We start from the raw sequence: 60948 nt of genomic DNA, 5'->3' as shown, positions 1-60948 counted from the left end.
AGCTCTTAAATATTGGCACTTTAAAGGTAAATCCCCAGGCTTCTGCAGGTTAAAAATTGTGCATTTTGAAGCCATCAATTATGAAGAGGCAAATCTCCTGTTTCTCTAGGCAATGGATTTTAACCAGGTGTAAATCAATGTGGCAGCTGCTTGGGAGAACGTGTGACCAAAAACGAACCTGAGCTAAGTGACTCATTATATGTACAGCATGAGAGCTGGAGGGGAGGGGAACGTCAAACAGATCTGCACAGGGGAACATGTGTGAATCATGCATTGCTCAGGAAGAATAGCAATACTCCATCCATCTTCAAAAGTGGAGGTGCAAGTTGAAAGTTGGAGATGCTGTCAGCCAGCCAAGGAACTGAATGCGTGAACCTTTTGTGGACCTTGAACCAATAAAGAGCAACACTCTATTTATTATTTCCATCCCCATTAATGTAACAGTCCCTTTTACTACAAATCACAAACTTGTAGATACAAAAATCACAGGCTTGGCTGGAACGCAAATACATCACCCAAATCAACCTACCAGCCCTATAACAATACCAAACTGAGGGTTCTTCCAGGTGACCTGATTGTGGAACATTCATTCCGATTTGTTTCCCCGGAGATTGGATGACATTGCCTATTTACTGAGCATTCATCTTCAATCAGTTTGCAGAGAGGTCTGATGACATCGCGTTAAAGCAAGTATTATCCTGCATTTCCAGCACATTTTCTCAGAAAATCAGATCTTTGGGGGAAGTAGGTTTGTTGTGCAAGATTCCCAATCAACTATAATCACCAGCCTGAATTTGCCAATATGTGATTGAATCACACCCCAATATAGTGACAGTCTGGAAGTGTCCTAACTCCATGCAGTTTGGGGAAATAACCAAACACCTAATTATGGTGTCCCACTTGTGCAACCTTTGTCTGCTTGTGCAAACCTGCATGTCCAAAAATCTGCTCTGGAAGGTCAGGGGGCTATCTGAAGTGGATTTGGGCAAAATCTGCAGATGGAAGTTGAAGAAGGGGAAATCCCATCATGTCCAGTGTTCTGATGTTCGAATCTCTGGCCATAAATCTTAACTCTTCTTGATTAATTTTAAAGCATTAAAGGTAAGTGTGAATAATTAAATATTATGAACAATGAACTATGAGTTATCAGTTAAATTAAACTGAAGTGGCAAAGCATATCTTTGCAGTTCATATATTGGCAATTGATAGACTGTGTATGTACTTAAATATGGCTTTAGCTAACCATATAATTCTCAATTTCAGTTTCCAGTTCCAAGTACTGTAGTCAGTCATCTTTCAGATAGCAGCTGGCTTTCTTCCAAACACTGGATCAGCAATACATTAACATTTTTACCCTAGATAATACAAAAGATATACTGGTATATCCCTTCCCCCAGCAAACTGGGATGTCAGGAATAAGAGTTCTGCTTTGCCATCAACCTATATTGTATTTTGTATACAGTGGTACCTCGGGTTAAGTACTTAATTCGTTCCGGAGGTCCGTTCTTAACCTGAAACTGTTCTTAACCTGAAGCACCACTTTACATAATGGGGCCTCCTCCTGCTGCTGCGCCGCCGGAGCACGATTTCTGTTCTCATCCTGAAGCAAAGTTCTTAACCCGAGGTACTATTTCTGGGTTAGCGGAGTCTGTAACCTGAAGCGTATGTAACCCGAGGTACCACTGTATATTTCAACACCACCCATTGATAAATATGATATGCACCCCTATACGCAGCCAGAAATAGGGGTGTTCAGAAAAAGCTTTACCACTCGATTCTGCTGGCTGTATAAACTGGCCCTTAATTGTACAGAGTGAAACTCTCATTTGCATACATTCATGTTAGACCATGGAGAATCCATTCAGCTTGTAAGAAAAACAAAATAAAGGCCTATTGATGTGAGCCATATAAAGTCTTGAACTGGAGAACCTACTAAATTAGTGGTGATTGATAGATGCTTTTGTATGTCTAAAACTGAGGTGAGCCCCTGTGCTAGTTGGCTTTCTCCCAGGGAATTCAAATTTCCGCCTGCAAACAGTGACACAATGCTTTATTGAATTATTGGATTTACAGTCAGTCACACTTCTAAGTAGACATGCATATGATTGCACTGTTAATAACTTTAAAAATCAGTGATATAGGCTGGACTCTATCTCATTTGCATGAGTCCTCCAAACACTTCTGTACACGCATCATAACTTCAGTAATTTTCTCTTTTTATTGCATTATTTATTGCTATTTTTGATGCCCTGTTTTTTAGGGTGATACAGGAGGGTGTTATAAGAAAGAAGGTTTTAGGGTGCTCTTGGTTCATTATCATGCTCAGGCATCTTATAGACCACATGAAAAGGGGGGAAATTGAAATATAGTTATGTATTATGCCTAGTTTCTTTTGGGTTTCTTGTCTACGAACCTCTTTTTAAAAATTCCAACAACAGAGGAGAGTGTTATAAAAAAGAAAACTTTGGAAGCTTTGGGACTTATACAAATCTCTCATATGGCTTTTGGAGTTTGGCCACACATGTAATTGCTTGCAGGAACAAAATATTACATGCCTTTGGGATCCATGGGATGAATGCTAAGTTGTGATCCATGATTATAAAAATGACTGGAAGAGCCACAACCTCATCCATGCTTTTGATTTCATTTGGCATGACTGAATGGGCCATATTTGGCCACATCTTGACTCATACTATTGACATGCTGCTTTCCTAGCTGACAAGAATGTTGTTGACTTTATAGTATTTGACAGTGATTGAGTTCTTCTGAGACAGGTCTGTTGGTTCTGTTTTTAGGAAACCGGGTGGAAAATAAGATGTCAAGAACGCATTTGTGTTGTTTGCACAGTGCTCATGATGAAGGAATTCTTGTTTGCCAAGAATGCAGAGAGTGATAGAAAGGTCACACATCCCTTGACAAAGCCAATGGAAACTGGAAATAAAGAAAAAAAGAGCAATTATTCTACCTGTGTGTAGTGCTTTTTGTGATGGTATTCATTGGTATGGAGTACTTTGACCTCCTTTTTTTGCTGCCCAGGCTAATCACTTTGTGCTGGCACCCACAATACTGGGCACCTTTTTTAAAAACAAAAAGAAAGTGTTCTTTCTCTCTCTCTCTCTCTTTTTGTGTGTGTGTATCCACTACCTTGTCGAATTAAAGACTAATTCTGAATGAAATCTGACTGATGTCCTAGGACTTTCACCCCACTATTGCACATATAATTAACCTGGATAGTACACTGAGTGTTGTGCACCACTGTTGCTATAGTGACATTCCGTGCAAGGCGGTCTTTCTGCTTCAAACGGCTTACTCCGTGCTTTGTAGGAAAACAAGATAATGGGACTTCAACAACAACAACAACAACATTGTAGATAGACAATTTTAGATTCGGGATAGAACTGTTTTATGGAGGGGCCCCTGTGTTACTGTGATAAACCAGCCATGTTGCATTTGAGCTCCTACTGTTCATGATGCTAAGTGGGGAGCTGGACTTTTGCCTCCAGAGGTCCTGCCTGGGTCCTTTCCCCTAATGCTGTGGTTCCCAATTGGTGGTCTGTGGACCCAAAGGGATCCGCATTAAAGCAAGAGGAGGAGGTTTGCCCTTATGTTATTCATATAATCAGTTATCAGTTATCAATATATTCACATATGCTCACATATAACCAGAGTTTTACAGTGATTTTTATAATCCATTTGAATCATAAAAGCTTTTGCCTAGTCTAACAGCAAAACTGCTTGAAACCACAAGTCTTCTTACACCCTAGAGAAAGGGGAAGTTATAAATCAGAAGACACCTAGGGTGTCCATGGCATTCACATAACCACAACTACCATGGAGGTATTACAATGTTCAAAAGTATAGGGGTCCATTGCTTGGCTTTTGAAAAACAGGGAGTCTGCAGTGCTTAGCTAATTGGGAACCACTGCCCTAATGTCTTGAGGTAAAGGGAAACTCAGTGAAGCAAACCAATAGTGAAGCAAATGTACTCTTCACCTGCTCAACAGTACCTACATCTTTCTTTTTGCAAAAAAAAATAAAAATGAGATTTTTCCCTAGTGTGCATGGGAAACACTGAGATTGAATTGAAAGTGCTCATGCATGGATAAATGTGCACAAAAGCACATATGAAAAAAGTGAATCCGTGTGACCCATGTGTGCTTTGGTGCTCCTATGGGTGGGTAACCCTGACTTGCTGCCTTTGTAGAATTGGATTTGCTGTTCTGCGGTTTGTTTTTGTTTTTAAAACGATGGCCAATCTGTTTCAGTGTTCTGTAATAAAGCTGCCTTATTACTATTTAATCAATGGCAGGGTATGGTGTTTTAAAAACAAACAAATGTTTTCAGCATAGCATGACGCAGAATAATGAGTCACTGCGCTCCTTCTGTCAGAGCCAGACATTGAACGCTGTGGGAAGGGACGCTGGCGAAGCACGCCATCAGTCTATTTTTTTTTTAATCAAATAATATTTCAAGGCGGCTTACAAAAACAAATCCACCGAAATGCAAAGTGCAGTATAATAAACTAGGAGCCAGCAGATTAAACAGATTAAAAAAAAAAAAACCGAAACCAAAACACGTTATGGCAATAAATAAATAAATCCCCAAATAAAACGACGGGGGGCGGGGACGGGCGCGTTTTGTCTCCTGCAATATACAGCTGCTGTCGCGGAGGGTGGGAAACGACATCCACTTTAGCCGCCGCTGGCTTCCTCTCGCTCGCCGCGCTGCAGAAGCCGGCAGCCGGGGATTCCCTCCTCCCTCCAACTTGAAAAAGCAGCGCGCTCGCTGAGGGGATTCCCCCTTTCGCCGCTCTCCGAACGTTCGGGATTGTTCCGAGTGACGTCACGCGAGGGGGGCGCTGCTCGCGGGCTGGTGCGCCTTCAGCCGAAGCAGCACCGCGCAAGCGAAGGTGTTGGGAGGAGGAGAAAGGAGGCGTGGAGCGGGGGTTCCACGAAACCTCTCCTTTCGGGGGGCCCTTAAAACCTCCGCGCGCATTCTGTCGTATGTGTCTTGTCGTTGGAGTTCTCCGCTTCGCACAAGCCAGAATCTTCTCCCTCTCCCTCCCTCCCTCGCACTAGTACACAGTGTCGTAGAACGTCGGGCGCTCGCGCTCTCCCTCCCGCCCCCAACACAAGCCCAGCCTCGTTTAGCTGCTCGTGGCGGCTGTTGGCGGCGAACTCTCGCGAGGCTTGGGCGCAGGGCATCGCTGCTGCGGCTCGGAGCGGCGCCATTTTGGGGCTGACTGACTGACTGGAGCGAGGAGTTGTGCGCGCGGCGGGGGAGAAGCGGCGGCAAAAAGGAGCTTTCAAATCCGGGACCCCGCAGGAGCTGCTGTGCTTGGCCGGGACTTGGCTGGCAGGTTAGAGCCGCGTTACGCCGGCGCCGCCTCCTCCTTCCTCCATGCCACCCCCTCGCCGGTCGGTCGGTCGGTCTGAGGGAAGAGGTGGCGGAGGAAACAATGTTTGCGTGTGCGGAGCGCGGGGTTCCGGAGCCAGGCAGGCGAGCGGGCCCGTCCCTGGGGCAGGAGAGGCAGGAGAAGCGGGGCTCTGAGGCTCCGCGGCTGCGAAGGATCCTCGGCCGGAGCGCGGCTCCCGTAGTTCGGTCTCTTCCCCCCGCCCCCCGGCCTGCATCGAGCCCTGGGCATGTGGCCTCTCCGTCCTTTCTCCGTCTCCCTTCCTCTTCCAAGCGGGGCGGGGGGAATAAACGGGACACCAGCTCTGTTGGGCCCCGGCTTGGTCGAGGGGCGGCAGTTGGAGGCAGCAGCTTCGAACCCCCTGCGGGCGGATTGCGAGCGAGCGAGGGTGTAAATATGACAACCTCCAGCGGGAGGACTCGTCCCCGACTTTACCTGGCCATGAAATGGGACGGGAGGAGGCGGAGGGAGAGCGAAACCTGGGCAGGAAACGCGTGCGCACTCCCGTAGGTTAGACGCTTGGAGAGCCGCGGACGCCTTTCGTCCTCGCGCCCCTCCTACTTTCCTCGGGTCCCGGATCCGAGATTGCCACCTCGGGGGGGGGGGGTGTCCTATCGTGTGTTTACTCGGAAGTAAGCCCAGCGGCGCGGAGTGGGGACTTCTCCCGACTAACTGCCTAGGGGTTGCAGCTGCAAGTCCTCCCGTTTCGCCGATCTTCCTTTTGTTCGGTTGGTTCGTTGTAGCTTTTATCTTTATTCTTAATCTTTTTTTTTTTTTTTGGTACGAAATTGGGCCAAGGAACGTGCTTGGTGGGAGTTTTTAATTCTTCCGGTTTTCTTCGCGCCTGCCTCCCATGATAGTACTCTTACGCCAACCGCCGTTTCACCCTGGAGTAGGACCTCCTCCCCTCCCCTTTTCGCTGCTGACTCCAGCATATGCTTCCAGCGCAATCCGCGTGGATTTCGTTGCATGTCCTTATTTTAAGGCTTCCTTGTTCACAAGTACATGGTGTTCATTATTCTCAAGAGAGCAGATTCATAATGTTGCAGATTTCCGAGATGTCTCGAGAAAGGAACATTAATTGCAGTATGTCTTGTCTTTCTTTTCCAGCCTCCTACCCCACTTCTAGGTGATCTGGATTCTGAACATGAGCTTGGATATTTTGCAACCTGTTGCCTCAGCTTGTGAAAAAAAGGTAGCTGGATGCTGACCATGCAGAGTTGCTTCGATTGAAAGGGAAAACGTTGACTAAAAAGGGAATTGGGATTATAACCTGTTCAGTTGCTTTTCCACTTCAAACACTTCTGAAGCCTGCAGAACCCAGTTTATGAACTTTTGAGATTCTTCTTCTGCTTCCCCTTAAATTCAGGATATCATCTTGGACTAATTTTTCCCCATATGGAATGGATAATTGTATAAACTTCTTAAGTTCTGCATGCTACTTTCAAGAACTGTTTTTGCTTTCTAGCTCAAACATTTCAGTCAAAACAGAGATTGACTTGATTTGTCAACTAAGTCTAGAAGATTATATTAAATGTAGCTCCCAGTTTTTCTAATATTGATGTAGAATTTATGGCAAATATCGTTTTCATTTTTTAGGCAATTTGGAATTACTTTTTACAATGAAGTCTGTTTCCTAAATGAAGAGACAAAGAGCTTTATTTTTCATTTTTTAGTGGTTTTTTTTTTGTAGTGTTCTGAAGAAGCAATATGGGAATATCCAGATAGCTGCTGTGTGTGGATGTCTGAATCGACTCTTAGAAATGAACTTCATTTTGAATGCAGACTTTGACTTCTCAGTTCTATTCTTTATGTCATAAAAGGTGTATTTATTTCTTTTGGAACTGATGTTTATGATAGTAAGATATACGCGGAATAGGAAAGTGAAGAAGTGTCAGAAGATAAGACAGGCTTTTAAAACCAGACTTGTCTGACTTTTTTGAAAATAACTTTTTGGAGTCCTTAAATGTGAAGAATGGGTAGCTGATTTCCAATAATCAGCCCTTGTATTGCATAGCTACGGATGTAGTATCTTTAAGGAACTCGGATCATTACTGCAAGGGAAGCAAACTGGAAAACGCAAATCACAGAGAGTTGATGCCAATCTGTGCAGTTCTCTTGGATTTTGTAAGTATTGCCTGAAACTACAATTGTTACAAATATTAATTATAAGTGAGGTAAACCGTTGAAGATGTCCCTTTTTTGTTTTGCTTGTGTTAATATTTTTCTTTTATCAAAAGTATGAGAGGCATTTTAACACATGAAAATCTATTTTAACTATATCGGAACTTACTTGAATTCTAAGGAAGTTTATACTTATTACTTAAATTTGCAGTTTCAGCTGATTCATGACTACTTGAAAATGAATCTGATTGAACTTAAATGGACTTGCATCCTATTTAGGATTTGAACCATGTGCAGAAGTGATCATTAGGTCAGTGCCAGGCCTCTTGATGATAGTTTATTGGACCAGGATTAAGCCTTATTTGTCTTTCTCCTCTACACCCCCACCTGATTTTAGTACTAATATCTTAGTTTCATGTAAGGTCTGAACCAGAAAACTGGTTAGCTTAATCAGAGATAGCTTAATCTGATGCATTAAAGCTGTACAATAGAGGATTGCAACTGGCCACTAAATATAAAATTGATTGTGAGCTATCTAGATAAAATTCTCATTCTGTTTAGTCTCTTATGTGTATGTAGTGGAAACACTTCTGTGAATGTGGAATGCTCTTCCCAGGGAGACTCGCCTGGTGCCCTCATCTTAAGGCACCAGGCAAAAGCATTCCCTTTCTCCCAGGCGTTTGTTTAATTAGACAGGGCTTTATTTAACTACCTATCTATGGCCTTTTAAACTGTGTGTTCAAGTGGGGCTATTGTTTTTATTAGTTACTATGGTATGTATGTACATACTATGGTATGTATGTTATTATGGTATACATTTATATACATTTATGTGTTGTAAACTGCCCTGTGATCTTTGGATGAAGGGCGGTATAGAAATTAAATAAATAATAATAATATGATAGTCCATAGCCACTTGGAACAATTTTAGATTATTAAAATGGAACCCTGATCCTACTCAGATCTTTACCTGATATCAATAATTTATTTTACAAGAGGATACTGTCATATGCTGTCCCCCAGTGCAGATGTGCGATGCTTTGCTCCTTTTGCCTCTAAATGCCCATTAACCTTGTACACAATTTGTTTTGATATTTTACAGAAAGCATTTTTAAAGCCCTAGCTGCCAATATATACAGTGGAACCTTGGTTGTCGAATGCTTCGGAAGTGATACAATTCGGAATGCTTCCATTTTTGAACACGCCTTGGAAGTCGAATGGCTTCTGAGGCGCGTTTCCCCACTTTTTCAATGGATTTTGCCAACTGGCAGTTGTGCCTCGGTTGTCGAACGTTTTGGAAATCGGAACGGTCTTCCGGAACGGATTACGTTAGACAACCAAGGTTCCACTGTATATGATTCTGAAATGATTTTGGTGCCACTTTCCAAAGATGAGGTGCATTGGCCCCCATGTTGGCCTGGTTAATAGTAAGCCATAAACTACAGCACTTGTGGTTCATTTAACTCAAGAAGCCAAGGTTTGTTCTTTGCTTCTAGCTTCTAGTTTGTTTTGGAAATGCTAAGCTTGGTTTGCTTCCTTATGATACGCACAAGAAGAGAGGGGCAGGCACACTTGATCCATGTGTGCTAGCACGCTACTTGTATGTGGTGAGATGTGGTTTGTTTTAGACCATGATTTACTGCTAACATTCAAACTGGGCCGACATCAACTTAATATTTTTGATTATTCATTGTTATATTTCATCTCCAGAAAAAGCACATACAGAGAGTTGTTTATGCCAAGCAACTGCTGGTGTCTGGTGATGTATAGCTGAGCATTTGTTAATTTTGTTGACAAGCCAGTGACAAGTGACAATGGAAAGGATGCAACTCATGATTTAGAAGCAATCCTCTTTGGAAGTTAGAGTGGAGAAAACAGAAGAGAAAGTAAAACAGAAACTTAATGTGCTCAGGAGAAATACTTGACTCAGAAGAGAAAATAAAATAGAAACAAAAAAATACCTAGCTGAAATACTGGGCTTATAGTAAAGTTGCATAGTTCTTTATCTAGTTGTATAGTTAAATAGTTCTTTATACTAAGATAAAGCCCAGCTTGAAGAAGAATTCACCCCCTTAGGGTTAGCCTAAATAGTGCCCTCCTATTATTCCAGATAATTAGCCATGTGGTCTTAGACTGGTAGCAGTTATACTCCAGTGTCTGAGAGCCACCATGCTGAAGAATATTTACCCCAGGGTCAAATGAGCCTTTGCAGTACAGTAGGGTTGCATCTTATGAGAGATTTGGTTCCAGTGGTTCCACGTATACCCAAACCCAAATGGATAGCAGATGGGGAGGATGGAGGAGAGAGAGAAAGAATTCCTAGTACTCCTGGAGCTGGCACACTCAGCAGGCCTTGCTTAGCAAGCAAGGTGGAGTGCTTGAAAACTCTTTTTGCTGGGTAACCCAAGTGGACCCTGTGTGAAAATAACTTTTAATCTCTTTTCCTTGCTTGGATTTCACTTGCACTTAGATGGTGTATGGTTGAAATCAACACAAGTTAAATGTGCTTGAGGTGTGACTGTACTGTACTTTGCAGTGGCTTGTTACTAAACACACATTTGATAGTTTCATTTTCCTGCTCATTTCAATTGGGATAAATTGGACCCCTGCTATGTTAGGCTGTAATCCTAGCCCCTCTTATTGGAACTAAGTACCATGGAATTCAGTAGAATTTGCTTCCGAGTAGACACAGGCTTGCACTGTTAGGTTTTTCTTTTTTAATGAAGATGCTGGAATACTGAAATGGTATAAGACAACTTCCCCAATAATTGTTGAGGGGTGCAGAAAGCAAAGGCATTCAAGAACATACTGCAAATTATGAAATTGTTCAGGTATGCTAAAATATATATTTCAAAATACTTGAAACACCTGCTAGGGTCCACAGCAATCCCACTGGCAATCCCGTTTTTGCTAGTGCATTTATGCTAGTGCATTTATGCAGTATGTCTGTGCTAAAGATGTGAAACCCCTTTTGATGATGTTCGGTGCCTTAGTGCTTATGTAGTGGTGGTGGCTGGTCTGCACTGGATCAAGGGCTTGGTGTCACTCTATACATGATAGGATGGGCATAAAGTTTCTCTATACCAAATAGGATTGGTCTCTTAAGCTTTAACTTGGCTACAGAATGTTCTGTTTTAGTTGGCTGTTTAGATCCTCCGTTTTAATTTCTTCTCCAGCAGAATACTTGAGTCAACAGAGTAGATTAACTACTTCTAAATTTATCTTGCTCTGTATTTTATCAGAAGTAAAACTTGGATAGCTTCATTAGGGAAATGAGAATACAGTTGTGTTTAATTATAACATTTTAAATTTCCTGCAGGTTTATTTTCAACAGAATCCAGTGCTGCGTCAAAAAATATATAAGATGGACAAAACAACCTAGTTACAAAGTAAGTGACTGATGTTTGGCACTATTCAAATCACCTTAAACTCCAGCATATTTACATATGTTAACCTCCCCCCCCCCCCAATTTTGACAATTTAAAACCTTAAATCAGAGATTGAAGTGAAGCCTGGGAGTGAAGATTCTTCAGTGAATAAACAATTCTTTTGATCTCTGTTGGTATTTTGATTTGAACTACTTGTCTTTGAAAATTCTATTTAGTTGGCTTTTTCTTTGTGTCTGCCAATATGACAGTGAATCTCCCCTTGTACAGCATGCTCGGTTGAGAGCTCAGTGCAGACATTTCCCATCTTTCCTAAAAGTGCTTGCAGAAATCCCCTGACGATTCTGTGGATCTTTGGCTAGAGGTCTAAAATGTTGACATCAATAGAGTTTTTGTACAATATCTGTACAGAAATGAAGGAAATCTTCATATCTGTGCATGCTAAAATGATTAGCAAGAATTTCAGACTTAATTCAGGCATCAAAAGTAAGAATTTGAATTATATAGTACAGTATGTATATAATGTATGCAGTTTCTTACTATGTAGGTCTTTAATTTTAATTGCAGCTTGAAGTAGAACCAGCTACATAGATTGTATCTTGGTCCTGAACAGGATATTCTGTAATTTTCCTTCCACAGAAGCATTAAAAAGTGTGCCTCAGAATGTGTGCCGCATCTTACAATGATGACAAATCCTGATAGAAGTCATAGAATGATAGTTTCTGATTATGCAACTGAAACTTTTGTATTGTGTAGAAACAATTCCATGCAAGTTATCTGTCTTAGCCCACTTCCCTGGAAGTAAGCCCCATTGCACTCAGTGAGTTCATGTGGTTGCTTTTACAGTATTAGAATCCCAATGTATGTAAAAACAATTGTTTTCTGGTGTGTATTTTGTAGGCCGTGTTGCTTTAGTTATATAGTTTCCAATTTGTTTCTGAGCCCAATTCAATGAGCTAATGTTGACCTATAAAACAGTAAATGACTTGAGGCCAGGGTTTGAAAGGCCACCTCCTCCTTTGTGAACCCACTTGTAGAATATAGTCTTCTGAGACTTTGTTTTATGTACCACCACCTAAAGAATAAAAGTTGGTGGAAGCATGGCACAAAGCATTCCAGTTGTGGAATTTCCACTTAAGAAAGGTGAGATTGGCCCTATACAGTGGTACCTCGGTTTTCAAATGTAATCAGTTCTGGAAGTCTGTTCAAGTTCCGAAATGTTCAAAAAACAAAAACTGAAAGCAGAAGCCTCAAAATGGAAAACTCAAAAGGGAAGCTGCATTTCCTGTTCGAATTCTGAGGCGCGTTCGAAAACCGAGGCATTTACTTTCGGGTTTTCAGTGTTCCAAAATTATAGCATGATCTCCCTTGGGGTTTGTAGTTAGTTCCTGCAGGTTCTCTCTTTGGCCCGAATTGAGTGCATACATGATAAATTGGTCATCCAGCACTTCACAGTATATGCGGCTCCTAACATTGCAAATGGTATTTTAGAAATGTTAGGCATTGTAAGGATCTTTGTATGCAGTACAGTGATGAGGTGACTGTTGTTCATTCTAGGATGGTGTAGTTGTGGATCGATAATTAAAAATGTTATGATTAATTGCTTTATACTTGGGAAATGTGAAACTCCTACTATAACTAAATTTAGCACATCCAAGGAGCTATGATATTTATTATAAGTGCATTCTTGTTTCTTACGGACAAAAAACAAAACAAAAAAGCAGTTTTGAAACTACACAATTTGGCCAGTCTTGTATATATGCATGGTATGCTTATAAGTGAGCCCTGCTGCTAATCATGATGAAGACACTGCAAATGAGAACTGCTGCACGGCAAGTGCTAGAGAGTGCAAGTCTGTAGCCTGTGAGGTGCCCACAAACAAAATACTGGTGCCAACCTTGGCTTAGCTCCATGGTCCTGCACATTTGCACAATCCTATCACGCCATGGTGCGGCTTACTGTGTGGTGCAAATGAGGCGCACAAGTCTGAAGAGTGGAATAATCATGATTCTTTTTCTACTTTGGATATCTTTTCAGGGCTGTTTCACCTTGTTCTAGCCTTGGAGCAAATTAAGTGTACATGGTATGGTCATAAGCCAGGGTCTCTCCATTGCTCTAGTGTTCTCTGCTATTTCTTTGAACTGCATTTCCTTTCTTATGCAACCCCTAAGACTTGATGGCGATGCATTTCTTCTTAATTCTTAGTAACATAATTGTTGAAAGTAGTCAATTCAGGGTGATAAGTACCTGGGTACTCTATACCCTGAAATCAATCAATCTCTCTCTCTCTCTCTCTCTCTCTCTCTCTCTCTCTCTCACACACACACACACACACACACACACACGTGTAATATGGGCTCACCCTATTCTTCTGATTAGAAATAGTTTTTTATATTTTTGTAAACTGCCCTGAAATCTGAAGGGCATAAAAATTCAGTAAATAGTTATAGAAATTAACTCATTCAGTCATTAACAGCTTTTAAGTGCTTTTCAACATAGACTTGGAAACACATCAAATACAGCTTGATGCTTACAAGATGTTAGGGCCCCTGTGCTCCACTAACAACATCTCCATGCCATTAGATAGATACTTAATAGAAAACCCCATCCACTCTTGCTTTTGAATTGTGTAGTGTAGCTGGTATGATGACATGACTGAGCTGTAGCATTTTCCAGAAGTGCTGACCTTCAACTCTAGAGCTGTGAGATGCAGTTTAAATGACTGCACCCATGATTGTATGGATTGATGTGGAATAAAATTAAACTTAGGCGACATTTTATTGGGTTGTCAACTTTGATTGTAACCTGATATGCTCTCCCTAGAGTTTACAGTTTCTAATGATGAGGACTGTTTTATTTCAAACTAGAAATAAAAGCAACAAAAAAAATATTTAAAACTGTTTTTGTTTATACTAGGTTAGACCCAGACTTGATTTTCTGTAAATGGAAAGCTTGCAGAAGAGACTGGATGCAGTGACTGCCCTTAAGAATAAGAAGGGTGGGAAGCAACCTGGTTGTCAAATGACTGTATGCTGGGGTGCATTTTAGCCTATGCTTGTATTAAAACTACTACATGAGCTTGGCCTTGGCAGAGCGAGATGTGAGATAGTGGCATAGTGAAAATGAGTGCAGATTTTACTTTTTGTCAGTTGGCCAGAGAAACTCCTTGTAAAACTTCCATATTATACATGAAATCCATAATTAATGCTGAAGATGAAGATGGCTATGAGATATTCAGCCACTGGATATGAACTGAACTGAAAAGGAACTGTCACATACTGTTGCTCAGCAGTTAAGATCATTGCAGCCTGTAAAAGGGCTGAGCAACTTTGTTCAGTATTGAGGGTCACATAAAAATGGAAGTCAGAATACATACAGTATCTGAAGATTCAGAAAACTGTTAAATGCTAGATATGATGTGTATATTGATTAGGGTAATACCTAACACTTATTCTGTGGTAGTCAGGAATTGGTACTGTCATTTGAAAATCCTCATTTTCCTATGATAGAAGGAAATATCCTTCCCTGAGTTGCTGCAAAACTGACTTGTGACATGCCTTTTGTGGTAGAGAGCATGCCTCTCTTCAGTCTTTCTGCCTTTAACCTAGCAGACAGGCTAAGCTCAAAATATATCTGCCCATATAATGAAAAAGTAATAATCTCACCCTGCAGTTTGCTTGATTATAGATAAGTGGCAATCCAAAATACAGTGTATTGGGAGGTGATCAATAGGTAGCTCATAGAGGGATTCCCAGAAGAGGCTGCAGTGGTCTTCCAGCTCCGCTAGCTCCTTCACCTGTTAGTCTCAGGGCCCAGGATCCAGATCCACAGGCCAGCTGGTGCTGCTACTGGCCACTTTCCTTGTCTGTGGCTGACGTTGAAATCTGGTGCTTCTGCCATGGATTGCTATAAAGAGTGGTAGGAGGAACTGTTTCCGCCTGCTTCTGAATTGGTGGTAGGAACAACAGCACCAGGAGGTGAAAAGCAAGGAGGAAGGCACACAGAAGCAGTGGCTTCTTACGGAACTTACAGGGCAATCCTTGTCTTCTTACAGGCAAGTCCTGCTGAATTCAGTGGGACTTTCCCAGGTAAGTGTGGTTAGAATTGCAGTCTAAGACATTAACATTGCTAGTGTTAAAATCTTCACTGACTCCCAGTTTATTTCAGTGCTTTTCCAAGTACACTTGGTGAATAGCTTTTTAAATTTGTGTTTGTGTTAGCTGTGATTTTTGAATGTTATTGTGGTTCTTTTCACCTGTTAAGTTTCTTTAGGGATATTAAAGTCTTACTGCAAGATGCGTGATTAAAAATATAAATCCTACATTTCCCTTCTCTGATAGGTATTTGCCATGAGGTGTTGAAGCCTTGTTTTCACTGATTTGGAGAGACTGGACCTAAATGGCGCAGCATGACTTTGCTCCAGCCTGGCTTAATTTTCCTACTCCACCATCATCATCAAAGGTCTGTTCTTACAGTTCATTATGAGTATCAGCACCAACTTACCTTTCACCTTTGAAATCAGCAGAGGTTGTGTAAACCATTCATTAGTATACTAGACTCAGTAGTGCAGCTACTGTTAGATCCTGGACTTAATGATGTAATGACTCCAACCCTTCTCTCATCTCCCCCCGGCCAACCCCATGCTTTTCAATGGTTTTTATATTCAAGAGATATTAGAACAAAAATCTCAAAGAAAAACTGTTTTCCAAAAGGGAGACTAAATTTTGCAATTTAAACAGATCATGCCACCATGATAGTTATTAGGTAAAGGTAAAGGTACCCCTGCCCGTACGGGCCAGTCTTTCCAGACTCTGGGGTTGGTGCGCCCATCTCACTCAAGAGGCCGGGGGCCAGCGCTGTCCGGAGACACTTCTGCCAGAGCCAGAGCCGCACACGGAAACGCCGTTTACCTTCCCGCTAGTAAGCGGTCCCTATTTATCTACTTGCACCCGGAGGTGCTTTCGAACTGCTAGGTTGGCAGGCGCTGGGACCGAACAACGGGAGCACACCCCGCCGCAGGGATTCGAACCGCCGACCTTTCGATCGGCAAGCCCTAGGCGTTGAGGCTTTTACCCACAGCGCCACCTGCGTCCCCAATGATAGTTATTACTATTTATTAAATTTGTATACTGCCCTCTGCCCGTAGGTCTCAGGGCGGTTGGCTGCAGCAATCAAAAGTAATTTGCCTCTGCTGCCCTAATAGTAAACACCACAATTAACTTGGGAATAATCACCAAAAGTGCATGTCTGGCTCACCTCCTTTTGACTGTAAAATTCATTTAAAATAAGCAAGCAAACAGGCAAGAAAAGTGGTCAGTTGGTCTGGCCGTATGTTCCAGATTTTTCTGGGGTTTTTTGTTTAAAATCTTATTGGTGTATGCCTCTCTTTGTAAAAATAGCCTAGTTTAAATGAAACATTATTATGATACAAGCATGTTAATAGAATTATATTTTAAACAGGTAAAACATTGTAAATTGGCCATTATTTTACAGCAGTAGGAATACCACTCTGTAGAGCTTACCTTCTTGCCTCCCCAAATTGCATTGTGGTGCTTATTGTTTTGAATAGTTTTCAGCTTATGTATGTTTGCCACTGTAAGTTCTCTGGAGGAAGGACTGGTTTAAAAAGTTTTTTAAAGGGTCATATCCAACCATGTCCATGTGCACGTTCAATGAACTTTACCTTCCTCGCTTTCACCCCTGCAGCTCTCCACACATCCTCAAAACCTGCTCTAGAGGGTTGGGCAACTCTGGAGCAGATTTTGGGAAGGCAAAGCCCCATTCTGTTAGCAGAAGTCCATTCATGTAATGCTCAGATCAGCCCAATAATGTATTGCTCTTTCTTATATCATTGTTTCACAGTAACAGCTATGTAATTTGGGGTTTTGTGGTGTGTGTGTGTGTGTGTGTGTGTGTGTGTGTAGTTGGCATAAGTGTCAACCCTGTTTATCTCATTGGCTTGGATCCATATATATATATATATATATATATATATATATATATATATATTTGCTTTCGTAGATTTTCACGGGTACAGGAATGCAGGTTTTGGTGTCCTCGGGTGTCTTCCCGTGTAAAAGTTGGGGTGTCTAGGCGACGTTTCGACGAGGTCTCACTCGTCATCTTCAGGCTGGTGCTTTCGGCTTCTTGTTACTGGAACAGAGCGGGATCTCAATGTTTGAGTTCCTATAAATACTGTAGAGGGGGTGTGGTGTCTAGCCTCCAATGTTCTGGGCAGAGAGGAAGTTCCCAGGCTAGTGTGCCTTTTCTTCTTTTGTTCCTTAATTACTTGAGAGATATCAGTATTTATAGGAACTCAAACATTGAGATCCCGCTCTGTTCCAGTAACAAGAAGCCGAAAGCACCAGCCTGAAGATGACGAGTGAGACCTCGTCGAAACGTCGCCTAGACACCCCAACTTTTACACGGGAAGACACCCGAGGACACCAAAACCTGCATATATATATCTGGAAAAAACCACCAAATCCAAAATAAAAGCCTCTCCTATCAGTGAAGAAATCCAGCTAAGAATCATCCCCAGAGAAAAATCATCCAGATGCCCCAAACTCTACGGCCTCCCCAAGATACACAAAGAAGGAACACCACTCAGACCAATAGTCAGCTCCATAGGCTCACCTCTACAAAATCTCGCTAAATTTCTCGCCAAGCAACTTCAGCCCTATGCAGAATCCATCTCTTCACACGTACCAAACTCCTTCCAGTTCATAGAAACAATAAAGAAGCAAAACCTACATCCTAATGACCTACTTGTGAGCTTCGATGTTGTATCTCTCTTCACACAAGTGCCCATTAATGAAGCCTTGACAGCTATTCAAAACAAATACAATCCCCCCGAATACATCTTGGACCTGACCAACCACTGCCTAACCAACACGTACTTCATCCACAATGGACAAAGATACAAACAGATAGAAGGAGCACCTATGGGATCACCCCTCTCACCGGTCATCGCAAACCTGTACATGGAACACTTTGAAACCAATGCTTTAGACAAGTCAGAACACAAACCCAAACTTTGGCTCAGATATGTTGACGACACCTTTGTAATTTGGCCACACGGGAAGGAAAAACTGGATAGCTTCCTCACACATCTCAACAACTTACACCCCAAAATACAATTCACTATGGAAATAGAAGCCAACAACCAACTTCCCTTCCTTGACGTCCTAATCTACAAAAAACCTGATGGCTCCCTAGGACACACTATCTACCAGAAAAAAACACACACCAACCGCTACTTACATGCACAATCACACCACCACCCTGCACAAATAAACTCCGTAGCCAAGACTCTCATCTCCAGAACCAAACGCCTGGCTGACAAAGACCACTTGACAACTGAGTTACAGAATCTCTCAAATGTGTTAATTGCCAATGGATACCAGCAAAACAGGATTACGAAGCTAATCCAAAAGGAAACACCCCCCAAAAACCAAGACACAGAAGAAAACAATGGCATGGCCCTCCTTCCTTATATCAAGGGCACTACAGATAAAATTAGCAAAATCCTCCATAAACACAATATCAAAACAGCCTTTTGCACCAACCAAAAAATAGCCAATATCCTCAGAAACCCCAAGGATAAAATCCAGTTGGAAAACCAAGGGATCTATGAAATACCCTGCAAAGTCTGCCCAGCCACGTACATTGGACAAACAAACAGACGAATAAATGCACGTATCGCAGAACACAAGAATGCCGTCAAAAAAGAAGAAAAAACTTCCTCTCTTTTCCAACACATGAAAGAAACAGGACACGAAATTAATTTTGCAGATTCCAAATTGCTCTTTAACACGGAACATCACCACAAGAGAATAATCATGGAAGCCATCGAGATAGAGAAACACCCTCACAACATGAACAAGCGTGACGACACATCCCGCTTGCCAGACATCTGGAAATTAGCCCTCCCCACAAAAACTGACACCAGATCCAGAGGCACACAGAACGCCAACACCAATCAACCACACCAGACCCAAACCCAGACCCTCTCCACAGATGAATTACTGACACCATCCAGTAGCCAATCCATGGTGGCACCTCCGGATGCTGCACCCCCCTGCAATCCCTACACAGATCTGGCTGACACAAGCCACAAAACCACAGCTCGCCCCTATACACGAAGCCAAGCCAAAGCACAACTAAGTGCAATACAGCCATCTTCTCAGGAAAACTCTTCACAAAGTTCAAGAGGTCAAGACACAAAGACTTTAGCAACTAATCCACACCTAATGACCCACCTAAGTGGTACTCAGGATATCACTCAAGAAATCACTCAAGGTATCTCTCAAGTAATTAAGGAACAAAAGAAGAAAAGGCACACTAGCCTGGGAACTTCCTCTCTGCCCAGAACATTGGAGGCTAGACACCACACCCCCTCTACAGTATTTATAGGAACTCAAACATTGAGATCCCGCTCTGTTCCAGTAACAAGAAGCCGAAAGCACCAGCCTGAAGATGACGAGTGAGACCTCGTCGAAACGTCGCCTAGACACCCCAACTTTTACACGGGAAGACACCCGAGGACACCAAAACCTGCATTCCTGTACCCGTGAAAATCTACGAAAGCATATATATATATATATATATATTTGCACAAGTGGAAAAGTGCTTCCCCTTGAACAAAGTAGATCTGCCTGATTTGTCCAGTTTCCCTTTCCTGACTCCTTTGTCCCACTCCACTCTGTTCCAGGGGGTCTATCAATCTTTAGTCACAGCATTTGGGTCTAGGGAGGAGCCAGAAAAACTGATGTGTGAGCAGAGTTCCACTCAATTGTCTCTGGATCTTACCCATAGTGTTTTGCTGGAAAAATACTTGATAATTACCGTATTTTTCCATGTATAAGACTATATTTCCCCCCTATTTTTTCAAGTTTAAAATGGGGGGGGTCATCTTATACACAGACAGTGCATATGGGAGATTTCTTTATTTGAAGTCCCCAAAAATAGGACTCGTGTTATACACGGGGACGTGTTATACATGGAAAAATATGGTATTTGACTGGTCAAATGCCCCCAAAAGATCACCATGGTTTAAAAGAACAAGTCATATGTTTTGTTAATGTGGACTTTGCAGTGGACCTGACATCCATTTAGAGGCAAAGCTCACTAAGTTCTTGTCCTGCTTTATGCTTGCCATTTACATGCGATTGAAAATGATTAAATTCTCTAACTATGAATAATCAAACTCTACAAATCAAGCAGCATGGATGACTTGTAGAGAAATAATTTTGCCTAGCTTTCATTTCTTGACATTTTTTGGAGCCTGAACCTATTCACATTTACTGAAATGTGGGACTTATTTGAAAAGTAAATGTACATTTTAAATCTGGTGTTCATCACATTGGGCAGAATCCAACTTTGTACAAGTGGAGCTCCACTCATGCAGTGGGATTTCTACCGTACTCTCCTCTATCTGCACCCTCAAGTTGGCTTAAGGGCTCAGGACCCTCTGGAGCAAATTTGAGGGGCCTGTAAGAGGAAGGAGAGGAAGTGAAGTCTGATGTGTGAGTGACTTTGAATGTAATGTATTGTTTTTAATCACTCTGACTTGTTCTGGACATGAGTTCTTGGTATTTGGTCTGACTGCAAAACAACATCAACTGCATTATTATAGTACAGGCAACGGATGATTTTTGTGTGTCCAATTGATGCACAACCATACACACACACATTGTGGCAACCTGGAAGTGGCCATTGCACCGAATGACCTGGAATGCAACCGCCACGCAAATTGCGGGTGGGGGCTGTGTCACTAAAGTGACCGGTCAATGTAAATATATGTTTTGTAGCGCTCGTTTGTTTCTCATTGACCTTATCTTAACATTCATTTAAAACCTCATGAGGGAATGGGAGAAGCAAACTGGAAATACATTGTGATGCCAATAATGTGTAGAGTAGTTAAAGCTAAAAATGACTTTCTGATGGCAACTTACCACTTTGAAATACGTGTGGTGTGTAAAGAAACAACCCCCCAACAAACCCCAGAAAAGATCTTGCTTTGTAAACCTTTAAGTGAAAATGCCAGCAGATTCTGTTTGCAAGATGTAATACTTTTCTTCCCCTGTTCTTTGGTATCAACTTGTTTTCTACCTTGCAATAGGGTAAAGATCAATAATAGCTTGAAAGGTCATAAATCAACCAAACTTTTCACAACTCACTTTGCAATATCAGCATGCTTGATGGAACACTAGCTCCACCATGTGCTGAAATTGCAGACTGCATGTTTGCACTTAGGTGCAAGATTTCTTGAAACTTGTATTGAAATAGTAACACAAGGTAGCAGATCTTTGACTTGAACAGTTGTACCTTGGTTGACCAACGCCTTAGCAGTTGAACATTTTGGGTCCTGAACGCCACAAACCCGGAAGTGGGTGTTCTGGTTTGCCAACATTCTTTTGGAAGCTGAATGTCCGACGGGGCTTCCGCAGCTTCTGATTGGCTGCAGGAAGCTCCTGCAGCCAATTGGAAGCCGTGCCTTGGAAGTCAAACATTTTGGAAGTTTAACGGACTTCTGGAACGGCTTCCATTCAGCTTCCAAGGTACGCCTGTATAGGACATACTTTAAAGAATAGGTGGTCATGAGGAGGAAAATGCAGGAGGTTACAAATAGTTGGCAGTGTTAGCTGGCCAGTACAGTGGTACCTTGGGACGCGAGTGGCGCTGTGGGTAAAACCTCAGCGCCTAGGACTTGCTGATTGCATGGTCGGCGGTTCGAATCCTCGCGGCGGGGTGCGCTCCCGTTGCTCGGTCCCAGCGCCTGCCAACCTAGCAGTTCAAAAGCACCCCCGGGTGCAAGTAGATATATAGGGACCTCTTAGTAGCGGGAAGGTAAACAGCGTTCCGTGTGCTGCTCTTGTGCTGGTTCACCGGAGCAGCTTCGTCATGCTGGCCACGTGACCCGGAAGTGTCTGCGGACAGCGCTGGCTCCCGGCCTCTAGAGTGAGATGAGCGCACAACCCTAGAGTCTGTCAAGACTGGCCCGTACGGGCAGGGGTACCTTTACCTTTACCTTACAGTGGTACCTTGGTTTAAGAACAGCTTAGTTTATGAACAATTTGAATTAAGAATGCTGCAAACCTGGAAGTAGGTGTTTTGGTTTGTGAACTTTGCCTTGGAATAAGAACATGTTTCGCTTCCTGTTGAGTGTGTTCCATTTGTAAATTGAGTCCCCCACTGCTATGGGAAAGCACGTCATGGTTTAAGAACGCTTTGGTTTAAGAATGGACTTCTGGAACGGATTAATTCGTAAACCAAGGTACTACTGTATAGCTTTGTACAGTGATAGCAAAGAATGGTGCTATAGCAGTATGACTCTGCTACTGTTTAATTTGCCCTGGCTCAGTTTCTTTTAGAGGTAAGTTAAAGTTTGTCATTACAGTGGTGCCCCGCAAGACGAACGCCTCGCAAGACGAAAAACCCGCTAGACGAAAGGGTTTTCCGTTTTTGGAGGCGCTTCGCTAAACGAATTTCTCTATGGGGTTGCTTCGCAAGATGAAAAAATCTTGCGAGTTCCCACTTTCCCCCCCGCTTTTTTCCGCCCTTTCCCTAAGCGCTAAGCCGCTTATCAGCTGTTTCGCTGATAAGCCGCTTCTCAGCTGACCGCTAAAAGCCGCTAGACCGCTAATAATGCTAATCCGCTAAGCTGTCAATGGGCTTGCTTCGCAAGACGAAAAAACCGCTAGACGAAGAAAATCACGGAACGGATTAATTTCGTCTTGCGAGGCACCACTGTATCTTTAAAAGCCTTTACAGTTTCAGACCCAGTTGTTTCAAAAGATTCTCTAGCTTGCCAGGTGAGGTAATAAGTTAGTGACCCTGTACTATGTCTTATCACCATTGTGTAGGTGAGGCTATATGGTAGAACCTTTTTGATAGTGGAGCCTAGGCTTTCAAACTTGCTCACCTAGGAAACCAGTCTGCTGCTCATCTTACAGATACTGTATTCTAATAGTTGGTTTAAAATTTGTGCTTTGTGAGGTGTTTTTACTGTAGAGCAGTTTCATTCTTCTGGTTTGTTGTTGTGCTTAATAGGTTATTTTGCTGCTTATTTTTATTTAAATACATGTATATACTTACAATGCATTTTAATGAAGTTTCTTTATCTGTATACTGCCTTAGAGGCTTTTTGAAGAAATGCACTGATAAATAAATATATGTAAACACAGACGTGCAAGTACAGACAAATATATTTCATGACAGTTATACCTGGCAGCTACAGAACGCAGGTAAAATGGCAGTGTGCTGCTTGTCAGTTGCTCTGGAAGTTTATAATGACTTTATCCCCCATTTACTCTTGCCCTTTTAAAATGTGTTTTTTTTGGGGGGGTTATTGGGTTGTTGTTTTTATTTTGATTATGTATTTTGTGGTTTTATATTTTGATTTTATTCTTAAAACCGCCCTGAGACCCCCGGGTATAGGGTGGTATATAAATTCAATAAATAATAATAATATTCTTGGGGATGGTTTTAGTGGCTTCAGATTTAGAAAAACTGAAAAGTGTTTAAACACCAAACCTTTGCACTCTTGCATGCCAACACAGTAGCTGAAGATGATTTATTTAGTATTGCTGTTGTAGACCTCACTTAATATTTGTGTTTACTTTTAGTCATCACTAAATTTTGAGAAGCATTCCGACACCTTTTCATGGACAGAGAATCGTTATGAAGTTAACCGTAGGCGACACAATTCTTCTGATGGATTTGATCCTAGTAGTGGTCGCTCAAATGGAGGTTTGTATGTGTTTAACCCTCCAGATACGGTGTAAGCCTATTTTATTTTTACTGTTTTTTTAAGTGTTGAGCCGCTCATAAACCTTTTAAACAGTTCACTGTGTAAGCTGAAATTGATATCGGTGACTGTATTGGCTAAACTGAAAACTCCATGCAGCACAACTACAGAACTGCTCTTTGGATGAAGAGCCATAGATTGTGCTTTATCCTCGGTAGTATAGCTATAGGAGGGTGAGCGACACTTGGATGTGTTTTATAAAATTACCACCCCAAATTTACTTTCCAGTATTTGTATATTTCATTTACAAATACTGGAAAGTAAATTTGGGGTGGTAATTTTATAAAACACATCCAAGTGTCGCTCACCCTCCTATAGCTATATTTCATATTACTACATATTACTATATTACTATGTATATTTCATATTACTACACCAAGAAAAAACAAACTTTTTCAAAGTTTCGATGAGTTTTTTTGCATGTTAACTGTCCCTTCTCTAAAAGTTTAAAGAAAATTTATACATTAAAATCCTATGCTGGATTTCTTATTTCTTTTCTTTTATGGATGATAGCTTCTGTTTATTCTTTTGAAATTAATACTTCTGCTGCAGCTCACTTATTACACAACATACTTTTGTCTTTTTTCGACACTACTCTTAGATTTTCTGAGTGACTAACCATGGGATCTTATTCTAATTTTTAATATCATCAATCATTTCAATTATTTCAGTTCTTAATTTACAATTCCACCAAACTTCAGTTATTTTTAGCACACTACATTTTAATTTTTTCCTGCAAAGTAAAGTTTTTGGAAACTGCTTGTAACTTTGCCATTTTAAAATCCAAGGGCATTTGGGAAGAAAGGAGAGAAATGGCTGGCGTTCACAAGGTAGAAATGGCACTGAAAACACACACCACAGAGTGGGATATCATAGCGGAGGTTCACGTGCTCGCGCCAGTAGCTTTCAGTCTGGAAAAAGCCAAGGGTTGCATGAAAAAAATGCTCCGGAAAGTGAGACTCTGAAAAAGGAAGACAAGGAAGAACCCAAACAATTTGAAGCTGAAGATTTTGTAAGTTAATCATAATGAATTCATTCACTCGCAGAAGTGAATCATTTATGTACTTTCATTGAGCTTTAATCAAGACCTCCATTGGTAGAAGTGCACTCCTGACCTTTACTTGACAATGGGAATTTGGTGTCAATGCTGATAGGTGCTGAGAGCAAGTCCTCACTGGGATCAGCTACAGTACGGAGTTCCTATTTGGGAACTTCTTAGTACAGCCAATCTGATGAAAGCAGGGGCTTGCAGTCAGTGCTGACCCCTACTTTCAGCAGGGATCTTAATTTTCAGCCTGGCTTGAGTTATGATTTCAGGGTGGTTCCAGATGATTAACAGGTGAGTGGCCTTGCCAGCCTGTGAAAGTGGCCTGTGTGGTGTAGGTGACATCAAGATCTGGTCTGCCAGTGGGATTCTGTTACCAAACCCTGCTTTACAGCCTCCCTGGAGTGAGATGGAAAGTAAAGATAGCATTGGATATTGAATAGTGATGACTTTGAACCCCAAATTCTTGGGTGACCTCTATTGGTGGTTTTATGTAGATATCATTTTGTTAGATGTAGGTTTCATTGAGTGATGCTGAAATAAGATTCAGCACCCTCATTGGTAAACATCATTTGCCAGAACTGAATCATCTCTCTAAATTGTAATATTTATGATCTGGCACGTTAAATTTTAAATATTGGATATTTTCCAGCAGATCTTAAATCAAACTGTATTTTGTTTTCCCCCTTCTTTTCAGCCATCCCTGAATCCTGAATATGAGAGAGAACCAAACCAGAATAAATCATTAGCTGCTGGTGTTTGGGGTAAGAGCATTGGGCTTTAAATTACAGTAAAGCTTTTTGAGTCATTTTGTTAGAAAGTGCCTTTGAAGTGATATTTATTGTTGTACTTTAATTCAGCTATACTTTGTGATGCTGTTTGATTTTTGTGATGCATTTATTGAGCATTGAAAACTATCAAAATAATGTGGCTGTGCTTATCATAAGGAGTTATAATGTGTACATATTCACATTCTTGCACTAAAGATAGCCACCACGTGTTAGTGTTCCTGAAACCATGATGGCTGTGCATTGATAGAGAAAACTTCTGATGTAAGTGGGGCCTGGAGCAGGATGTTACAGTATATGCATGCTACCTAACAAGAATTAGGTGTCAGCCAGCTGTGCCCTCCCAGGATAGTCCATTCCTTGCTCCATTCTGTTTTTATTTTCTAAGTATCATGCAGCATCACATGGCTACTAAGCATGCTTGGTTATTCTTGGGCCATGTTTTGGGTTTTTTTTCTCACCTTAGGTTTTGTATTTAATTTTTTTTGTACTTCACAAAGACTTTGGGGTTCCTTCAAGTATGCTGATGCCTCCCTCTTTTTAAAGTCATTTTGTTTTGTTTCATGTTCTGCTGGCAGTCTTTTATGGTGGGGTCAAGATGATGTTCTGTGCCTAAAGCTGTTGGACTGTTTTAAATACTGTCTCTTCTTAGGTCAGACGGTTTCTTTCAGTTCCATGGTACCTGGTTATAAACATGAACACTTATTTTGCTATGGTGATCTATAGAGTATAAGGAGAACTGTATCAACTGAGCCTCTTCAGTGTTTTCCTGCTGAATTAAAAAATATCAAAGCAATATATAAGATGAAACATTTGTTTCTTTGCAGAATATCCTCTAAACCCAAAATCTAGATCTCCACGAATGCTGGTTATAAAAAAAGGCAGTACGAAAGATTTACAGATATCTGGATTCCCTGTAGCAGGAAATATTCATTCACAGTCAGTCAAGAATGGAACTGGTACAAGTGTCTATAAAGGTTTAGTTCCTAAACCTGTCATTCCACCTGCAAAGGTAAGATGCGTATAAGTAATGTGTCTTGGAGGAGGGGATTGCAGATTCTTTTCTTGTTTTGTAATGTATCTCTTGTTACCTCTCTCTCTTTCTCATTGCTTTCTCTTTGTCAAAATTTAGATTCTAAGCTTCTCAAGGAAGGGGCCAACCCCTCTCTTCAATTATTTATTTATTTATTTTGCATATATTGTCTGGTGCTATATAAACCGATGGTGCTATATAAACATGTTTAGGTTCTTGTCATAAACATTAAATAATGTAAAGAATTTAGTTTATTAACCTGGTCAAAAATTATTCATCATTTTGATTTATTTAGACAACACAGTGGAAAAGCCAAACAAAAGACAACAAACTTGGCCCTCCATTTCCTCATGATTCTCCATATGGTATTGGAAACTTTAGTGCTTTCAAATCTACTGCTAAGGCTGTTGGATCACAGAATTCAGTGAAAGAGGTACAGAAAAATTGGTTACTTTTTTATTTGGGGTATTTCTAGTTTTGAGAAGCTATGTTTCATGAACTTGTGATTTTTGAGAATTAAATGGAAACTTGAAACTATATATAAATAAAACAGAAATACTGGCAGCTGAACAAAATGAAGCATTGCCATGAAGTTTTTCTTCATCTCAGTATTGTGTGTTTCTCCACCATAGTGTAATCGATCAAATTCCTCATCTCCAGTTGATAAACTTGGCCAGCCTCGCTTAACCAAATTGACTCGAATGCGCACTGATAAGAAGAGTGAATTCTTGAAGGCACTGAAACGTGATCGAGTGGAAGAGGAGCATGATGGGCAAGAGAAGGTACTACAAATTTTGTACAGAGGGTCATGTATGTTTCATTTTTTACTACAGATTACTTTCAGCCTACATGGGGGCTGCGTTCTGAGGATAGTGCATAAAGCCAAAATTGTGTATAGTCAATGGGTTCAGTGACGGGTCTTCTTTAAGATTTGTGATGCCATGTTGATCATAAAGAGTGACGTAAAATGTAGATAAGGATTGTCTTCTATTGGGAATCTACTTAACGGAATATCTTCCATAGTGAGCTTAGCATATGTTGGTCATCAGAACTTACTGGCTCTATCCTAAGTAGCTTAAAATTCAGCTGTTTTAGTCAGTCCTGTACCACACACCAAAAGAAAACAGAGGTACTTTGTGCTTCACAATTCAGAGATAACAGTCTCATTAGTCACGATGTCTATATGCTCTCCCCAGAATTGGAGGCAGTGTGCCCCTGAAAATCACTTGATTGGGTGGGAGCAACAGCAGCAGAGTTCCATTGCACTCATGTCTTGCTTGTGGTTTCTCAGAGACATCTATTGGCTTCTGTGGAAAATGGAATGCTGGACAAGCTCTAGCAGTGCTCTTCTATGGGCTTAACTTCCAGTGGGATGCAATATGTCGGCTTGTTGCATCTTTTTATATTCATGCAAATCGTGGAGAAATCTTTTTACTCAAATATGTGACTTCTTTAACAGGATGATGATGATGAATTTAATTTACATAACAGCAACAATGGTCATGAAGAGAGGGACATAAACCGAAACTTTGAAAATGAAATTCCTCAAGAAAATAGAAATGCTATAGTGATGTCTCAGCAGATCATTCGGTCTTCAACATTTCCGCAGACCGATGTCCTTTCAAGCTCACTTGAAGCAGAGCATCGGTATGTATTTTTCCAATTACTGACATGGTTTTAACCTGTTGAAAAATACTGCTTGCTGGAAGGATAGGTATACAGCAGCGGCAGGGAAACGTTTTGACCTGGTGGAGCAGAACCTTGTCTGTCCATGGGCCAACTTTTGACAGGTAGGCGGGACAACCTGTCAGTCGACTGCCATCAATTCCCAGTGGAACTCAGTCATGCAGTTGATCCAGTAGGCTTGAACTCAGCGCACATCAGCTGATGGGCAGTGACTTCATCTTGGTTTTCTGCAAGGATCAGCTGTGCTATCAAGTTTCTCAGGGGAACAACAGCACAGCTGATTAAGTCATACTTCCACCTGCCCCACACCTGATGTCACATAATGACAGGTGTAGGGCAGGTGTCTCTGGTTTGGGGAAGATAGTATCATGGGCAAAATTTAGCCCCTTGCCTGGCCAAATTTGACTTGAGGACTGAAAGTTCCCCACCCCTTGTATACAAGGTTAAGCTGGCTAACAATAGGAATTAACTTGATAGTTTTGATTCAGTATTTCACATACTGCACATAAATAGTTATTGTCATTCAGCTGTATGGTCCTTGGAAGTGTTGTTTTATTTATATTGTTTTAAGTTGAACATTTGCCTCTGTTGTATCCTAAAGAATGGGTTAGAAATACATTAGATAAGCATCCATGTATAGACCCCCTGTCGTGCACTGGGTTTTCTGATATATTGATGTTCTTTCTGTACTGTTCTTTCTTGAATGGGAAGAAGAGAGGCATGAAGAAAAAATGGGCAGGGAAGTGAAGCAAACCTTTTGCTTTTTCTACCACTTTCTCCAAAAAGTCTTAAGAATGCAAGGTTGTGAGAGCTGGCCAGAAGATGAATTAAATTGCACCCTTCAGAGCAATTAGATTGGGTCTGGAGAATGAAAGTTGCTGATCTTTTTATAAATGTCCACATTTTTATTTCTTTTGTAAAGATTGTTAAAGGAGATGGGTTGGCAGGAAGACAGTGAAAACGATGAGACCTGTGCTCCGCTAACTGAGGATGAAATGAGGGAATTTCAGGTCATTAGTGAACAGGTGAGAGCGAAAGCTAGCCCTACATAACTTGAGTTTGTTATGTTTCAAGTGAAATATTCTATTGAGTGGGATAGAAGATGGACATCTTTCTTACGTTCCATATTGAAGCATTTCAGTGTTAAAATGATCAACTCTAGTACCTTCTTAATGCCTGAGAGAACCGATAGCTCATATAAGCCTCCATATTTTTGTGCTGCCCGCACAACTATTTATGGTGGCAATGGGAATCTTGTTTTCCTATAAGAGCCTGTTTGTTAGATACACATTGGTGAGTGTTTTAAATTACAAGGGCAAGAAGTTTCATACTGTTGGTTGACCTCTTTAAACTTTTCTCATCCTGTTCCATCCCTTAGATTTGAGCCTTGAATATTGCAGGGGGAATTTCCAATATTTAGTCTCAGGAAATATTTTGTAAATCTACTGGTTCAGAGATACAGGAGGGGAAGATGGGTATCTAGAAACTAGGTAATTCCTATAAGACCATAGACCCCTATTTGAAGGGATGTTCGAACTATTTGAATTGGGTTTGAAATGGGGGTCAGCTTACTAATGGTTGCAGAAAGTTTTGTGTCTTCATATTAAAGTAGCCTCCCCCCTTTATCCAATTCACCTTTATAGAATCAGGGATGTGGCAGTAGAGACAACTTACTGTATATATGCAAACAATATGTAAATCATACTCAGTTTATGGGAAATGGAATCGTAACTAGGGAATTACATCTATGTTCATGGCTCTCTTTAAGTTCATACTTTGACTTGAGATCTAATGACAGGAATCTAATTACATGCTTATTTTCATGTTTGTTACTAAAAGAAACCTGGAAATGCAAGTGTCAGAGCCACCCGAGGTCCCAGCTCACAAGAGACCAAAATCCAGTCCAAGTTATATACAAAAGGTTTTATTGAAGAACATTGTTGTCGTTACATCCAAGCTCCGTGGCTCAGCATCTGTTACCCTTAGATGTTTGAAGTCCCCTCTGAGTCAGTCCCGCCCCTGCACCAGCTTAAGAGGCTTGTACTGCTCCACCTTTTCCTCTCCTTCCTTTTCCGCAGGGTCTTCCTGCCCCCCTGTGCTCCCTCCCTTCGGGACTCCCCCGAGGCTGAGTCTTCTGACGCCTGCTCCCCCCTCCTTCGTGCTTTGGGACCAGGCTCCTCCTCAGGGCTCTCCTCATTTCCGCGCGCCTCCACATTTGAACTTGGCGCGCGTACGTTGCCTCTGACCTTCCTTTCGACCGTTACGCTACTCTCGGTACTACACTCCTCCCCTTCCGGCAGGACGTTCTGCTCCGAACTCCTTCCCCTCTCTGCTCCCTGTTCTGCTCCTTCTGACACACTGGTAACTCCACCCCCTTCACTCCGTTCCGACGGAGAGGCCGGTCCCGATCTCCAACCCCCACTGGGGATTCCCTCTTCGTTCCCCTGCTTCTGACTGCTTCCCTCTCTACTGCCCCTTGGCCTGACCAGGGGGGCTCCCTTTTGGGAATCCTCGGATTCACTTGACGGACTCACTGACAACCTCGGGTCATCGTCGTCCTCTTCCTCGTCACCCTGGGACCCCTCCCCCTCGCTCTCTGTCCCTGAAACCCTGACAGCAAGCATCTACAAAACATAGTACTAGTACATAGTTGAATCTTGAGAAGTTAATTTTTGTTGCCAAATGTGTAATACACATGCTTAACGCCTTGTACAAAAATAAATGCTTTTCAATCTGTCATTTTCAGATAGCTAAATTGATTTGTGCTTTAAATTTCAGTTACAAAAAAATGGCCTTAGGAAAAATGGTATTCTAAAAAACGGCCTCATCTGTGACTTCAAATTCAGTCCCTGGAAAAACAGCACTTTCAAAGCAACAATTGAGAATGAAGACACGGAGACAAGCAGCAGTGACACATCAGATGATGATGATGTGTGAAGATTGCCAGAGGATGTCTGCCTTGCATCTTGCGCAGTTTGAGAATGCATCGTTCAAAAGAGGGGAGAACTATAATTTTACATAGTGACATGCCCCCTTAGAGGAAGGATCTTTTGGACTCCTCGTGAAGGAACCTAAGAATGTTGTGTTGATGAGCTGTGTTGAACATGACTATAATTTCTGTAAATGAATGTTGTAGAAATGAGGACTTTGCCCCAACATTGACTTTCTTCATCACTGCAGCATTTCTCTGACGAGCAATGTGACAATGTAAGAGAATGAGATTTTCTCATTTAATAATAATAAAAAGATTATGTAATGTTTGGCAAAGTTTTTGTCTTAAAACTGCAGGTCTAAGGGAGAAAAGGGCAGCTTGACACAGTGTGTTGCTTACTGAGACGGATTTCTTCTACAGTGGGAATCTACAGTTTTCACTTTGTGCACAGACAATAGACAATATAGCATGTTTGCTAAACAAACAAAATATGACATAAGTGCACTAAGACATCCATTTCCTGAACTGTTGTAATTGTTCCACATACCAGTAATTCTCTAGCAGTTTGTACTACAGTAATTATGAAAAGACTTGCTTCAATTCTAAACTTCACAGAACTGGTGTAAATCAAAAGCTTTATTTGGATGCTGCAAGACCCAGGAATCTGGATCCTCCACAATGAGTGCTGATTCTTTGTGGGGAAAATAAACATTATTTTGATAAATTATTCAGATGCAGAAAGCTTATTTCTCTCACTGGATCCATCTTAACACATGCAAAAATAAAATGTCTTCACTTAATATATTGGAAGATACCATTGAAGATACTTGTGTATACCTTGTGGTTCTTTTAATTATCCAGGGTTGCTGCCTCCACACTTCTGAGAATTAATTCTAACTTCTGGTTTGTGTTTCTGCACTACAAGAAGGGTTTTTTTTCCTTAAGGTTTTGCATATGAAATCTTATTTAATGTACACATGGTTAAATAATTGTATGGAATTTGGCTGTGGCCATATTCACATTAATCGTATCCTATGCAGATGATGGATGATGATGATAATAATAATTAATAATTCTTTATTATTTATACCCCACCCATCTGACTGGCTTTCCCCAGCCACTCTGGGTGGCTTCCAACAAAGATAGGTGCATAGTCCCCTACAGCCTTACTATGATAGAATATCTAGTTATTTTTTCCTTCCCAATTTCAGATTTTAACTTGAAACAGGATTAGTCTGGCACCTTATAGCTGACTTATAAATACTTGGAGATACAAGCATTGCAAAAGAAAATGATGTGATTATGCTATGGATGGTACCTGGGCAAATACAAGAATTGCTTTTAGAATGACCAGAAAGAGTTACTGGAATATTAAAAGACACTTCTAAATATGGCAGTTATCCTCAAAAGTAGTATCATAAAGAAAATGGACAATATCCAGAGTTTTAGTTAACTATTAAAACAGACATGGCTTGGTGGTAGTTTACAAAATCAAGGGCTGTTTGGACCTGAACACCTTTATTGAAGCCTCATGGCAGGAAATGAACATTTTCACAAAAATGAAGACAAGCATTTCATTGAAAGTTAGCTTTTAACTATGTAGGTTTTCAAGTTCAGTGTTGACTAACTAGTTTTAAAGCAGGATTGGTGACAAAACACCTAGACCTGATGCTTCTTAAAGTGTTCCTTTGGACTTCTCAGATGGATATGCTTACACCCTATGCTATCTTACCAATTGTGCTTTAAAGGTGTTGCTCTGGATAATCTTTGGAAAATGATTTGGTTTGTATTCACTTTGGAAGAGCCAGGCTGCAAATATTGTAAATATTACAAGTGAACGTCACCATGTGCCTCTAATTCAGTATGACGCACTTACCACTACATTTGTTTTGATAGGATTTTATCTTGAACTAGAGATGATGCTTACCTGGTGTAAGTAATCATTGGTAGTACTCAGCTAAAGCATAGCTAGCCCATGGGTGTCCCCAACCCTCTGGAGCAGACTATGACTCAGTGGGGAGAGGTAAAGGTAAAGGGACCCCTGACCATTAGGTCCAACCCCACTCTGGGGTTGCGACGCTCATCTCGCTTTATTGGCCGAGGGAGCCGGCGTACAGCTTCTGGGTCATGTGGCCAGCATGACTAAGCTGCTTCTGGCAAACCAGAGCAGCGCATGGAAATGCCGTTTACCTTCCCACTGGAGCAGTACCTATTTATCTACTTGCACTTTGACGTGCTTTCGAACTGCTAGGTTGGCAGGAGCAGGGACCGTGCAGCGGGAGCTCACTCTCTTGCAGGGATTCGAACTGCCGACCTTCTGATCGGCAAGCCCTAGGCTCTGTTGTTTAACCTGCAGCAGCACCCGCGTCTCCAGTGGGGAGAGGAGAGGGTGGCAAAGTTACCTTGTGCAGCCAAGAGTTATTGCACTAGTCTAAGTTGAATGCTGCCTAATATTATAGTCTCTCCTAATGGAGAGTTTCCAGAAGGGGAAGGAGCAAAGTGAAACTTACGGAGAACACACTGAACACCTTTACCCTTAGTGTGGATGCTGTGAAGTGTATTACTTCATTGTGCTAAACTAAAAACTGGTTATGTTTCAGATCAAGACATGGGTTATCTCCACCCACTGCACAGGACAGACAGGTTCATGTAATGCAGCCTTATAGGTGTAGGCAGGCAGAGGAAGAATTGTGTGGTGAGGGGCATAGTGAGATGTACCAGTAGGCTCTATGCACTAAGCATGGGTGGCTACATTTTCTCTCTCAATCAAGTATCCTAAAATGCCAGATGTGCAGGAAGCTTGCACTTTCATGATTTCTTGCAGGGTTTCTTTGTTACTAGGATGGCGAAACTTTGGCTCGGTTTTTTTGTCTAGCTCTGTTTTGCCAACCAGTTGTAAAAGGTAAAGGTAAAGGACCCCTGGACAGTGAAGTCCAGTGAAAGGCGACTATGGGTTGCGGCGCTCATCTTGCTTTCAGGCTGAGGGAACCAGTGTTTGTCCACATGTGGCCAGCTTTCTGGGTCATGTGGCCAGCATGACTAAATCGCTTCTGGTGCAACGGAACACCGTGACAGAACCCAGAGCGCACGGAAACGCCATTTACCTTCCTGACACAGCAGTTCCTATTTATCTACTTGCACTGGGATGCTTTCAAACTGCTAGGTTGGCGGGACAACCAGTTGTAGGAATGGCGTGGGTGTATGCGTGTTTATATCATGAACCAGGAGAGGTGCTCCCGTGGCATAACTCTAACCGCACATTGAATATAGTCTGATGCCAGGTGAAGGAGAGAGAGAGACTGACTTGCCGCCCCACCTTTGTACGCTGTAAGGACTACAGACGCTACAATCCAGCTTTTATCTCAACATTCCATTTCTAAATGATACACGTTCCCTTTTGCAGCCAATGTGTACTTTTGCAAGATGTGCTAGTTGATGGTGAATGAGTCTCGCTAACCACCAGGTGGTGCTGAAGTTGTTCTTTTGTAAAATGTGTTTTTATTCTGGCTCTCGGCAAACCTGGCTCTGATTCTGTATTACTGTACAATACCAGCTGCCAATAGAGGCTGCTGCCCATTGGGACCGGGAGGGCAGAAGACGGAAAGGCCAATAATACGTGGAGCCAACTAATTTTGGTTTCGTCCTCCTTCCTGCTGAATTCGGCAAGGATGATGCTGAGACAAAGGAGGAGGAAGCCGACAGCCAATGCCTCCCCCTAGACCGGTAGGAAGCATATCAGTAGAGAAGCAGGCTGAGAGCAGGCTGAGCTTGGTGGGGCAGTGCTGCACATGTCCTAACAGACCAGCTTCTGCTGGTTCAGCTGCTGTTGTTCAAATCGCTCTTCATCCCCCTGTTTCGTCACCCGGTTGCAGGGTTGGTATTGGTGACAGAATACACCGTAAGCCAGAGGAAGAAGGTTCTTGGGATGTAACTCTGTCACTGCAGATGATACAATATAGTGAATTGGGTAGGGAGCCCTGTTCAGCTGGAGGGCCACATTCCTTCCTTCTAGGGGCCACATGCCACAGTGGTGGGCAAGCAACAAATATAATTTTAAGCGAGTCTCTATATGCACTGCCACACAGCCCCCTGTCCTCTATCCAGGCAAACAAGGGGCAGGATCTGAGTTCAGGGACACATTCTAGCCAGGCAAAAGCACTCGGGAAGGGTGTGAAGCAGGGCTGGTGAGGTGTGTGTCTGGCAAGAGTCTTGAGGGATAAATAAAGAGGCCCATTTGAGCCCTGTGCCTGAGGTTCCCAATCCCTGTGGTCAATCATGGCTTGTAGGCTTCAATATAATAATAATTAATAATAATAATAATAATAATAATAATAATAATAATAATAATGATGATGATGATGATGATGATGCCACAACACCACTCTCTTTTAAAATAGTTCAGACAGTTATGGATTTTCCTGCTGAGTCCAAAACGGCCAGAAGATGTCAGTGCTGTAGTAGCCTCTTCACAGAAATAATATCCAGGAAGTATTTGGGTTGCCTTTGTGCCTGTTTGAGAACTTGGTTTATTTCTAACACACACACTTGCAGTTTAGATTTTGAAGTGCTGACGTTCCTGTCAATCTCTTTAGCCAATTTTCTTCTTGTCTCATAATATTTCTTCTGCTCTACTTTCTCTCCCCGCCTCTTTATGCTGAGATTTATACCCTCAGTTGTAATCACTTTTCATTGCTTATGCTTTGGCAGAAGATGATGATGAAAGAATAAAAAGAAGTTCGGGGAGATGTGGGGGTGGGGAAATGTTTCAAGTCAGCCTTTTCAAGTGTCTGAAATCCATGTCAGGATCTAAATGTTTTGTGAGTTCTTTGGGAGAAACTTCTTCAGCAATCTTGCAGCAGGTGCATAAGAACATAAGAAATGGCGTGATGGATTAAGCCAAGGGCCCATCTAGTCCAGCAGGATGTCCTCACAGTGGCCACCAAGATCCTCATGCAGATTCTAAACACAATAGCACAATATCCACCTTGATCTCCAGCGACTGGTAGTCAAAGGCATTTTGCCACCAACACCATGGAGCAAGGTATGCATGTACAGTTCTGCTAATTCTTGGCGTGGAATCACAAACCACCAGACCCATATGATGAGCTGTTTGTGTATGGCTTGTGCACAGAGAGAAACCTCCAAATGGTCTTATTTCAAGAAGCAACACTGAACAGTTTTCTCTTGCACAGAAGTACTTGGGTGAAGCTGGAACAGCTGTAGGCATCAGCTCTGAACTCTGAATGCTGGTGCAAGCAAATGCAAAACTGGTATAATTAGAATGATTGCTTTGCCTAAGTTCACCTTAAACCACTGCACAGTTTACTTGTAGGCGTTTTAGTAAACAGTGCAGTGATTGAAAGAGCTATATCCTGTTTATACTTCAAAGTAAGGTGATTCATAGATGGTCCTATGGCAGAGTCTGTAATCACACAACATTAAAAGCCATTTCACCTCCCCCCACCCCCCAGTTTGGCTCATTTGTGTTTAGTTTAAGCTGTCCGTTGTTGATACAGTATCTCTGGGCAGTTGTAAACTTTACTAGAAATCAGTGCTTTGACGCAGTTGAAAGTCCCTTCAATGTAAAATAATACTAATAATAAGGTCTTATGCAATAAAGAAGCAGATTCTGATATCTGATTCTGTAGTAAGTTGTTTACTCAGAAGAAAGTTTTGTTGAGGTCAACAAGGCTTATTCTCAGGACCAAAACACAGCCATCCTTCAAGAACCACATTTTGGATTTTATGATGCAGTTCTCCAGCAAAAAGATGTTTACTAAAATTAATATATTAGTGAAAATGACCTGCAGAAATGCATTACATTAGGGGGAATTGCTTGCAAAATATGTGCACAATAGTAAAAACTCTACAACAATCTGGGATTGCTTTTACATACCCATTGTATAAAAACTAAACTTTATGCCTTTTGGCCCAAATATGTTCGGCTTAAATCGGCTGCATATGCACCATTGCTTTCTCCCCAAGAATTCTGCAAACTGTAGTTTACCCATCACAGAGCTACAATTTCCTGCATCCTTAACTACCACTCCCAGGATACTTTGAGGGAAAGTAAAGTGCTTTAAATGTATGGTGTGCATGCAGCCACAATCTATGGGAATTTAGTTGCAGCAGCTAAATTACTTCTATTAATTTCAGAGGGGCTACAGTGCAACTGACTTTACTTGAATTGGAGGCACCCAGAACCACTCTGTTCTAGTCTGAGAGCAAAATGCAGTGCAGCACAAGACCTGAACAACCCATGTGTGAAAAACACATGGCTGGTGGAAATAAAATCTCCCACCTGTGAACCCTGCTGTGGCAAGGAAATATTTCTTTTGCTCTAAATGGCATTTACTATCTCGTCTGATGACAAACGACCAGGTTGCAGCCAGAAGCTCTTTAAAAAGCAACATAAGCAACAGAGGCCATGAAAACAAAACAAAACACTAATACTCTGGTGACGTTCTTCCTCCTCATTACTGAGCAGCCTGCTTCCTTTACGATCTGTGCAAACAGGATGCTGATACAAAGCACCCTGTCGGGGGTGATTGCATTAAAGGACTAACTGGACCAAATACTAGCATTTGATGACAGGCTTAGCTTAAAAAGAAAAAGAAACCCATCTGCTGACTAAGGCAACAGCGCTGAATCGCTTACTTGGAAGTCAGCCCTGTTGAGCTCAGTGGGAGTTTTGACTGTGTAGACATGTGTGAGATTGTTAGGTTCAAACTGTACACATGCTGACAAGGATTTTAGCTCCTTGAAAGAATGAGATTTTAGCTCCTTGAAAGAATGAATTTTTCTTCCTTTTCCTTTTCCTTTTCATCTCTTGCTCTCTCAGGCAGCCTCAGAGGCTACAAACCTCAAGGCCACCCTAGTTCAGTCTTTGCCAACCTGGTGACCAAAACATCTGGAACGCACCAGGTTAGCGAAGGATGCTTTAAACATCTATATCCATGAATCACCACTTTGTGCACCCCCCTCCCTGCGCCCCATCAAAGCCTTTTTTTACTGTTGCTGGGAAATAAGATGAACACCCTGGCTAATATTTCCAAAGTTCAGGCTCCGAGTACCCCAAAGTTTGCATTCAAAAATGGCATTCCTCAATTGTAGCCTGAAGTGGTGCAGCTCAGTCTACTTAATGTGTAGGCCAGCAGAATTGGCTCGCGTATTTGGGGCAGGGTATCTACGCTAGCTTTGTGGCAGGTCGGAGCTACAATTCCCAGCGCCCTCAACAAGCCACGGTTCCCAGGATTATTTGGGCTTGGGTTGGGTAAAAATGTGCTTTAATGCCTGATGTGCAACAGACTGAGGTGGTACCTCAGGTTACAGAACGCTTCAGGTTACACACCCAGAAATAGTACCTTGGGTTAAGAACTTTGCTTCAGGATGAGAACAGAAATTGCTCAGCAGTGGCTTGGCAGCAGCGGGAGGCCACATTAGCTAAAGTGGTGCTTCAGGTTAAAAACAGTTTCAGGTTAAAAGCAGACGTCCAGAACGAATTAACTTCTTAACCCGAGGTAGCACTGTATACATTAGAGGCTTGCTGCCCACACCAGAGAGGAGATGGAGTATCTTCACCTGATGCGTATTGTCTGGTTTGTTTCCCTGCACCTGCAACCCCCTGAATTCCTATTCAATGACACCACCATTTGCACATGCACAAAAGCTATATGAACTGTCTACATGCCAGCTGAACCATTGAACATTGCTTGCACTTTCAGATTGCATGGAAGCTGGTTGGAGGGAAAAGATACCGCACAGGAGTATTTCTCAAGGAACGATAGGGTACAAAAGGATTGTGGCTAATGTCATGTGTAGTCAGCTTCAAACACAAGTAATGGGAATGCACTGGAATCTGAGCAAATGCTAACATGCATTGCAGTCTAACACAGCTAACTCTCTGGAAATCGCTGCACAATATTGATGGCTGGTGTTGGCTGAGAGATATCTGATTATATAAGAGAAAGTAATGGATATTATGCAGCGACAATGCTAACCCCCTCTCCTAATTTTTATTTATTTATTTACAGCTTTTCAGCCTCACGTCTAAACAATGCAGTTGTACCAAAAGCCAGGATGGATATAAGCAGTTGACTGGGCCATGAGCTGTCAAAATTAACAGGATGCTCTGAACTAGTACAGCAAAACCTGTACTAAAAATGTTGATTTAAATATTTGCATGATACAAAAAATGATTCCTGATAGTTTATACAAAAATATGGTTCCTGCATTGCAGAGCTTTGGACTGGATGACACTCAGGATCCCTTCTATGATTCTATGTTATTTTTAATTTTTTTTACAAAACAGTCACCATTGCTCTGTAAATATGCTTGATTATTCATTGCAGGTCCTCCTAAAATATTATAATTTAACAGAACCTCTTTAATGACACTCAAGTTGAAAACAGTTTTATGTGTGCAAATTGCACCATCTTTTAATCTGCACATCTGGAAGTGCAGAGTTAGCTGTCATAACCCCCTTTTCAAATCTGCTCATGTTTGCTCTCTCCCTTTCAGGATGCTCTTTTGGTCCAGCCGGCCGGCCTGTTTCTTGCCATGTGCATTTGTTCAGTATGTGACAACCATATGTTGAGGCAGCAGACAGATGCTGGACGTGGCTGGCTTTGCTTTGGATTAACCTTCTTTACATGTGTTTGAAGTGTTTACACATGACATGAAACCGTCCCTGAACTGGCCCCACGTTGACTCTCTGCAAGACCCGTTAGAGTTATATGTAAGTCTGGGCTAAAAATGAAATAAAAAAAGGCCGAGCCTTCACTGTTTCTAGATTAGGAAAAGAAATTTAAAGATATGCTCCGGCTAAAATTGCACAACAATGGCTCATTGAAAACAATGGAACTTATGATTTAGTGTGTTCTGTGCCCCTTGAGTCAGAAGTAACTCCCACAACAAATAAAAGAAGGCCCCATCACTCTGGTATGGTTCCCATTCATCTCATACACAGCACAACAAGACAACGACAATAATCCCCCAACAGCATGCAAATCAATATGGCTAACCCACCGCCTCACACAAAACAAATCCCACTACAGCCAACCAAAGACAACCAACCAAATCCTAGGCCACTCCCAACCTCCCTCACCACCAAAGAAATAAACAAGCGAACAGAAAGACAACCCACACAAGTGACGCTGACACAAAACCCCACACATACATTAAGCAGAAGAACAGAAGTATTATCACCTCACCCCACTCACCTTTTCTTCCTCCCCCTCTTTTCTTCCCAACCTTATGCCATATGCAAAGGTAACTTGAAAAAATACAATGCATGTATTTTTTTAAAAAAAGAAGTAACTCCCACAGTCAGAGAAAATTGAGAGGTGAGGAGGCTGCTGACCTAACGCCTCAACTGCCTCTTCCGATTCAGATGGAACAGAGAGATAGAGCAGGATTTCATCTGCATATTGATTTCCCCCCTGATGAGACTTCACTCCAAAAGTCCTGATGAGAACTCCCTGCAGCTTCATATAGTTGTTAAATATCATGGGGGACAAGACTGAACTCTGTGGGACACCACAGGACAACTCCCAATGGCCTTGGACTGTAGCATCCCATAATTACTTTATGGAAATGGCCCTGGAGGTAGGATAGGAACCAGTGAAGCACAGTTAACCCAACACCAAATTCCCAGAGATTCTCCAGGAAGATACCATGGTCAACAGTATCCAAAGTTCCCAAGAGATCAAGGAGAATAGGCAAGGTCACACTGCCCCTATCGCTCACCTAACAAATGACATCAACCAGGGTGACCAAGGCAGTTTCAATGTGTGAGCAAGAGTGATCCACAGAAATGGGCTTCTTGTTCAGGATTACTCTCCTCCCATGAGTTGTTGCTAGGCAGGGGGATGAATTCAATGTCATGTGCATTTTAATGAGAAACTACCTAATTCTTGAACTAATACGCAAACAGAAACAGCAATCTTTCAAAATTTGCAATCTTGTGAATTTGCAATGCAGTTCTCCAACCAAATACTGTGTACATACAAAAATGCATGTACCGTATTTTTCGCTCTATAAGACGCACCAGACCACAAGACGCACCTAGTTTTTGGAGGAGGAAAACAAGAAAAAAAAAATTCTGAATCTCAGAAGCCAGAACAGCAAGAGGGATCGCTGCACAGTGAAAGCAGCAATCCCTTTTGCTGTTCTGGCTTCTGGGATAGCTGCGCAGCCTGCATTCGCTCCATAAGACACACACACATCCCCCCTTACTTTTTACAGAGCAAAAAATACGGTATTCAAAATGCATGTATTCAAGATGTGCATAAGATGGCATAGATCAGTGAAAATCAAAATGCATTATGTTATGAGATGTTGCTTCCAAACAGCATACACGTATGTCTTTATTATGATAAATTCACACTAAAATGCTGATGGATTTTCATGAGTTTGTTTTTTTAAAATTGCAAATTGCAGTAGAAATTTGGAGAACCGATTTTAAGATTGGAAAAAGAGAAGCTGAGAGAAACAGAAATTGCTAGATTGGTTCATCCCTAGTTGTTGCACAGTAAAGAACAAAAAGCAAAATCTATGCATCCTCTTTTTCTCCCCCTACCTTGTAACCTGTCAGTGATGACCATCTGCTTGCCACTAAAAGTAATTAAATGCATTCTTAATTTTATACCAGAGAATTTAAATTAGAATGGTTGCATCTGTAGTTTAAAGACCAAACACACGTTCTAATTCTGGCTGGCATTGACTGCAAAACTGTTTTCCTGTTGTCGATAATCAGCACTGCATTTTTTAAAAAATGAATGCATCAATTAATTTTAAATGGTGGAACATAATCTCTAATGTGCCATTAGGGGGGAAATTCTCATTAGAAATGGTAATCTCAGTGAAGCAGGCCTGTCATGGACTGGAATTAATTCTACAGCTTTTGGATGATTGTATCTTTTAGTTCATGCACCTCAGATATGTAAATTGTTCTGTGGCTCAGGTTAGGCATTAAAAAGAGTTCTGTGATTCATTTCTCTGTTGTTAAAACCCCCCCATAAATCTCAGTGGAAGAAGAACAGCTGGAGGCAAGGTGCTTAATACGGACCCTTTGTGTCATTTTTTAACTAAAAATATCCCTTCCCGAAGTATTTTTTTCATCCATAGGGGGACAAAATATAGGAAAGCAAAGATGGGGGCAGGGAAGAGTCCCTAGTGCAATGGCTCCAAGACTCATTCATGGATGTAGGACTCAACTAAATTTCACTTGCAGTACAGTGGTACCTTGTGTTACATATGCTTCAGGTTACAGACGCTTCAGGTTACAGACTCCCCTAACCCAGAAATAGTACCTCAGGTTAAGAACTTTGCTTCAGGATGAGAACAGAAATCGTGCTCTGTCAGTGTGGCGGTAGCAGGAGGCACCATTAGCTAAAGTGGTGCTTCAGGTTAAGAACAGTTTCAGGTTAAGAACAGACCTCTGGAACGAATTAAGTACTTAACCTGAGGTACCACTGTACACCCATTGAAATTAATAAACCTAACTTAGTAATGCTCAATATGTTCTACATCTATAGTTCTCTGTTATATCTGAACCAGGCAAAAAAGCCCAGGGATTTAAATAGATTGTTAGCACAAGTTATCCAGCTGCTGCAGTTTTCCTCACTGCATCTTATCCTTGCTCCTTGCTTACCTTCATCAGACTTTTCCCACCCTGATGGTGGACTAGAAAAACAACAAAAGCAACAGACTCAAGATGGAAAGACGTTTATCTGTATAAACAGTAGTTCATATTCTCCCCATTCAGCTGAATATTTTGTTAACACTTCATTAATTTGTTAAGACCAGATAACAGAATGGGAAAATAAGGATGGCTGTGATCCCAGAAGAATTAATCACAGATGGCTAAGCAAGCCCCACTTTAAAGATACACAAAATGCCACAGAGCCCATCCACGCTTAGCTTCTTCTAAACATCTACATTCGTTTGTTAACGATTTGGGGCCCTAGTTAATGGCACAGTTCTTATGGTTATAATTAATATTTTCTTTCCGGCAGCTTTCAGATGCTGCTCTTCTGCAATCATGCTTAAATCATTTTCGATACAGGAAGCATTAACCACAGACCATCTGCTTCAAGATGCATTAAAAGTCCTTGTTTGAAGACGATCTCAGAAGAATGACTTTGGGGCTGAGTGCTTTAATAGGCGGAACTAGCGACCTAACTGTTCACAATTCATGTTAACGCTTGAGCTCAGCTGGCCCAAAACACATCTTTTCCTACTGCTTTTTTAAATTGTTGTTTCTATGTTCATTTTTGTAGTGTGAAAACAAATCCAAGCCGCCTTTCATTTGCCTTTCCAGTATTAGAATTCATTTCTGGTGGGGATGGACACATTTGTCAATTTTAGTTTCTCTCATTTGTCAGTTCTTAGGCTGCATACGCAACATACATTTAAAGCACATCTACCCCACCATGAAAGCATGATGGGAGTCAGACCTTTGCCCCCACAGAGCTACAATTCCTAGCACCTTTAATAAACCACAGTTCCCAGGATACTTTGAAAGATATCGTGTGCTTTAAATGTATGCTGTGTATGAACCTTAGTTCACATTTCCCTGCTTTTCAAAAAGGGTTGCACGAAAATTTGCACACATTTTTGTGTGAATTTCTGTTAATATTCAAGTCATACTTTTGACTTTGGCTCCACCTGCCACCATTACGTGGCTTCTGACAGATTACTACCGGGGAATGTGGTCTTGAATAGAAGAAAATGTTGCCTAAATTCTTCCTCGAGGGTTTCAGGCATCTCCCTAGTCCTTTTGGTTGGAGATATGGAGGCTTGAACCTGGGACTTCTGAATCCACTACCATTTTTCTGGCTCACTGCTCAACCTTTTAGATACTGTACTACACATGCTTTCAAACCTATGAATAAAAGAAAACAAGACCTTGGGCAAGGTGAATGAATAGTATCCATGCACTTGATCTTTTCAAAAAATAAAGGATCGTGTTTCAATGGCCCAGCCTAGTTTTGTTCAAAATTACCGTCAGAGTTGGGCAATTTAACAACTGCCTACTGCTTCCCATCCATTCAACAGCACTGCACTTTCTTTGGGAAGACACAAACCCCATAATCTCCTCCCTTCACTCTGTTGACACTTATTAAGGCTTAGGGTCGCTGCCTTGACGTGGTTGGGATCCGCAGGTGCAAACTTCTCCCAACTACGACTGACTCACCCGCCTTTTCTCGTCAGGTTGGGCTAGCTTCCCTTCAGAGATAATCACAGGCCTCATCAACATAATGACTCCCCGCCCCACAATGGCAGTTTAATGTCGGAGCCTGAGGCAGAGAAGCCAAATGGGATCCCCTCCCCATGGCGGAAAAAATACAGTAGTGAATGAGAAAACTGGCAATCTGCTGTCCTTTCACAACACGCCCCCACCAACTCAGCTTCCTAAGGTGGGCTTCAGCCTTACCCTGAGTAATGGTGCCAGCCATAGGCAAATAGAGAAGGGATGTGTCTTTATTTCAGGAGGTGTACATATTCCTGTTTATTCTGCATCCAGCTATCTGGCTAGCTAGCAAGTTATAAGAAGATAGACCTGGGAATTGTCCCCTATCTGAAACCCTTCAGAGCTGCTGTCAGTCCACACAGGCAATACCTGAGTTAGGTGGGCTAGGGGGTCTGACTTGCTACAAGGCAGCTTCTTATGTTCCTATGCTAACATGCATTTTTGGTTCTTCACTCAGTATGCCAAGATGCGTATTTACCCTATTTTTGTGATTGCAAGTTGTTTTAAACTGCTTTTAATGTTGTATTTTAAATTCTTGTAACCTTAGGGTAGGTAAAGATCTGGGAAATAACAGCAACAGCAGCAGCAGCAGCAACAACAAACATACTCTACAACATTTCTCTGATGAAAATAGGGGCACCCTATTCAATTAATAATAATAAGTTTTGTTATTTATACCCCACCCATCTGACTGGATTGCCCCAGCCACTCTGGATGGCTTCCAATGTATATAAAAACATAACAAAACATTAAACATTAAGAAACATTCCTATACAGGGCTGCCTTCAGATGTCTTCTAAAGGTTGTATCTTACCGCCTTGGTTTGGGGGTTGTATACCCTCCATACCCTCCAATGCTTCTCGGATGAAGATTGGGACATCCTAAGGGAAAGTAGGAATCAGATCAGAAACTGGGATGGCTTCTGTAAATCCGGGGGCTGTCCCTGGAAAATAGGGACACTCAGAGGGTCTGCAACAACAACAATAGAAAGCTCCTACTGTATGTATCTTGGCCTATGGCTCTCTTAAGGAACAGATGCTCTTGGAAAGACTCAGCAAGCTTTTCCTTCCCCGGAGCGGCTGTGTATGTAAGTATTTCTTGTCCTTTGTCCTTCCTTCGATTTGCAGTCATTGCTTAATAAGCCACAATACCTCTGGGACAACTTGCCAATGCTTGGTTAATAAGGCCACTTCACATGCTGCGGGTAGACTCTTGGGAGCAACAGAAGCCAAGCGACAAATGTAATAGAAGTATCTTATTGACAACAACAACAACAGCAGCAGTGATTGTGGACAATCACTGGTCTTATAACTTACACATGTTTGAGGGTGAACATTTTGAAAAGCTCAAATAAGAACAGTAATAATAATGATGATGATGATGATGATAACAGTAAATCGGTATCCAACTAATGTGTTCTGTCAGTGCAAGGATTTCTGCTTGTGCAATGGGCTTCCTTCCTCTCCCTGCTACCATGTTTTGTGGGGCCTTCTCAAATCTTCTCTAGAGGGTAGAGGAACCCCTAGAACAGATTTAAGGAGATTTAATGGGAAAAGTCCCATTGTGCAAGCGGATATCGTTGAACGGATGGGACACATTACTCAGAGCTCCATCTGATACATAGAATGGAATAACATACGTATTCACAACCCAAGGGGTGTGGATGCCATTTGGCAGTGAATGGCTAACCTGCTCTGATGTTAGAGTAGATCTGTGCAAGCAGAGAATGCACAGCTCCTCTGGCTGCTATTGGGAAACTTTAGCTGCTCTGATGTTACAAGGAGCCTTAGAAGTCTTTGGCCAGACAGATGACTGGTATCTCTCTTTCACTCCCAGTTACTCAATAATGGGGGAATGTGAGGATCAGAGCCTTTGTTGGCTTTCAGATCCATGATTACAAACACTCATGAACATATACTGAGTTCATTTTCTTCAGCGCAGTCCCCACACATCCAAGATATCAGGAATGTCTTCCAAAGCAATGTCCGGCTTCAAGAGAGGTTGATAATTAAGCATAAGCAAATATCGATGTCTGGAATGGATTCTTCTTGATTGCCAAGAGTGCTTACAGTTTCTCATGCTGATTTAGATGTCCTGCTAATGAAGTCCTTGCTGAGTCTTCTTTATGTGACCATTGTTTAATGGCAGTCTTGATAATGGGAACTATCAGCGATATATTGCAAGGTAGCTGGATTGTTATTATATGGATTCTTAATTAGATCCTAAATTAACGATCTGGAATGTTTATGGCTTGTAAATGTACCAGTAGTTAAGGCAATATGGCAAGAGAGCTCCATGTTACTAACAGGACTATGAACTTCTGGATGGGCTAGGAAGTAATGAACTTTCCATTCAACTGTTGTCTGACTGCCTTGTTTGATTTTGTGCTGCTGTAGATCAAATAAATTTTGACCCAACTCCCTGGACTATTTCTTTATTCATTTTCCTTATATCCCAGCCTTCCTCTCATAAGAACCCAAGGAAGTTTAAAATAAAGTAAAACAATCACAGTTAACATCATAAAACATCATATATACAGAAACACTAGCAATACATTTCACAGGTAATGTCGTTCACATTAATGTGCCAAAGACCTGCAAAAATAAGTAAGCTTTTAATTGAAATATAAGAGACACCAGTGCTGGGGATAGCCAGATAACTAGAGCAAATGATTTGCTTTGTGTGGTTTCCCCATGGGACACACTTAACAAGGACCCCCAAAACAGGGCCTTTCCAGCTGATATTAATACTTGGGCTGATCAGGCATTCATTCATTTTGTTATTGCATGACAGTCAAACAGTTTTCTATGTGAGGGGAATTAAATATATGAATCTCTGTGGAATCATGTGTGTGGGTTAACAACAAAAGCATAGGCTGGGTGACTGGATTCAAGACCCAGGACTAGCACACAGAGAACCCCAGCAGAGTTTAACTCACAACTAGTGCAGCAGTACAACATTAGGAATATAGTTTGTGAAACCTTTTTATCATGTTCAGATGAACATAGTAGCTGACCTCTTACTAACCCTCTTGTAATGAGCAGAAAACATTGTTAAGTAAGTTTAAAATGTTTTACTTACAGATTCAAGATCTCAGGCATGCATTGTTCCATTCAGCACCAAGAATAATGCAGACAAAATACTATTGAGTAGAAAATACAGAAAGAAGTCCCAGACTCATGCTATAAATTTGGGAGCAAGCCAGCACATGTCCTCCTTGGTAGATTACATGATACAGAGAGAGAAAGAGAAAGTAGAAATGCTTTACTTCTTCTCTGGAGGAGAAGGGGGAGTGACCTAACTGAGTCCATCTATTAATACAAGTCTGTGGTCCTTTACCCCTTCATGCAGTAAGCAGCTCCAGTGCATAGTTATGTTTGACTGCAATCTCCCACATCTTTAACACCATAGTAGTCAAGAACACCACTGAATTACACAATAAAGGCAGATGGAGAATTCTGACAACTGTACAATTCGGTCTGGCAACCGACACTGTGCAGTGGATAGGGTTACCAAACAGTAACAAAGATTACACTTGTTCCTTAACAGCTCTGCAGTAGTTAAAATTGATGTGGATGGAGCACCAAGCAGGGCAGAAGCACCAAGTTGGAACCAAGCACAGCTTTAAAAGGGAGAGAGAAGGCTTTTTCTGATGGCACCACATAACATGGTGATAAGGCAGTCAGTGGCTGCTAGCTACAATGGCTAGGTTGTATCTCCACTGTTGGAGGCAGTATGCCTATGAAGGTCAGTTGCTGGGACTCACAAGTGGAAAGAATGCTGTTGTGCTTGTGTCCTGCTTTTGGGCTTCCCATTGGCCACTGTGAGATCAGGATGCTTCACTAGATGGTCCACTGGTCCAGTCCATCTCGGTTCTTCTTACCTTCTTATGTTCTTCTCTAGTCTGATTCCCTATCAGGCAGTTCATATGTTCACATGAACCTCCCTCCCCTTTGGAATCATAGAGCAAAGCAGATGAGGGAAGGAGTCACGTTAGTTACTGGAAGAAACCGTTTCAGCCTTAAATCATGTTCGAAATATCTCAGCCAGACTTCCCAAAGGGCACTACATAATGCACTTTCTAATTTAATCTCGCTAAGTACCCTTGCGATCTGGAATTGTGCTATCACTGTGTGCCAAGGCCTCTGCAGAACGATAATGAAGCGTGAACTTCTGCAGCGAATAAGACAATGATGGTGCTTCACATATTAATGACATTATTGATTTCTGTACCTTATTATGCCTCTCCTTTTAATGTGATCTTTTAAATTTATTTTGGAATTGACTTTCTTCCTGAAGGATGAAGCATTTGCTCCCTGAACTTCTGGAAAAGAGTTGTGTCAGGAACAGGGTTTTTTTTTGCGGGGTGGAGGTGGGGGAAATAAGGATTCGGCTTATTTTATTTGTCACATTTATAAACCTGCAAACAATGGTGTACAATAAAATAATAATAATCAAAGCACTTAATGTATGGCTTTCTGATGTATGCATCTGTCTTGACTGGAAGTGGAAAATGGCATAACTCCCACGATCAGTGGTCTTTGTGATCTCCAGCCTTGAGTCAATATGTGGTTGCACTTGTTAAGCCCTTGCTGTCATTAAAGGCCTTGCCATAGGTACAGTCCAACCAGGAGCTAGTCGGTCAGATGCAGTGACTATTGGTGGTGCTGTGGTCTAAACCACTGAGCCTCTTGGGCTTGCCGATCAGAAGCTTGGCGGTTTGAATCCCTGTGATGGGGTGAGCTCCTGTTGCTCTGTGCTACCTCCTCTCAACCTAGCAGTTTGAAAGCATGCCAGTGCAAATAGATAGCTAGGTACCACTGTGGCGAGAAGGTAAGTGACGTTTCTGTGCGCTCTGGTTTCTCTCATGGTGTCCTGTTGTGCCAGAATGGTTTAGTCATGCTGGCCACATGACCTGGAAAGCTGTCTGTGGACAAACGGTGGCTCTCTCGGCCTGAAAGCGAGATGAGTGCCGCAACCCCATTGTCGCCTTTGACTGGACTTAACCATCCAGAGGTCCTTCACTTTTACCTTTTTATTCAGAGGAATACTGCCTCAAACAAAGGAGGCAGAACATTAGTCTGCAGTAACTCCTGGCAGCCTAGGGGCAACATTTGACCATTGTCCTGATGGTATCTAGCTCATCTCTATTCCAGGTTGGAAGTATTCATTGGTGAGTTTGCTCTAGAAGCCTCTGCTGTGGACTTTAGGGATGGCCTTGGTTGCTCCGATGGGCAGGAGACCTGCCAGGTTCTTCAGCTTGAGGTCCCAGAGTCTTCTTGGTGAAACCTCAGAACTTCCATGACTTTTGGAAGTTAACTGGGAGCGTCTGGACCCTAAGCAGTTGGCCACCAATGGTTTATACCAAAAGTGGCCAATATGGTTCTCTCCAGATGTCGTTGAACTACAACTCCCATCATGCACACAGTGATGCTATTGTGCCTGAATCTTGCTTGTTGGTTTCCCACAGGCATCAATGGTTGGCCACTGTGAGAACAGGATCATGGACAAGATGGACCATTGGCCTGATCCAGCAGACTCTTTTTTATGTTCTTATGACCATTGGCTATGGTGTCAGAGGCCAATGGGAACTGTAGCCTAAGAAGATACAGAGAACATCACGTTGGCTTCCCCTGGTCTATAGAATATGTCTAGGATATTATTCCTATCACTTAACTGAAGAGTTTAAAACATTTTAAGGGAGGAAAGCAGTGAATAAATATCTCCAGACCACAAAATAACTCTGATCTAGCGTGACGTTTGAAGTGGTAAAAAAGAAGCGAAGCAGGAAGCAGCAATCACAGCCATCTGACATATTGTTTTGTTTAGCAGGAAAAGTTATTACTTTGAAATCCCACCATCTTTATTAGCTGAGAGAAATGCCATTAGGCTGAGAAGAGAGCGAGAGGATTTCAACATCTTTGATTCATCCTTTGTGCCAGTTGTCATCAAGGCTTTCTTGCTGGGTCACCCTATAATGGGGTTCTTCTGAAATGTTAATGTTGTTTTATGCTGGAGGGTTCACAGGACTTTTAATTACCAACAGCCTTTCACATCAGGCAGAGGTTGAGCTTTGTGGTTTGGGTCCTGTTATGGCTTTGCGAGATTTTTCGACCCTAAGTGGTGACCCTCATTTCCTGGGCTTTCCCTGCAAAGGTCTAACAACTCCAGCGAGAAGACATTTTGGGCTCTTTTTTTCAATTTCTCTTCAGGTTTAGAACCTGAAGACTTGGTTGCAGGCACATTTTAACAGTCTACAGCTGTTAGAGGTAGCAACATTTTAAAACAAATAGTTTACAGCATCAGACCGCAACCCTGTGGAAGCCTACTTACTTCTTTTAAAAAATATTTTATTAAGGCTTTTCACAATACAATACAGTGCAATGCAATGCAATGCAACATACAGGTGGATCTTAACCCTTGGCACACACAGAAAGAGGTGGATCCTCCAAGCTCTCACCTGGGAGCTTCCCAACCTGGGAGATCTTCCCTTTCCTGCACATGGTCCAAAGTCCACTTACTTCTTTAGGGAATCCTTGAGCTAGATGGGAATGTCCATGGCCTTTTAATGATGTTATAACAGAGTAGGAGTTGTTGTTGTTGTTGTTATACTACCATTCTCAGAATGACTTAACCATCAATCCCTCTTCACAGGGAATTCTGGGAATTGTAGCTCTGGGAGGGGAACAGGGGTCTCCTAACAATGCTCAGGACCCTTAAACAATCTACAGCTTCCATTATTCTTTAGGAGAAGCCATACATTTAAATCACACCTCTTTAATGTATGGCATAATGTGGCATTAAACTACACAACTAAGGATGTGGAAAAATTAGCGTTTCTCATCTCCATAGCACTTTCACATGTTTCAGTCCTGCCCAATTTTCACATTTAAAAAGTCCGCACAAAAAAATATGCAATTAGATATATATTTGAATCTGTGTTTTAAAACCTATTTTCTGTTAAATTATTTTCATCATAATATATGAAAATGTATACTGTACCTCGTTTTCCCCTCCAAAGGGGATTGCTCAAAGCTGCTTATAAGTATAAAATTGACGATAAACCATCATTAAAAACACAGCCACCCAACTAAAAGCAGCATCAAGGAATGAGGACACATGGAGAGAGAACTAACAATCAATAAATTAAATTAAGCCACTACCGAGGGTTGTATTCAACAATGTCCTACACAGAGTAGCCCCACTGAAATTAATGGTCTTACTTTAGTCATGTTCCTAAGTTTCAACAGGTCTACTCCGAGAATGGGACTACAACCCAGAATAGAAAACCCATTTAAAGAAAAAAGTACTCAAGCAGAAATTATGCTTTTCTAAACATATGGTCTTATATCCAGAGAAGGTCTGGTGTAAGTCCCCAGTGTGGTGTAGTGGTTAAAAGTGGTGGACTCGTAATCTGGTGAACCGGGTTCGTGTCTCCGCTCCTCCACATGCAGCTGCTGGGTGACCTTGGGCTAGTCACACTTCTCTGAAGTCTCTCAGCCCCACTCACCTCACAGAGTGTTTGTTGTGGGGGAGGAAGGGAGAGGAGATTGTTAGCTGCTTTGAGACTCCTTAGGGTAGTGATAAAGCGGGATATCAAATCCAACCTCCTCCTCCTCCTCTTCTTCCCCAGAAAAGCACCTTCTGTATGTCAGCCCCACCCCTGCTCTTCAATGGGGTGGGCTGTGGTCCAGGGAGACAGGGAGAGAAGAGGAAGCGGGATCACCAGAACCTGGACAGAGACTTATTCTGAAGCTCAGTGGCAGAGCCTCTGCCTTGCATGTGGAAGGTTCAATCCTTGACATCTCCAGGTATAGTTTGGAAGGACTGCTGCCTGAAACTTGAAGAGCAATTTGTGTAGACAGTATTGAGATTGATGGTGCGATCATCTGACTTAGTGCAAGGGCTTCCTAATGGAGTGCACCAAAGACATCTGTTACAACATTACAATCAAACTATCTCCCCATCTAAATATAGTAGATACACGTGGGCTTTTTTTAAAGGAGCCTGGGTTTCGGTGAGTGAGGAGCTTCCTGTGTAGCTGGGAAGCAGACCCAAATGTCATTCGTCAGCTGTGTTTATCTGCCTCACACCCACGTCAAGCATCCTCCACAGGCAAACATCAAATCCACTCAAAGCGGCCTGCAGACCAGCAGTGGATTAAACCTGAGAAGCAGCTTCAGGGAGTTTCATCTTGTTTACAACTGTTCTTTCAAGTCCTGAATGTTCCTCTGTTACCCCGATGCCCAACCCCACAAACAGGAGGGTGCTTCTTCTGTTTCTTTTGGACCATGCCTTAGGGGGCTGCTTAGGCATTGCCCCTCCTCAAAAAGAGAAACAAATCAAGAAAGAGAGAGACACAGATTTGCATGAAATTTGCGTGCGCTAATTTATAGATATTGTTACGTGCCACCCCAATCTCTGAGCGGTGAAAGAATCCAGAAGTTTCAGGTGCTTACCCAGAGTTCTCTTTCCTTGGGATGAAGGTCGGCAGAGGCTATATGGTTTTATTCACACATATATACAACCTGAGCATAACGTGGAGGGTTTCACAGCATTAACACCCCGCAACACACACACACACACACACACACACACACACACACACACACACACTTGTTTCTTCATTAGGTGAAGCTTTGGATCCAGCACAAAGCAAGCATGTCTCTGTGTCTCCAGCTTCCAGTCTGCTCCCAACTCACTCACACGCAACTGTCTCCATTGTTCCCCCACCTCACTAGGTACAGGACTCCAAGAATTGGAGGGCACTCAGGGCATCACCCAGAGTGACTCCACACCAAACTAACATCATAGATGCAAATCTAGAAATAATGACTGTAATTTAAATGGAAATATAATGCATTAATAAGAGGCAGGCACCTCTGTACAGTTTTCGATACCTGCGAAACACTGTTTTGTTTAGTGAAGCCCACCCAGATGTGCCATTTTATTACTTATATTTGTTTTCCTTAAACTGTTGATTCTATGCATATTTTGACAAAAAATTATTATGTCTTTTTAAAAAGTTGGATTTTATGATTATTTTATATTGCTTTATGTATACTGCATAGAGCTTGAGTTGAGAGCTTGAGGCTGTTGTTTTTTTTATCAAAAAAGGTAAATGGTATATCAACCTTGTTAATAAACAAACAAATATTGCATCGCACCAGAGTGTGGAAAATTGTGAGCAGGTGATCTCCTGTGTGCCTGCTTAGGCTGGTGAGCAGAAGGTGGGGCTATTCATGCCCTGCCCCATTCTTGTTTCTTAGGGTTTGCAATCTTAAAACCAGGCTTAGAATAGAGAGCCCTTCAAATAGAGGACTGAAAGCCCTTCCAGTAGACCAGAGATTTTCAACCTTTTTGAGTCTACTGCTCCCTTGACCAACTACAATCTTTCTGTGGCACCTTGTGGGGCTCAGGAGCCCAGTTATGTCACCCCTTGCCTGCAGAGCCAGCAGCCTCTCACCCTTTTTTGAACACCCTCACTTGTGGTGTGTTCTCTCAGCCTCTTCTCTCCCCTCTCATTGGGAAGAAGAAGAAGAAGGAGGAGGAGGAGGAGGAGGAGGAGGAGGGGGGAAGAGTTTGGATTTGATATCCCGCTTTATCACTACCCGAAGAAGTCTCAAAGCGGCTAACATTCTCCTTTCCCTTCCTCCCCCACAACAAACACTCTGTGAGGTGAGTGGGGCTGAGAGAGGGAGGAAAGAGGGACAGAGGTCTATGTTGCCTGTGGCACCCCGACCATCATTCAAGGCACCCCAGGGTGCCACGGCACACTGGTTGAAAACCACTGCAGCAGACAACCATTCGTTGTAAAGAAGGATGGGTGAACACCTTCCCCATGCCTTGAGCAACTGCCTTACAGTCAGATTTGTTATACATGTGCCAAATTGGGGGTTTCTTTGCTCTTTCGTTGTGTGGCTGTTCTTGCAACTCAGTGGGTGTTTCTTGCTTTGCTGATGGCAATGAATATGTGAGTTTGAATTGCAAATGAACTCAGGCATTTCGCTTGGAGCAAAATGGAATCTTACCTGATCAAACAGTTAGAAAGCCAAATGTTATATAAAGTTGCTCATTAATGATCTGATTCAAATTTTCTAGGCAGAGCTGTACAACAACTGTTAGGTACAATTGATTCACAATGGAGAAGTGTCTGGGGAAAACCCTAGACATTGCTGTTTTTATTTTCTATTTCTTTTACATCTGCAGTATTAACATTACGTTGAGCTTGTTCATCTCTCTGCTACTTCTTCTAGCCTCTATTTGTCTTCCTTTCCCTCAATTGTCTTTTAATCGGATTTGCTGTGGTGACCCCTGTGACCTTCGCCAATGGTCAGGGATGATGGGAGTTGTAGTCCAACAACATCTGGAGATAATCTTCTTGGCTATCTCTGCCTTCATCAGTGCAATGTTTCAATTAACCAAAAACAATAAGGCTAATCCAGATATAGTTCAAGCACAGGCAGTCAGTGCTTTGAGCTGTGTCTTTTCGGGTCTCAAGCTCTTTGGAACAACCTTCCTGCTAGTAATTACATATTCAAGAAAGTTCATAAGCAGGCCAGTCACCATGAAAGCATATGTCTCTTCTGATGTGGATTCCCTCTGTGCATTCAGGCAAGATTCAAAGCAACCTCATCTTCCGGAGACACTGCATAAACATCAGAATTTCATGTGGGAAGGATGCTTACAGATGATTATTCTCTTTTTTTCCAGTTCTCTTTCTCCATTCACAGGAAATCATACTAACAAATTAATTAGCACCCACGACATCGGATGTGATCAATGTGCCTATTTGAATTGCAAATGCTCTATTTTCTCTTTTTATTTTTTATTGAGGAATGAAAACAAACAATGCATACAAAGAGGGGGAAACCCCCCAAATATTAACAACAAAATAAGGAAAATTCAACACAAGGAGCTCTAATGAAGTCAAAAGAATTTTTTTAATAAAAAAAATCAGGAGTAAATGAAATGGATACAATTCAGAAATTATTAATGTGGTATGAAAACACCGCCTACAGAACCATATTTTGAAGAGATTTGCCAGCCGTGTGACTTGTGATATCGTATATTTAATAAATAACCACCCAACAGAGGTGAAATGAAGAGGTGCTTGAATATGACATGCCAATTTCTCCGAGACAGCAATGAACATAATGTACTTGAAGCAGGGGCGTAGTGTGGAGGGGGCTGCCGGGGTGATGGCCCCGGGCACATTTTTCTGGGGGGTGTTGCTCACGCCACCGTGCCAGCCCTGTGCTGCTTTGTGGGGCTGGTGTTGTCAGCTGTGAGGGGTGGGCCTGGCACGGTGGGCTCCATTAGCCCCCTGCCCCCTGCCCTCTTATGTGCATGCATGTGCCCCGGACACCAGCAAAACACATGCACCACTGACTTGAACCAGTTATCTAGGTTACAGCAGGAAGCGTCTTTCCAGCCCTGAGCAATCACTAACTGAATGACTACCAGAAGATATACTTATCTGTTTAAATGTATGATCTGCATTAACTTGATCGAAAATAGATAAAATACATATTTTAGGGTCTGGGATCAGGCCACCAAGATAATAATAAAACCAGGCCCAGCGGTAAGTTGTTCTGAATGTTACCCACTATTTAATCACTGGCTGACACATTCTGCTGACTCAAAGGTGGAAGTGCTCAAGCCTTCATTCAGAAGGGATTCTTATTTGATATTAAAAGGATTTATGTGCTATTGAAGATACTAATACTACACAGCTTAAAGCAACTGAATGCATAAAAACTGACTCTTTATGGAATAAAATACTGTCTAGGCTCAGTAGATATTATTCAAAACTTTACTTGCAGAACTTTCTTCAAAACAGAACAAAGAAAACAACAACAGTAAATGATACATCCAAACTATTGTACAATATATTGAGCATGTCCAGCGCAGGCTCAGCAACTTATAAGAAATAAAATAAATTATAATCAGAGCTGACAAACATAGCTCTCCCACACATAGGCTCTATTAGCATGTAGCTGTTTTGTCTCTCTTCTGGAGACTCATTTGACACATCTTACTTCCACCACTCTTCCAAAATGGCAGATTTGCAACCAAATACTTTTGTCACATGAATAAAGGCACACATTCAGTTTAGAGCAAAGAACATTCAACAGTTAATTATCAACCCGTTAAAGCTCAGAGAGCTTAGTATACTGCCGTGGAAAACCCCAATGTCAGCAATACACATTTAGCCATTCTCCGTTTCAGTGTCAATTAAACAATTATACTTATCATGTACAACATGGTGCAGGTTAAAAGGACTCTTTACCTACAACCGGTGGGCTATGGGGAAAGCAGGCAGGATGCAGGTGAGTAATACTGCTCAGAGGTAATGACACAATCCATAGCCTTGGTGGGCAACAGCAGGACTTGGCAGTGGAGCCATCATAAGAGCACAATGGCCCATCTAGTCCAGCATCCTGTTCTCGCAGTGGCCACCCAGATGTCTGTGGGAAACCCACAGGCAGGATCCAAGCCCATGAGCCCTGTGATTTCCAGCAACAGGGTTTCAGAAACATTGCTGCCTCTGACGATGGAGGCAGAGCAGAGCCATCATGGCTAGTAGCCACTGATAGAACTCTCCTCCATTAATTTGCCTACTATTCTTTGGTGGCACTGTGGGTTAAACCACAGAGCCTAAGACTTGCAGATCAGAAGGTCGGCGGTTCGAATCCCCGTGACGGGGTGAGCTCCGGTTGCTCAGTTCCTGCTCCTGCCAACCTAGCAGTTTGGAAGCACGTCAAAGTGCAAGTAGATAAATAGGTACCACTCCAGCAGGAAGGTAAACGGCATTTCCGTGCGCTGCTCTGGTTCGCCAGAAGCGGCTTAGTCATGCTGGCCACATGACCCGGAAGCTGTATGCCGGCTCCCTCGGCCAATAAAACAAGATGAGTGCCGCAACCCCAGAGTCAGCCACGACTGGACCTAATGGTCCAGGGTTTACCTTTATTTTTTGGACTGCTGTGACTGGAGCCCCACAACTTTTACCTGGGTTCAATGGAAAGTGTGAACAAGCCTATTGCATGAAGACTTCCTGGAGTGCTTCTAAGAGGAGCAGAAAACACCGTGAGGCACTCTTGCTCAATGGTTTTTTTTTCTTTTCTTTTCGGGGGGAAAAGCTCACTGGGTGACCTCGAGACAGCCCCTATTCTCAACCAAACCTACCTCACAGAGTTGTTGCGGAGATAAGTGCAAATGGGGGAAGAACCACCAACTTGTGCCATCTTGAACCCCTTGGAGGATGCCCAGGTTATAATTGTTAACAATAATAAACTCGATGAAAGTCTTGGAAGCTATGATCTGTGCAATTGTTTCACAAACCGCTAGATGGCACAAACACTCTTTTGGTTACTAGTCTGCTCATAGCAGGGGCACTGAAAGCTAGCCTCCACTTAAAAATGCCTCCCCCAAAAGATTTAAAAATACCCCTTGAACAAAAACATCATCATAATTAATTATTTCCTTTTTAAAAAATGAAAGTGGTCCCCTCTCCCCTTTATTCCCGGAACTGCTTATTTTCCTGTCTTTACAGAAACATATTAATTTAATTGAGCCAGCTCCTATTCTCTTAATGCATATGATCCACACTTTATGGTTGGTGGTAGATGATTTACATTGGGTTAAGAGCAGGAGGAGAATGCTTAGAGCAGCCTGAGAGCTGCAACTAATACATTGAAAACATGTACATCTCACCCTTTCTCCACAGAACTCAAGGCACTGGATGTGGGGTCCTCCTGTGATCATCTGATGCTACTTTGTGGGTGATACTCAGTGGCATATTGCCAAATCCAGATCACACAATTACAGTGGATTTGAAGCTCTTGTGCAACAGATCATTTTAAATAAGCGAACACTAGCCGGCTCCAGCATCCCAAACTGCATAGGATCAGGTCAGAGGAGACCCTCCAAGGTGGAGAAGAATATTGGAAACAAAGGTAGATTTTGCTAAATCTTTTGTCCGTTCCCCTTTCCCCGGCTGCCACTGTACCCTAATTCCACTGCAACCTCTTGGAAAACTAAAATGGTTTATGACTGTGGAGGCCCTAAACCAGGCATGGCCAAAGTTGGCCCTCCAGCTGTTTTTGGACTACAACTCCCGTCATCCCTAGCTAACAGGACCAGTGGTCAGGGATGATGGGAATTGTAGTCACAAAACAGCTGGAGGCCTAAACCCTCTTGACAGCCCCAAGAAGATCCAAAACACATCTAGGTGCACATGTAGAAATTGGCAAATATAGAGTTAAATATTGTCTCCAGTATTGTCTCTATTATGGGTTAGATCCAAGACACCACCATGCAACTTGCTAGAGTAGTTACTTTCATTTTCCTGCACTGCTGTGGTGCTAGCCTGTTCAGCTTCTTGCTCTGGACCTAAGATTATAAAGTAAGCTTACTTTATATTACATTATTTTCAGCCAATTAAACAGAGAAGAGGGAGGCACGTCACAGAGTGCTTTGCCAAACTGCTCTGTGAAGCACATCGCCACACTGTTGATTGGCCCACCAAGACTGCCTGCCACCTGTGCAGCTTGCTTGCTCACCTGCCTGCCTGCCATTTGCCACATAAATTGCGGAGTGACAACAGCCTTACATTTTCATTTATATAGGAAGAAACAAGAACATAACAATATGGAAGGCATTTGCACATTGCCACTGATGACATGTACCGATCAACCATATAAGTGTTAAGCAGCCACAATGATCCTAGTTTATTAGCTAAGAAACTCACTAAGCTACAACAAAACACGCTGTCACTGAGGAACAGGAAGAGCACCCAATCATCCACAAAGAACATGTTTGTATCCACAAAGGCAGAACAAGAGCAGAATAAACGCCATGCAGTAACTTCGCAGCTCATCATTTTCTCCATTTTTTTCAAACACAGCCTACAACTAACAAAATTCAGCCAGGGCTGCCGCCGACATCTCTGGCATGTTGCTTGATTTATTAATCAAGGATATCTCAGTGTATGTTCCACGCCCCCTCAAGTTCATAAATCTTCCAGTCAAATGCTCTGGGCCCTTCTACCATTGTTATTTCCAAGTAATTTGTCTTTGTCCTTAGGAAGTAACCTCTTCTTACTAAGGAACCTCAGAAGTAACCTCTTCTGTTTATCTGTTTTGGAACAAACTCAGAACTAGTCAGGGTGTCATCCCAGAGGCTCAAGAGTCCATTTATCAAGATGTTCTGCTTCCATAAGAAACTGACAGTGGAGTAGTTAAGAGTTCAAGTGTCTCCAGTATTAGCGTTACAAGGACTAATCAGAGAAACTGTAATATGAACAATGCAACGATTGACACACACCAGACAACAGGCAACGTTCTTAACAGCAGGATCATAGCATGTCGAGTGAAACATTAAGACTGCAGTCCTAACCTCACAAACCTCAGGGCATGCCCCACTGAATTTAATACAACTTAGTTCTGGGTAGATCCTGGAAACCGTAGTTTCCCCTTCACAGAACTACAATTTCCTGCACCTTTAAGGAATTACAATTACCATGATTCCTGCAGGGGGTGGGTGGGAGCAATTAGCTTCAAATGCCCTTTATATGTGGGGTATGTAGAATTTCACTCTAAGATAATGTAGAATAGACCATACAGTAAGGTGAAGACTATGCACAAGCAAGGCTGAGCTCAGTAAGGGAGGCATCCCTGGTGCCAACACAATCTGCTTTTTGATGCCAAGCAAAAACTTATCTAGTTATAAGCTGGTCTCCGACTGTAATAAATTATCTAATCTAAACCTATCCAGTCACCTAGAGCCAGTGTAGTGTAGTGGTTAACAGCGGTGGACTCTTAATCTGGTGAACCGGGTTCGCTTCCCTGCTCCTCCACATGCAGCTGCTGGGTGACCTTGGGCTAGTCACACTTCTTTGAAGTCTCTCAGCCCCACTCACTTCACAGAGTGTTTGTTGTGGGGGAGGAAGGGAAAGGGGATTGTTAGCTGCTTTGAGACTCTTTTGGGTAGTGATAAAGTGGGATATCAAATCCAAACTCTTCTTCTTCGGATCTTCATTTTCCGCTTGCCTTTAACAGGGGTGAATTGGACCTGCTCTTTTACACATATTATTGGCGAGCCTTTTAGGTTGTTTCCATTCTTGCTTTTGCTTTTACACTTGCTTTTAGTGATGCTTTTTGCAAGTTGCTTTGAGTGCACCTTTTTTTGGAAAAAGCATCTCAGCATCATCATCTCCAGGCTCCACGTGACTTATGCCTGTTGCTCTTCATGAGCTGGATGGTGAATGTCCACAGTGGGGAGACTCATCTACTGCTGGAGGTTCCTGCTCTAGTTAGAACCCCATTCTTTGGATTCTAAGAGCAAACCTTCTTTGTGTCTTTCCAGGTCCAGACACAAGAGCAAGCCAAATGATGGCTTACCTCTAGGCAGTGAAGCAGCAAGAGTGGAAAGATGAGTGGAATGGCTGCGATTTTCATTCCTTGCACCAGCAT

At 42.1% G+C, this 60948-nt stretch overlaps 1 protein-coding gene and 1 long non-coding RNA gene across 5 annotated transcripts; one reads left to right on the top strand and one right to left on the bottom strand.

The window, feature by feature from the left end:
* The first annotated feature begins 4887 nt into the window (after window positions 1-4887).
* Window positions 4888-31945, top strand: GPBP1 (GC-rich promoter binding protein 1). 4 transcript variants are annotated; one of them, XM_083703613.1, is made up of 14 exons: window positions 5171-5359; window positions 6524-7540; window positions 10857-10926; window positions 14978-15011; window positions 15264-15384; window positions 23553-23676; window positions 24523-24746; window positions 25477-25543; window positions 26395-26579; window positions 26896-27033; window positions 27233-27382; window positions 28060-28247; window positions 29209-29311; window positions 31065-31945. In XM_083703613.1, exons 5-14 carry the CDS (start codon window positions 15322-15324, stop codon window positions 31221-31223), a joined length of 1401 nt encoding a protein of 466 aa, XP_083559739.1. In that variant the 5' UTR covers window positions 5171-5359; window positions 6524-7540; window positions 10857-10926; window positions 14978-15011; window positions 15264-15321; the 3' UTR covers window positions 31224-31945. The 4 variants fall into 4 exon arrangements, with proteins under 4 accessions (XP_083559738.1, XP_083559739.1, XP_083559741.1 ...); XM_083703612.1 differs by lacking the exon at window positions 14978-15011 and having other exon boundaries at window positions 4888-5359; XM_083703615.1 differs by lacking the exons at window positions 5171-5359; window positions 6524-7540; window positions 10857-10926 and adding an exon at window positions 11199-11409.
* Window positions 19535-22080, bottom strand: LOC310827571. Its single transcript, XR_014556425.1, has 2 exons — window positions 21969-22080; window positions 19535-21588 (listed from the first exon to the last, which is right to left on the bottom strand). It is a non-coding gene; the product is annotated as an uncharacterized lncRNA (long non-coding RNA).
* Window positions 31946-60948: the final 29003 nt, after the last annotated feature.

The sequence above is a fragment of the Podarcis gaigeae genome (genome assembly GCF_964106915.1).
Source record: "Podarcis gaigeae genome assembly, chromosome: 11".
NCBI lineage: Eukaryota > Metazoa > Chordata > Lepidosauria > Squamata > Lacertidae > Podarcis > Podarcis gaigeae.
The sequence above is the reverse complement of the archived record's forward strand: the minus strand, read 5'-3'. Positions and strand labels throughout refer to the sequence as shown.

Coding starts and splice junctions, on each gene's coding strand:
- GPBP1 (XM_083703612.1), top strand. CDS start 15,322: ATGGCGCAGCATGACTTTGCTCCAGCCTGGCTTAATTTTCCTACTCCA. Junction 25,544..26,394: donor ATTAGCTGCTGGTGTTTGGG/GTAAGAGCATTG, acceptor GTTTCTTTGCAG/AATATCCTCTAAACCCAAAA. Junction 28,248..29,208: donor TCACTTGAAGCAGAGCATCG/GTATGTATTTTT, acceptor TCTTTTGTAAAG/ATTGTTAAAGGAGATGGGTT.